We start from the raw sequence: 72089 nt of genomic DNA, 5'->3' as shown, positions 1-72089 counted from the left end.
ATGTATGTAGACTAATAAGGACTTAACTAGATTATCATCAAGAATACATATCCTTTATCTGTGATTTCATGACTCTTTAATTAACTCAATTAAGCAAAGATCTATAAAATAATAGATCTATGAAGAACATACAATCTGATCTACATCAAACAAGGAGATAAATGAAAGACTACATTTCAAATTAGATATAGATATTTTGAATATAATGTCATACCTTTTGGATGCATAAATATATCTATTTTTTTTAGTATATGATGAATGATTTTTTTAAAGAATTTTTTATTGATTTTTTTGTCTAATATCTAAATGAAAACTTAATCAATTCTAAAAAGACAAAAGAATATGAACTTATGTTTGTCATTTATTACAAAAATATAGAAATGTAGGATTATATTCTAAGATAGAAAAGTTTACATTTCACACTATTCAAGTGGAATTTTTAGGATATATCATTTCAAATGATAGTTTTATGATGGATTTTAGAAAGATCCAAATTATCATAGATTAGAAGGTTTCAAAAAAAATAAGCGATTTTCAATGATTTTTAAGATTTATCAATTATTACCAAATCTCTATTACTTTTTTTTTTCAAGTTTTAGCTTTCCTTACACATTTGTCATCTAAAGATAAATTTGATTGGAGCAAAGAAGCTCAAGTATCTTCTCAAACTTTAAAGATAGCTTTTATTTTTGCATCAATCTTATATCGTATTGATTTTTTTTAGGTATTCATTATAAAAATAGACACAATAGACTTTGATATAGATATGATGTTTTTACAAATAAGAGCACATGACAAGCTCATCCCAATAGTTTTCTATTCAAAAAGTAATATAGTAGCCAAAATTAACTACAAGATCGACAGCAAAGAATTGCTTGCTATTATGGATTTATTTCAAAAATAATCTTATTATCTAGAAGGTGCTTCTAATTTAGTCACTACATATATGGATCATAAGAACTTTGGATATTTCATAGCAAAACATGTTTTAAATTGTCACCAAGTCCAATCAAACATGTCTTTATTAAAATTTGATTTTAAAAATACTTATTGATGAAAACAAAATATCACATATCATTTTTAGAAATTTTTATCTTATCCTAAAAGAAGAAAATATAATTATTAATTAATAAAGAATGATTTTTAAAAAATTGGAGTATTTTTATTTGTAAATAATGAAATCAACATTGACTATTGATTCAATCTTTCTTAAGCAAGTTCAATTAAGTATGTCCTCTAATCTTCTTGTTTATGATATTAAAAATAATTCTTTTTAATATCATTTTAATTTTAATTTTAAGTTTAAAAATAATCTATTTTATTTCAAGAGACAATTATTTGTTCTTTAAGCTTATCATGACTTTCTAGCAATAGAAGATTTTAGATACAACAAGATTTTTGACTTAATATTCACAAATATTTTATAACTTTAAATATAGAAGGTAGTCAAAGACTTTGTAAAATCATATGATGTTTGTTTATAGTCAAAAACTCCTTATCATTCATCTTATGAATTTTTTTAGTTATTATCTATTTAAAAATAATTGTAGTCTTTTATTTCTATAAATTTTATTTAAAATATTTTATCATTGATATACATATTTATCTTAATATTTACATATATGATTAAGTAGAAATAAATAAAAATAAATTTAATTCATAATATCTTTTATAAAAGCTTGTTAAAAACTTTATAAGTGCTAATTTGAGTTTATATGTAATTATAATTGATTAGTAGGTTAGAAACTTATTCAATAAGTTAATTATATATTGGTAGTTTGTAGAATAAGTTAATTATATGGCATATATATAGAAAATTTTTATTACAAGTTAAAATACATGTCTTATAAAGTTAATACATTTTAGAGGTCTATAAGACATTGCCATGTAGCTCATAGTTAAAAATATGTGTAGACGCAAGAGCGAAGCCTTCTTCACTGTTATCAATGTTTTTTTAGTATTTAGTCTTGTTTCAAGACTTTTTAATCTTTTCGTCTTTGGCAATAGCCATTCTAGTTTAATACTATATGAACTTTGAGTCATATAAGAGTATATTGATATTTTAGTTCTTTGAGGTTTATATCCTTTACAATTTGACAAGAGTTCTAACTTATTGTTCTTATCTTGTTTAAGAAGTAAGTAGATTATTCCACTTTTATTATTTTATTTTGAAGGTTTAAAATTATCTACTTTTAAAATAAACTATTCAATTTTTGAATAATTTTTTTTTCTTTAAAAAGAGCATATTATTCTTCTTTATAAAAAAATTTATTCAATAATTAGAGGTTGCAGATTTCTTTCTTTTAATTTAATATATAATTTTTTTAAGTTATTAAAATGAAAGAAAAAATCATAGATGCTACATTTATTAGAAGTAAGAATAAATTTGCAAAAGACACTTGTCAACAATCTTGGAGTAAAATTTTTATACATCATTAGTGCCAAATATGAAAATATTAATCTTATATCTATAGAAGAAGTTTAGAATCTATGACAAGAAGTTATGCTATTAAAAAAAGTAAGTAAATCAACCTCACAACCAAATCAAAGAAGTTTTGCCTCTATAAGTACAACAAGGATATAGATTAATATACTTGAGAAGTTTCATAAAACAAGATCAAAACGTCAAGGATTTCTGCAACAAGCTAAGGTCCATTTCAGATTGCATTTTTTCTAATACTCTCATGGATTTACTCAAGTTGGATTCATAGGTGTACTTCTACCAAGAAGTGCTTTTTCTTAGTTTGTACTTTTAATAAAAAAAGATTTGCGACTCTTTTATAATTTGAATTTATTCCTAGAAGTGTTAATGGCTATATTTGAAAAAAGTGATCAAGGAAGATAACAAAGACCAATCTATTATCTTTATGATAAGAATCATAGTTAACCACTATATATATTGTTAAATTCCAAAATATGACTTGCGATATGGACTGAAATGGCAAAGTCCTTATCAATCAATTTTGATAAGAATTGAAGGATAATATCAAAGATTTGTTGTTGACAATATCAAAGGCAAAATCCTTGGAATAATTTATTGCTTAAGCTATTATATGAAACAATTGATTATTTGAATCAAAAAAGCAATGCAATCACATAATTATTTGAATCTAAAGAAGCAATGTAATTATAAAATGAAGAGCATAATTGCCAAAGAAGATGATGTATCAAAAAATAAATTTTATTAGCTACAATAAGAATCTTGTGGCTAGAATCATACACAACATCTAATAAAGGTCATGTTTTTTCTTCCAATCTTTCACCTTGTTTTATAATAATGGGAGTTAAGGACCTAAAAATCATAAAGTCTTTATATTATTAGATTCAAGAGCCTCAGCTTGTTTTATAGATGAAGACTTTGTCAAAAAATAAGAAATTTTTTTAGTCAAGAAAACTAAATCCCTACATGTAGACATCATAGATGGTTATTTTTTATCTTTTCGAGATGTTATTCATGAAATTGTTCTTTTAGATGTAGTAATTAAAGATTATTGTAGCACATTAATATTTAATGTGATAAGATCTCCTTTCTATCTAGTTATTTTATAATTATAATGATTAAAAAAATATAATTCTCAAATAAATTTGATTTCTTGTAACATTGACTTTTTTTGTAGTTTAATAAAAAAAACCGTATGTCAAGTTGAAATATATAAGTTTAGTACATCCAAATCCTTATTGATAGATGTACAAGCTTTTATGCATGGTGATTTTTTTTTTTTTATCTTTTGTTGTATATGCCATGCCTATTTTTGATAGTACGAAGATATCAAGTGGTATTCCTAGCCAATATCAAGATTTTTAAGACGTTTTTTAAAACAAAAATACAAATATTCTTCAAAAATATCATCTTTATGATTTATATATTAATCTTCATAAAAGAGCTCAACCACCATTTAGACCAATGTATAGCTAATCACAAAATGATTTGCTTGCACTTAAAGAATATATTAATGAAAATTTGGCTAAGAACTTCATACACTATTCTAAATCTCCAATTGAGGCTCCTATCTAATTTATGAAGAAAAAAGATGGTTCTTTGCACATATGTATGGACTATTGAGGACTCGACAAGATCACTAATAATAATGAATATTGTCTATCTTTGATTTCATAACTTTTTGATGAACTCAATCAAGAAAAGGTCTATATAAAAATAAATCTACAAGGAGCATATGATCAAGTACGTATTAAAAGAAGAGATGAATAGAAAATTATATTTTGAATTGGAGCATGTTTTTATCAAGATTTGATTTCAAGTTCACTTATCAATCCAAAACACAACAAGGTTTATTGAATATATTTTTAGACATTCTTATCTTACATTAAAAGAAAGAGATGCATTTTTTGATGAAAAAAGGACAATTCTCTTAAAGTTGGAGTATTTTTACTTTTGACTATTGATTAAACCTTTGTCATTTTTATTATTAGAATTTTTAGAGCATTTTCATTGACTTTTGATTCAACTTTTGTCAAGTAAATTCAATCAAGTATGTTTTCTAATCTTCTTATTGATAATATCAAGAATAGTTCTTTTAAATTTTATGATACTTTCAAGTTTAAATTCAAGAACAATCTAATCTATTTTGAGGGACAATTATACATTTCAAAAGGTGAGGTATAATTATGTTTTTTTCAAGCTCATCATAATTTTGTAGCAGCTAGACATTTTAAATACAATAAGACTTTGGAGCTAATACGAAGAGATTTTTAATGGCTTCAAATATGGAAGGTAGTCAAAGACTTCTTTTTACAATCATGTAATATTTTTTTAAGATCCAAAACTCCTTGCCATTGACCTTATAGACTTCTTTAGCCATTACCTATTTCGGAAAAATCATGGACTTTTATTTCTATGGATTTTATCATGGATCTTTCTATTTCAAGTTTGTATGATTTTATATTTGTTCTAATAGATCTTTTTACCAAGATGGTATATTTTGTATTATGTACAAAATCTATCATAAATGAAAAAATATTTAAGTTTTTTTTACTAACATCTATTGTTAATACAAATTTCTTAAAGATATTATATCGAATAGAAGGACTCAATTTATATCAAGATTTAAGAGAATCCGTTTAAGATTTTAAAGGTGGATATAAAAGCTTTCTTTGATCTTTTATCCTCAATTTGATTTACAAATAGAAAGGATAAATCAAGTTTTGGAGCAATATTTAAAATGTACTATCAATTCTCATCAAGATAATTAGACAAATCTTATATCAATAGTAGAATTTGCATGCAATAATTTGATACATTCTTCCACTCAATAAACATCTTTCTTTACTAATTACTATTATCATTTACAACTTCATACTTTTAACTTTTCAAAAGTTGATAATCTTATGACAAAAGATTTGACAAATTATTTATGAGAGCTACATACAATAATGAAGGCAAAGTTAAAAGGAGCGTTGTTGTATTATGTGTTGTCTTGCTTGGAAATGTACTAGGTACACAACTGTTGAAGGTGAGGTTGTGTTTCACAAGTATCCAAGAAATCCTAATAGATTTCACTCATACGAGATGAATATAATCTGAATTTCAATTCAAAAGTGCCAAAAACAACTCTTCTTAGTATTCTTAACTATACATAAATCCCAATTATCTTATTACTTTCGTATATAAGCAATTAAGATTTTTCTTATAAGTCCCAATCCTAATCAGTGAGCTTTAATAAGCTGCAACATCTAATCTGATCGTCCACTTGATGTAAAATTTTGCATGCAATTGTCAATGTAAGTCTTCTATAAACTCAAGAATTTTTAGCCCAATCCAACTCACAAATTGTGAGAAAACCTTCAAAAGTAGCACTAATGTCACTCGGCTGTCAACTTGAAAAGTGAAGCACAAATTCTAGTAGTGATTTCTCCTTTTTCAACCATTAACTTTGACTCAAAATTAGTGTGCATCTTGATCTTTAAGTCCTTCAACACTATGCCAAATTTCACCTTTATCTAATTGATAGATCTCTAGATATCACAAAAACCCTACCCAACCTTAAATTGCCAACTTCCAAAACCCTCTTGTGCTAAAAACCAGATATCTCTAAATCACACCATTAAATTATGACAAAATTTTGTATACACTTAGTACACCCAATAATCCAAATAATGTCAAATTTTTAACCATAGATGTTATACTAATTATACAAGCTAGCCAAAATTGCTAGCCCTAATTATATTATATAAAATCCAAATCACCAATACAAACCCTAATTTTGAATAAAAATTGCTAAGTTGTCAAAAATCCTCTAAAAACAATCCTTATGCTTTTGAAAAAAAATTCAAGCTACCTCTCCAATCCTATCCTCTGATCTTCAAATAAGTCCCTATTTTGCCCTAGGCCATTGTTTTAGTTGCTAGAGATTTGATTTTAATCCTATCTCACAAATGGTCGATCCCCGGGTATCAATCTAATCTATCCTAAGGATTTTTTAGCCCAATCCTATTCTTAACTTAATTCTAGTACCAACTTTACTAATTATCTATCACTTCTAACTTGATTTTATTAATTTATGGTCTTTCTAAGGTAGTAGAAGAGTCTCTACAACTTAGAAGGTAAAATTACTAACTAATCTTCAACTTAGTAACTATTAAGATAAGAAAATAATCTAAGAGGCTTTTATAAAAGTTATATTTACATACCTCAAATTATAATTGAACTAAGATAATTAGATATTAATTAGAAATTCAATTTTGATTATAATTTCACTATGTCGTCATATTATATCATGTCATCCTTTCCTTCTTAACTTGTACATCCTTCGGCATGCGCCAAATGAACCATATGTCATTATTGGCATCACACCATCTCTTTATTTTCTTTATCAAATCCTTCATTTCTATTTTCATCATGCTCTTCAAAATAATTGTCTTCTTCAATAACATCGATATCTTCAGCATGATTCTCCATATTGATTTCTCTATCTCGTCTTTTAAAAATCTTCACTTGCTTCCCTGTAATAGGTATTTTCAATCTCGTACCGTTTAACTCCTTTAATGAATATGTGTAATTATTATAAACTGATACTACTACATATGGTCCAAACCAACATTTTGAGAACTTCCGCAAAGCACTATGTTGGTTATCCAAACTTCTATCATAAACAAGTACCCAATCACCTTCTTCAATTGCTCTAGGCTTCAATCAATGTTGCTTATCAAATCAAGTCTTATTTCCTAATCTTTCCTTTTATAACCTTTTTAATGCTAGTTCCACATCTTCTAATCTTTGTTCAAGTTTTCGAATTCTAATAGATAACAATTCCTCCCTCGTTAATCCATCTTTCCATGGTAGCATACTCCAAGTTGGTACATTTTTTTTAATTGGTATAATTAGTTTTTGACCTGTCATATATTCTATCTCTAAACTATATGTTATTTGATTAGCCCATAATGCATAAAGTAGAAGTCGAGGCCATTCTCTCACTCTTCTATTGCAAGCTTTAACTAAGGCTTTTATAATTGGTGGATGTCCACGTTCACTCTTTGCATTCTCCTCTGGATTATAAGCAATAATTAATAATAATTTGATCCCATATCTCTTAAAAAAATCACAAGCTTCATCTGCATCTAATTTTCCATGATCTGTAGTAATATTTTCCACATATCCATAGCGATAGAAAACTTCCTCAAGTAAAAACCTACAAATTTTCTCTGTGGACTTCGTTCTTAGTACCTTGCCTTCTATTTAGTTTGATAAATCTTCACGAACCAAAACTAAATATTTCATTTGCCATAATCCTATTGGCATAATAATCAAATCCATAGTCCATTTAAAATGAATAGCTAAAGGATATGTCGGATGTAATCCATCTCGATGTCATATATTTAAATACATTTGACAAGTTACATAAGATTCTACAAACAAAGTTACATCTCAATACATATTCTTCCACAAATATAGTTCCTTTATTTTAGCAAAAGTAGACTAAATTCTTCTATGTCCCGTCCATAGACTCTTATAAATCTCTTTGAGTAGTCTTTATTGATCATCTTTGGTACCTAGTGCTTGTCTTGGCATTTCAATTCCTTCCTTTGGTTTCTTCCATAAAAACCTTTCTTGAAGTAAAAATCCATGTCTTTTTTCTTATTTGATTAATTTTTTCTATGAACCAATTTTATTATTTAGTTAAGGTATTCAAATAAAGACCAATTTCTATTAATTCTCCTTTGCAAAGCTCTTCAAAAAACATCTTATCTTCCTTATTAAGATTTGATACTGAATAGAATTTTGTTCAAACATCATTAATATCTTCAACCATCTCATCTTCTCTTTCATATACTACTCAAGATAATATATGTGCTATCGGATTGTCTTTTCCTACAACATGTCTAAATTTTGGATTTAGAAATTTGATATAAGGAATCCATCTCAACATTGCAATATCTGGTGTTGTACAATTGATAATCATTTCAAGTAAAGGTAAAAAAATCTATTTCAATTACCACCATAGCTCCAATCAAATAATCCTTTTCAACTTTCATAGCTCAAACAACTCTCCATAGTTCTCTTTTCACCTATGAATATGCACATTGGAGAGTACTTAAAACTTTAGCTCCAAATTATACTACAAATCTGTGCCCATTTGAGTCATTTTAACCTACAGCCCATCCAATGGCAATCGGACTAGTATCTACAGTAAAAATCACTGGCCTATTGTACTTATAATCAACTTTTCTCAATATTGGAGGTAATGTCAATAATTTCTTCAATCTTTGCACTACTTTAACATGCTTTTTTTTCCATTTAAATTGATAGCCCTTGCATAACAGTTCATACAATGGATCAGCTATGTAAGCATAATGAAGAATCCAAATACGATAAAATACACATGCACCTAAAAACCTGCAAACCTCTGTTAAAGAACTACAATCTTCTTTCATTCTTCCAATTGCATCAACCTTAGTTGGATCTGATTTTCTTCCATAAAATCCACATAAATGTCCAACAATCACAACCACTTGTACTCCAAATATAGATTTTTTACCCGATAATATAAGATGAACTTCTCCAAGTTGAATCAATATTTTTTTACAATCTTATATATGATCAGCAACATACTTGTGACACCTCGTCTTATCTAAAGCTTCATCCTTGTCTTCTTTTTTGAACCCCTTTACAGGAACATCATCTAAAAAAGCCATAGTCTTCTCAAGAATAAAATCTCTCAATATCTTATTCATCACGTTCATCATATGCACAACTGAGTTGGTTGTGCCTTGAGGAAGAGTATATATTCTAACTAATTTAAGTAGTGTTCTCATCATTGTCATATCTCTACTTTCTTCAATAAGTTGAAATTGGTCATAGCCCAAATACAAATCACCCATTGAATAGATTGCTCTTTCTGCAAACACCTCAATAAATTCATCTATTATAAGCCCAATTCATGTATTTCTAATAGTTATCACATTCACTGGTTGCATATCTTGAATAAAATGTAATGATCCATTTTTCTTAGGCATTGTAAACCATCGACTAGAATATGGTGCAAAAAAAGGCTCCAAAATCTTCATCTTCATCTTTTCTTTTAATAATTCCACCAAGCTTAATAAATGTGCCCTTGGTAAAGAAATTGGCCTTAGATTCTAAGGTACATGTGGTACAATGAAAATAACTATAGGCGTTATAATATTTAGATCCATACATCTAATTTCATAAGATTCAAAGACAAATGATTTACCTTGTTTTGCCAACATTTCTTTGAAGCAAGTAATTTCCTCTGGCAATAAAGAACCATCACGACCAATCTTCAATTCTTCAAAAGTCTCTTTAGTAAACTTGTGACTAATATTCCTTCGATCCCTTAAGTTCTTTTCTCTTGATGCTTCTTCCATTTGTTCTTTAGAATCTTATTTCAAAGGTCTAGCAACCGGTTTAACATTCTTATCTATAGTCTTATATTTTGTCTCAATTATAACCTCCAGTAATTGAAAAGATTCAATCATATCATAAACTTTTCTTGAATGAATTGATATAACTTTATCATCATTACCTAATCTAATAGATGCAATCAATTCCAAAGGATCCTCCAGTCCATTATCTTCACAAATACCAGTAATCTTTTCATTATCTTCTAATATTCCTAATCCATATAATACTTTTTCAATAGTACTTAATTCCTTCCTTTCTTTTCTTTTTAAATCATCAATCTTCTTATACATAATGCTTCTATTTTTAAAATTCTAATAAATCCTCTATTAAAGGCACCTATATCTTGTGAGAGTACCTCTCTTTCTGTATCTCTATAATATCGCTTTATACTAGTACCCCCAAAAAATCCATGAATTCTTCAACAGCCCTTGGCAATGGATTTTCTCTCAATTTGTCTCGATTCCGCTCATGATTTGAAGGCATAGTCAACAACTGTACTACCCTCCTTCCATCCTCACTATAAATTTGTGTATAAGCTAAACCATCATCAAGTACCTTTATTTCCATTCGAGTTGCAATAATATATGGTTGCATCAAAATAAGAGGATAAGATGTTGCATCTTGAATAAAAAAAATTTTATACTATTGTAACATCACCCATCCAAATTTTCACATTTTGGCAACACTATATAACTCCTTTCATGTATTATTAGTTGTCCATATTGCCCATCCATGCTCCATATCAATTATCCACCTTTGCTTCATATAAAGATCCTTAGACATAAGCTATATCTCTGAACCATGGTCAATCAAAGCAACAACCGGCTTGTCCATATTTCCAATCTTCACTAATGCCTCTGTAGTTGCTCTAGCCCAATGTTTCTGAGTATAATGACTTGAAACTTCTCCATCTTTATTACCTTGATTGTCAAAAGGTACCTTTTGATTATAACTCTTCTCTTTACTTACTGATTGTTTATAACAATTATCAAATACATCTTCTTCACTTTTATATATGTATGCATCAATAGCATGATTCAATCCAGCTTCTTCCATTAATTGCCTCTTTTGTTTAACACTGTCAATAATGATATCATGGAATTCTTTCTTGGCAATTCTTAAAATTTCTTTTAATGTAAACTCAACCTTAGCATTGAGCACACGTTCCTCAAGCACTCCCTTTAAATTTGTTGCAGCTTCAATATCAGAGAGTAGTTTATAAGTTTTCAATTTATCTTTATCTTTCATCTCCTTTTTTTTTTCTTTCGATATTATTAAAGTATCTTTTATGGGCAATTCTTGTGAAACCACTGCACAAGCCTTATCTCCTCAAGTTTTCTTGTTAGTAGGATTTCCTTCTCTTGAATCATCAAAAAATTTTCTCCTCTTTTTTTCCATTCAAGCTTCATGTTAGCTTTTAGCAATATATGCATATACTAACAAAGCTTCTATAGGATCCTCTCAACCCATAGGACCACAAATTATTGCAATAGTTCTCAATAAAGCTTCTCGTGGCATCTTCTCTTTTTGCATTGTAGAAATGGAAGAGGACCAAAGTCTACTTGGTTGAATATTTCAAACAAAATTTTATCTGCCATCATTATCCATCTTAATTCCATAACTTGCACCTTCCATTGCTGAAATTCCATATGTTGTCAAATAATCTTTAATCAATGTTTTTATGGCTCTTTTACCAAAGTTGGTTTGGAGAAGACCATTGGTATCTTTCAATGCAACCTTCTCATCTTTTCAATAAACAATGTTTTGTTGTACCATCTCATCGAATTCACCACAATCTTTTTGAGAATGAGAATCATCATCACACAAAATACATCTTTGCATATATCCTTGTTTAAAATTAGCTTTTAAATTTATTATACAAGTTTTTTCTTCAAGCCTTGCAAGTTTGATTTGAAGATCTCACATCTCTTGTACAATCTCCTCAAGTCTCATATCTTCTTTCTTTGGTGTAGTCAATGGAAGTTGCACAATAGGCACAGTCAATCATGTAGTAGGCATTGAAGTCTTTAATACTTGTACCACTCTTTGAGTACTAAACCTATCCTTTTTCTTTTCTTTTTTGACAAGTAATCCAATAGTATCTTCAATTGCTCTCTATTTTGTTGTCAATCCTTCTTCTTCTTCTTTGTCTTAAAGAAGAACCTCCAATCTTTCTTGTAATTCTCCATTAGCAGCTTGAAGAAACAATTCAACCTTGTTTAGTTCCAATATTAACTTTTTCATTTTCGATAATCAAGAAAATTATCTTTCAAATTTTTTTAATAATTTTGTAGCTTACAAATTTTTGTTAGGTCGTTCAATCCATTCCAAGAATGATTTCTTGATAACTCGATTAGTATCCTTTCAAATATACTCACCCTTCAATGCATGTGAAAATACCTCCCATAAACTTCCAAATTGTCCCATAATAGACCTTATATGCTCTCTTATCTCTTATATCATAGCAAGCTCAAATAATTAAATCATCTTCTTTTCAAAAATACAATTCAATTCCATTTTCCACACATTACATCTTAAATATTTGAAAATATCTCTCCCATCAAATTGGTCAACCTTCTTAACTATTACTCGCAATGCTTTGGTTGCTAAGGCCTCTTTGTGATCATTGCCCTATTGCTATTGCACAAATAATGTGAATGCTTAAAACATTTTTGCACTGTTTGGATCAAAGTACATGCCTTGTTCACCAGTACAAATTCCACTTGAAGTTGCGCTTGAAGATCTGCTTGAAGCTCCATCCAAAATTCCACAATTAAGTCCAAATTCAACTTTTTTGCTTTCTTATGCCATCAATTTCAAATGAATACAAATATAATCTAATACCTTCTACTTCAAACTTTCACATCAGATTCACCACTTATGTCGTATTACGTATTGTCTTGCTTGGAATGCACTAGGCACGCAGCTGTCGAAGGTGAGGTTGTGTTTCACAAGTATCCAAGAAATCCTAATAGATTTCACCTATACGAGACGAATATAATCTGAATTTCAATTCAAAAGTCCCAAAAACAACTCTTCTTAGTATTCTTAACTATACATAAATCCCAATTACCTTGTTACTTTCATATTTAAGCAATTTAGATTTTTCTTATAAGCCCCAATCCTAATCAGTGAGCTTTAATAAGCTGCAACATCTAATCTGATCGTCCACTTGATGTAAAATTTTGCATGCAATTGTCAATGTAAGTCTTCTATAAACTCAAGAATTTTTAGCCCAATCCAACTTACAAATTGTGAGAAAACCTTCAAAAGTAGCACTAATGTCACTCGGCTGTCAACTTGAAAAGTGAAGCACAAATTCTAGTAGTGATTTCTCCTTTTTCAACCATTAACTTTGACTCAAAATTAGTGTGCAACTTGATCTTTAAGTCCTTCAACACTATGCCAAATTTCACCTTTATCTAATTGATAGATCTCTAGATATCACAAAAACCCTACCCAACCTTAAATTGCCAACTTCCAAAACCCTCTTGTGCTAAAAACCAGATATCTCTAAATCACACCATTAAATTATGACAAAATTTTGTATACACTTAGCACACCCAATAATCCAAATAATGTCAAATTTTTAACCATAGATGTTATACTAATTATACAAGCTAGCCAAAATTGCTAACCCTAATTATATTATATAAAATCCAAATCACCAATACAAACCCTAATTTTGAATAACAATTGCTAAGTTGAAGAATAACATGTCTTTTTTTAAATAAATGGCAAGATACAACGTGTTTGGTTTTACGATCTTGGAAGAAACTTATGATATTTGGTGATTTTATTAAAGGTAGGAATAATTCTCGATAGTGTTCTAAGTATTTTATTTAAAGGAAGTTACAAAGGTCTTATCAATTATCAAATAACAGGATAGTTTTTTCCTTAGTATAGGACACTATCAATGAATTAGAGGACCTATCAACCATCTTTGAAGAAAACAATTATCAAAGTATATAGCAAACATAATTTATTCCATCTTAGATTTCTTCAACATATGATGACCGCTTCTCATAGAACTCGATCTTAGAAGGAAGGATAATGTCACAAACATATATATTTACTTTAATATTTATATATATGATTAAACAGAAGTAAGTAAAAATAGATATATTTTATAATATTTTTTTATAAAATCTTCCTAAATGCTTCATAGATGCTGTTTTGACTTTATATCTGTTTGTAATTGATTAGTGGCTTAGAAATTTGATCAACAAGTTAATCATGTACTAGTAGCTTATGAAATAAGCTAAATATATGGCGTACATATAAAAAACTTGCTTTGCAAGTTAAGATATGTATTTTACAAAGTCAATATGTTTTAGAAGTCTTTTAGTACATTGCCACGTAGTTCCTAATTAAGAGTATATATGGAGGAAAGAATGAAGCCTTCTTTACTCTTGTCAATGCCTTTTTAGTCTTTAATCTTGTTTTAAGACTTTCTAGTCTTCTTGTCTTTGACAATAGCCATTTTAGTTTAATACTATACTATCTTTGAATCATATACAAATGTATTGATATTTTAGCTTTTCGAGGTTCATATCCTTAATATCTTTAAGTCTCAAATTTTTATGATTCTATATTTGTGATGGAAGATTATTTTATCAAAATGGCACATTTTATATCTTATGAAAAATCTATTATATGTGAAGAAATAGCTAAGCTTTTCTTTGATAATATTTATTGCTATCATAGATTGCTTATAGATATTATATTACATAAGATGACTCAATTTACATCAAAATTTCACATTATAAAAGTCGACATAAAATTATGTTTGGTTTTTCATCTTCAAATCAATGGACAAATAGAGTATATTAATCATGTTTTTAAATAGTATTTGAAATATACTATCAATTATCAATTAGATGATTGAACAATTCTTTTTTCATTGATAGATTTTTTTTTTAATAACATGATATATTCTTCTAATCAATAGATATCTTTCTTTGCTAGTTATGGTTATCATCTATGATTTGATGTTATTGACTTCTCAAAAGTTAATAATTTTATAGCACAAGATTTGACAAATTATTTATCTGAGTTATATACAATAATAAAGGCATAATTAAAAAAAATTAAGAATGTCAAATATCAATACAGATGCCTATTGTAAGGAGCAATATCAATTCCACATTAGCAACAAGGTATAGTTTCTTTGTTGCTATATTAAGACTATTCACTATTATGATAAGTTGGATTGTCATATACTTGAACTATTTCCTATTTGTAAACAAATCAATTCAATTGCTTATTGATTACATCCATTAGATTTGCAAAAGATTCATCTCATATTCCACATATCTCTTTTTAAACTATATTAGATAGTGAATATCTTAGAAAGAAGATAAATACCACCTCTTCCTATAGAAGTGGATAATAATGAAGAATTTGAAATAGAAGAAGTCTTAGATTCAAGATAATGCCAAAATAGGTTAAAATATATTATTTATTGGCATGGATATGCTATTAATGAATGCACATAGAAGCTTATTAAGAATCTTGCAGATGCAATAAAAAAGGTTGATGCTTTTCATCAATGTCAACTATCAAAATCAAGATAAAAAAATAATAAATTTTTATAATAAAAAAAAACAAGATTTATAGAAGATTGCATTCTAACTTCTATTTTTATTTATAATTTTGATCAATACATATATATATATATATATATATATGATATTAACGAGATTAAAAATCAACAATTAATAGATTTAAATCAAAAGCTATCATTTGTTGACTTATAAGATGAGATATTGAAATTATCATAACATTCAAGGTGACATAATAGAAATAAAGATTATCAAGAATGACATGTTCTTCTTCAAATAGATGGCAAGATACAATGCATTTGATATCATTTCTTTAGAAGAGACTTTTGATATTTGGTGATTTTATTAAAAATAAGAACAACTTTTGATGGTATTACAATTTTTTTTTTTTTTGAAAGAAGTTACAAAGGCCTCAACAACAATCAAATAATATAATAGTCTTTTTACCTTGAAATAGAACATTATTAATTGCTAAGAGGACCTATCAATTATTTTTGTAGAAAAGAAAGATCTGAGTATGTGGCAAATACAATTTATTGCACCTTAGACTTTATCAACATGTGATCATTGTTTGTAATGAAACTTGTCTTTAAAATAAAAGTTAATATCATGGATATACATATTTATTCTAATAATTATGTAAATAATATGAGTAGATAGAAATAAATTAAAGTAGATAAATTTTATAATATCTTATAAAAAAGCTTTTTAGAAGCTTTATACATGTGGCTTTGATTTTACACATATTTAAGATTGATTGATAGATTAAAAACTTAGCCAACAAATTAATTACAAGTTGCACATATTGATAGCTTGTATTATAATTTAACTATGTGGTGCACATATAAAAAAAACTTGTTTTACAATTTAAGACTTATATTTTGCAAATTAAATATGTATTAGAGGTCCTATAGAACATCGCCACATAATATTCCAATAAACAAATCCCTTACACAATTCTATGTCTTAATCATCTAAATGACAATAGTCACCTATGAATATTCCTCAGCCAAATCTGGCTTAAGTTTTAAACAAGATTTGCAATTTTTTTTCCCTCATCAAAATATGAATATAATCTATCCTGCTTCTGAAGATTGAAGTCTTCTATGTCATATGCAAAACTGAGATATATGTTTTATCATTACCTTGCACAAAAATATGGTACTGCATACGAACCTTCAGTCAACAAGATAGTCTTGGTCTTCTAAATTCACTGAAACATAATTGTAACAAGAAATGAATTCCCTACTTTTTCATGCTCATGCTTTCACTTCAGAAAGCTCAAATGAAACATCTCACCAGTTCTTAACATACATTCGCCTAGGAGAAGTTCATTTCGGGAAGCTGCAGTTGGAGGCAAGCCAAATTTCAGAATGTTAGTATCTCAAAAGAATCTGGACTTATCACTGCAATCTGGAATGCACGAGTTTCAACTTCCAAGTCATCCAGATTGCTTTTTCAGGTTCCACCTTCCGAATATTAATCTCAGGCTCTCCCTTCACCACTCACCACACAGCTCCACAATTCCATTCCGTTGCACTTGGTTAAAAAAATAGATAACGTCCCATCTCTCTCTGCAAGCACCAGAAAACAAAAACAAAACAAACCAAAACAAAACAGCAATAACGCCTGATTAAAGCCTGATTGAATAAGAACATAATGCTTCTAGTTCCTCACGCACGTTTGTGTCATGTAGTCGTGCCTTCTTTATATTTGAGACAAACATCAAGTGCACTTAACCAATATACCTAAAAGGAATCATTCACAGGAGGCCAGGTGAGTTTCAACTTGTTACCTAAGCTCCAAAAGCAGCCGTCAGACTTCACCAAATTATAGAACTCTCCCTGCACGAGATGATTACTTGCTGAGTGAATCTCAAACCGAACTCACACTGCATCAGAGCATTACTCTGCACGCCGGTAAAGGGAGAGTGTTCTGCAGATAGGAATACAATGTTGAGCGCCGATCGACTTGAAATACACAGAAGGAGCACTCCAAAGCACGACGACTCACCTCTAAAGCGAGCTTCTGGCTCTTGATCCCCGATTTCAACGTCTTTGTCTTTATTTCACATAACACTGATTTTGCTTTCGTGCCTGAAGGCAGAGGTATGTGCACTGAAACTTCCGAGAGAGTTTGCGTCCAAGAGTATTTCTCGTGATCATGTCCGTCCCCTAAATTGGGTTCTGCGAAAGGAAGTTCGAACATCAACCAAACTACAACAATGTGGTATTCTCGTCACATTCGTTGTATTCAATAAGGACTGAAAACAATCTTCAGAAACAAATTGAAGCGAAAGATTGACTTACGCAAACCCACCCCCTCGGACTCGTCAATAATGCTATCATCGGCCGGGCTATTCGTTTCTTGCTTCAGCATTAACGAAGAAATCGGGCTACCCTTGTGAAGTTCTGAAGTTGGCGGTTTGAATTCTTTGATCGGAGTCTTCGTGCCCTCGAACTCGGCAACTTTCGCTGACACAACGCCTCCCACCTCGCCTGCGCTACTCCCCAATTTCACCAATGTCATAATTTCAGCCATCTTGTGTTCCACCCCAGATTCATTCCCAAATTCGGTTACTCTAAAAAGGAAATTGATGACAGACGTTACGAGCTCCAGGGGCTGCAGTTTAAGTTCCTCGGGCAAGGCGATGAGGACAGGGTCGTGTTGGGGAAGTTTGTCATCGGCTGGGGGAGGGAATGAGAATGGGGAATAGGATTGTGGCTGCGCAAGATTGCCTGCTGCGGGTCTAGTCGGAGCTGCTTGAGCGGTTTCAATTGGTTCATCAGGTAGGCTCTCTGCTGGAGTGATGCTCGCATGCACAGGCTCCTCTTCATTCTCTGCATGCATAGTCATCCCAAAATTCTGTGTACGAAATAACAACTTTTGCACAGGCTTGACCTCAGATTTCAGTTTCAGAACTGCAGCAATTGAAATACGCTTCCATGCATTGCGTCACAATTCCAGCTCCACCCAATCGGATACACATGGAGTGAATATGACAGCAGAGCACGGATATGATACGTCGCATTCACTTGTTACAAATTCATCGCAGACAGAAGCATTTCAGCAGACTACACATTCTTCCACCCAGTTGATTATCACCCCCTCCGAGTTGAATCAGGAGGTTTTTACACAAGCAGAATTTCAAGCTATTACGTGTTGCGCCTGATAGATATTGATCGTTCAGTGAGATGTAAAAGATCTTAAAGAGTTCAGAAAAATGGCGTGAATGCTGTCAAGCAATCTAAAACTGTACATAGGGCAGGTCAACCAAGCTCCCGCCTGTAAAAGGTCCTGGGCACAGCCGATGAGGGCAATACTAGGGGGAAAATTACTCATCACAGTATCTCAGCAAAGAAATATGCGACCTACTCTTTGAGATACAAACCTCAATTCCTGGGAAATCAATCAAGCAGCTGAAGCTTAATGGCATTTAAGCTGGCAACAAGGATTGATAAGTATGGTGTTTTAGGGATGAACCACAAACATCATATTTCACTCTAAGTGTACAATACCTATCGTCCTGACCACTATCCCACTCCCTACTTAGGCAGACTCTTCTTTACTCTTCTTCTTTTTCTTTTTCTTCTTCTCCAAACCGTTCGCTGCCTCAACTGCGGTCTCTGCTACGGCCTCAGCTTCAGCTTTCCTCTTCTTCTTCCCCGACTTTGTAAGCTCGGGAGTGACTGCGACAGCCACTGCGACAGTGGCCTCTGGAGTTGAGATGACAGCGCCCTTGGATTTTTTCTTTTTAGGAGTAGCATCCGTGATTTCAGCAGCTGGCTCGGCAGCAGTGGCGTCCTCTGCAGCGTCCTTAGATTTCTTCTTTTTCTTCTTCTCAGGAGAAGCATCTGTAGAGGGAATGGCTTCTACAGTGGGAGCAGCATCCATGGTTACATCCGCAGAAGTGTTGTAAACCTTACCAGCAGACAGTAACCCTGGTGTTCCAGACTTTCGATCCTTGTCATAAACCTGAATGTTGGGCTTTCCCTTGGATCCGGGTGTACTTATACTTTTACCCAGAGCTCTACCTTCAAGTTGTCTCAACCTTGCTTCAACCTGTCAAGAACAGGCACATAAGATAATTATATATATAATGGATAGAAAAGTGCAGAAAGAGGGTTCCTACTCCGAGGAAAAAGCAAAAAATATGGGGCAATAAATAAAAAATGCAACCGGAGTGAAACAGCTTGGGAATACAACAAGAGAACGTGAAAAACATACCTTAGCACGACTCTCGATACCGATGCTGGCTTCAGTAGTATCCCCCAGGGCATCCATACGGATCGATAAAGCTGATTTAGCAGCAAGCACTCGAGAAATTTTACCCTTAAATTTGGGTGCAGCTTGCCCAATCAATGAGGCGTGATAAATAAGTCCGTACTTGGGAGTCTCATGCTTCGTTTTCAAGGCTCTAAAAAGTGCCTGCAGAACAGAGAGATTCTGTAAGCCAAGTGGCACAGCACGGAAATGATAATTCTCAAGATGTATAAAAGGCACCTTGTATGATAACTGTCGAAGTAATGTGATATAATAGTTTCCAGTAATAAACCAAAAAATGATGCTTAATGCAGACACGGGCATAAAACTGATCAAAAACCAACATACATTAAATCGAGAAAACGCAGAAATGGGAGCTTTACCTTCTCAGCACCCAAAATTTGAACAGTACTTGCTGGGTGTTTAGCCAGATTTACGAGACTTCCGGCGTGAGCAATAAGTCGTGCACCGACCAACTCTCCTACCATGACTGTAAGATTGGGTGCAATAGCATTCATACGACTCCTCAGATAATCGAAGAGCTGGCCTCGGTACTCAGAGAGAGCAATAACCTGGTCGCACAAGGACTTGATGTTCAACATATCATGCTCGCTGACTTCTGTGCCCATAGAGATAACAGCAGCTTCTTTCATTTCAGACTCAACCTCCTCTTGCAATATCTGTCAACACAACAAGTCGGGTCAACACGAGAAAAAATAAAAACCTATTTACAGGGCAGCTGTAATACACAGACGCAAGTGACAATAATACAGCGATGTATCTACATAAAAATAGTCTACGAAAGGGATTCTTCGTAATAAACATCGGCAAATAGACATTTTCAACACAGAATATACGGTACAGCTGCGGCAAGTTTCTGGCGATAGGCAGACCGATTCGGGTGGTATACTTCGGAGCTCTTCTTCCATTCGCTCGTGATGAACACTTACCCCAGAGAAGTCCAGGTCTGCGGCATTGGTCCGGCTGCCCATCAACTTCACCGACTTGGCATACTGGACATTGTCCTGGACAATCTTTGCGAGCTCGGGAAAGTGCCATCCATACCATTCACGTACTCTCATTGCGTAGGTGTTCAACTCTTTGTCCAAATCGTCCAGAAGACCAATAGCTTGCACAATCATGGTGTCCACCTTATCAGGACTAAATTTAAGTTTGTACCTAGACAAACTGTGAGACAGTCCGAGACTCATGGGTGCCATATCATGACCAGCAAGACCAGAAATAAGTTCGGACAATTGAGACCTCAGACCCCTCATTAGCTCTGCTACAGCTGCATTGTTCACACAGTTTATTTCCTGCATGCACACATATTTCAACGTTAGATAAGTAGTTTTCTTCCCCAGGGTAGTGTTTCCAAGAGTCAAGAGTCCTGCGAGTTCGAATCCACAGAGCAATGAAAGAGCTACAACGTTAACAGGAAATGACTCACGAGCTTGTCACTGATGGCCTTCCCGAGCTTGGAATCCGCGATTGCCAAAGTCTCTCCTTGACATTGTTTCTTGAGAAACTTGCGAAGACCCTTCGGCAGCTTGCTGTCAACGAGGTGAGACGCCGCGTTGAGCGCATCAGTCGTATTCTCGAATTTGTCAAAGGCTTTCAGTTTGACCATCTGGGCAACCCACCAGCAACCTATTAGGTTGAAATGTACACGATAAACCCCAACCGACCCGCGCTGAATTGAGGAGACTAGTCCCAGGTACGAAGAATTACAACCATAAACTATCCGCAGCTGAAGCTTCAGGCATTACTATACAGATAAACAGGGATGTAGTGGCATACCTTGCGAGCAGCATCCGCAGTCTCGAACTCCTTGTAAAGTTCCTGAAAACAAACAGAAGAAGGAAAATACAAAAAAATAAACAGAGGTCCATAACCAGAAGCTGAACTTGACCATCGCACGATGAAGCATGGATCTCACCTCCAGCCCATCTCCAAAACCCTTCTAAAGGACAGGAGACTTACCTCGGAGGCATCGAGCTTCCCCTCATTCAAAACTTTGAAGAGGGCGAACCCGGCAGGCGTCTCAAAGAGAGCCAACATTGTGAATCAGAAAAGGCTTTCTCGTCACCCCCACTCAGTGCGACAACCAAACCCAACAACCCACTTCTGAAAAAGCGGGGTTGCGCTGATAAATAAAAAAATGCGATGAGGAATTCTCCTGTTCTTCTTCCTAGTGGGGGTTCCAAGGGCCGACGTAAATCAAAGCATGAGAAAAGAGAGCATGCAATCGCACGCTCGGTCGCCGCTACACAACAATACCGCAACAATGGTTGCGGCGGAATGAGAGCCCAAACCCTGGCTCCGCCTAAAACCCCCAGGGTTTGAACGAATGTCTCTATGCATTGGATGAATTATGGGTGCTCGTTAGGGCTTCCTTCGTTGGCGCCTTTGTTTCTCCGTTTAGGGCGCGTTTGTTTCCCGCAGCATCACATTGTTGTTTACATACACATACATATATTTCTGTGCGTGTTTGAGTGTATAAATATATATATATATATATACCTAGGCGTATTTTATATTTTATATTTATGTAAAAAAATACACTTTTGTAGTGTTCATTTGTGACATGGCATTTTATAATTATTACTTTTAATTTTACATCAAGTTTAGATGTTCTGTGCTAAAAGAATTGTATACTTGCATCAGACTAGTTAATTGTCATAAATTGATTTCTATTCATTTTCATCATGAAATGTTTTGCATTTAAAATATATTTTATATATTAATTTTTTGATATCATTTAATTAAAGATGTATTTATTTATGTATTTTATTTTAAAAAAAATGTATATAATTAGAAATGATATGGTGTTATTGTGATGGCATATGTTGAATCATTATGTCCCAAAAAATTAAAATGAGTCATCTCTATACATATATTAAAATTTTATAAAAAATCATGTGTATATATATATAATTTTATTTTGACTAATATTTAAAATCATAACTTCATGTATTCTATATTTTATATGCATTTTCTAGTTTTATTTTTGAGTAGATTATATAAAGATGATTACTTTGGCTTGTGTAAATTAATAATTATTATATCACCTTTAGATAAATAAATGAATTGTAGAAGATGCCAACTCCTCATTAATAATATTATTATGAAGATATTAGGACATTTAAAGGTAATATTGGGTATTTTTTGTTCTAATTATATTTGTTAATCCAGAAAACAAATTTAAATAGAATAAACGATTTATTTTGTAATTGCTACTATAATACAAACTAACTACACTCTAGAAGATTTTCAAGAATAATATCAAATCTATCATCATACAAATGATTTGTCTCAATAATAAATATAAATAATAGTTTTTTTAATTTTAAAAAGATGTAATCTCAATTAGAACATTAAAGTCCTAAATTGATTAATTATCTTATTTAATAAAAAATAAATCTACATTTATTTAATAGCTAGTAATAAAATAAATTTCTTATAAAAATACCTACTTTTAATACTGTCATCAACTTACATTTTATTATCTTTTAGCAACTCCATAATTATTCTTAACTATTTCAAAAGTGACGATGTAAAATCAAATCATTATATTTTAATTTTTGAATTTTAAGTTTTAAATTTAATTTTCTTATCTACATCATTTATTGTTAGATTTTTTATAAAATTTTAAAAATTTCCAAGCATATTCTTTATTAAAGTTGTAAAAAATAATTGTTTTTAAATTTATCCAAATATAAAAGAATTCCAATTATAAATAATGAAAAGTTTGAACATCTTTTATGCCATTAATTTTCTAAAATTGACTAATATTAACTTGTAAAAACAAATTCTTCTAAAAAATATCTTTTTTCTATTATTGTAATATCAGGAAGACTAAAAAATTGATTGGTTTCATTAAGGTATATATTTTTAGAATTGTATAGGTATTTTTATCTACATATTTTTCTTTCTACTTCTATTTGAAATAAATATTTACACATATATGTACATATAATTTAAAATACTACTTATTCATAATTTTCTTTTTAAGGATATATATGTATATATACACACATAAACATACACATGTAATGATATATTAATGTTGGTATTTTTAAGTAAAAATTAAATTAAACAAAATAAAGAAAATATTGACAAGCATAAAGTATATTTATCTTATATTTTGGTAAATGGTTACTATTCATCCACCAAAGAATCTTTTTGCTTGTATCTCTAATCATCTTGCCTAATATAATATAAATTAGATATATTATTATTTTTCACACAAACTTAATATCCAACCAACATCAAATATTGTATATTTATTATCTAAAATCACATAATCTAAAACTAATAAGTAGTGCTTGATTATAACAAAACTATATTGGTAATAAAAATTTAATATATATATATATATATAATATTTTTTATAAAAATAAAATTATCTAGACTGTCTTATATATACATGTAAATTTTAATACATGTAGTAAAGTATTTATATAATTTAAATACGTTAGAATTTGATAACAAAACATGGTTTTATTCAAAAATAAGAGAACAAATTGTATTCTATTAAAGTTTGTATATTTCATAAAAATGAATAGAATTAGAATAAAATATTTTGAAATAAAATAATAGCTTATATTATAATTCTAAAAATACGGTTTTTAAATTCTGTATTAAAGTAGTCTCTGTAAGAATAAATATATTTTTATTAATAATAGCATAAATATGTACAAAATATTTTTTAAAATTATATATTATTTAAAATAAATACCTAAATTAAATAATAAATAATAAATAAATTGAAATTTAACTTATCTAAATTATTGAAAAAAATAGAGATGCAGTATTTAAAAAAACTTCCAAATAATTCAACATATGATGTTTCAACTATATATATATATATATATATATATATATATAAATCAATTATATTTTTGTTTTATAATTTAAGGTGAAATATTATTTTCATATAATATTATTTTATATTGAGTAGATTTTTGTATACATCAAAATTATATTTAAAAATTATATTAAAATAAAATGTGTAATAGATAGTATTAGTTTAATTTTTAAATTTTATATCATTATAATTTTAAAATAAAATAATAGTATTTTTTACTTTTAAGAAAGAATTTTTATTTTTTAATTAAAGACCATTTGAATTGTTAATATATTCAATAAATTTATGCATTATCAAAGATATCAGTCTAAACAAAATTTGAAAGAAAATATATTTGTATATTATCAAAAAAAGAATATACGAAGGACAAAAGATATGGATGTAAGATAGAAGATTATATGAATGATTGTTGTTCAATTCAAAGAAACTAAAGAGTCTTGAATCAGGTCTTAAATATAAAAATAAAAAAAGTGTTCATAAGACTACTAATAACCTCATTCTTATCTTCATTTTTATTTCTTATCAAGGTCTTATGGAAGCTTTCTGTAGATCACAAGACTTGTAGCTTAAGCATCAAGTTGTAAATTGCATCTATTGATGCTTTTTGAAATTAAGAAGTTTATGCCATAAGTTCAATAGTCATGTGGTATATATATAGAAATATAAAGATGTAGCTCATATTTAAGAAACTTCTTTAATTTTTTTAAAAAAAAATATTGTATATCTTACCTATTCTATCTACTTCATTTATTCCTACTTGTCTATTTGGATAATTATTATTTGGATAATATAGGAATTTTTTTAATTACTTACTTCACCTCCTCTTTTTTAAAAAATAGATCATTAAGAGGTCTAAGATTTGTCAAATAATATTAGCAACAAATATTAATCTTGAATCTTTGTAAAGTTGATTGATAGGTTTGTTTAGTCATTAATAATATTTTATACAATGGCACTAAAACCACCATGTTATTTGATTATTAATGAGTTTTCATAATTATCTTCAAACAAGACATTTTGTATGCAATCAATTAAACCGTCTAGTTCCAATACTATAATTAAGCATACAGAGTCTCTTTAAATATTGTGATATCAAACATATGGCATTTTGTTATGTATTTAAGGTAATTCATGTCTCTTTTGAAGATCTTCATTGCAATTGTAATATTATTTGTATTAAAATAATATAATTGTATCACTTGAATTTTTTTAAATAATAACTTTTAAGTTGAATTAATTGATTATTGATTACACATGTTTCAAAGAAGTTTTATAAATTGATCTTTAAACTAATTTTTCTTTAATTTTTTACCATCTTATTCTTGATAATTAATCTTTGATTTTGATGGATGTTGTTGATAAGAAATAGTAAGAATTTTTAATACATTTGCAAGAATCTTAAATGGCTCTTATGTACATTCACTAATATCATATTTTTTTCTAATATTCAAGATATTTCAATTGATTTTTTTAATTTTCATTATAAAACTTCTTCCACGTTAAATTCTTTGTTTTTATCTATTTTAATAAGTAGTGATAGTAATTACTTTCTACTTGACAAGTTAATGGTAGTATAATACTCAATAAAAAATACATGCATTATTATATAAGCTTTTATTAATTTTTGTAATTGCCATCAACATACAATTAGATTAATTTTTTTTTGGATAATAAATAGACAAAGTCTTTTATAATCTAACTTCTCATAAGATTGATTAATCTTTGTATTATGATAGAATAACCATATTTTATTACCAACTTCAATTAATTATTTTTAAAACATTTGCATTAGTTTTTTATTATTTTAAAGCACCTTTTAGTTGTATATTTATTATTATATAAAGCTCTATTATTTTAATTTCCAAATCTCTTGTTATTAAATATTTATTTTTTAAAAAAATAAAATTAATAATATATTAATAATAATCATAATTAAAACAAATATAGTTCTTTGAATAAAATAGGTGATTGTATTATTATATAGATATTTTCTTAATATCAATAGCATTATTTGATAGTCTTATTCATAGTTAATAATAAATTCTAAATATTACTCTAATACTTGATGTACATCAAGCATTATATAAAAACCAACCAAATTGGGATTTGGATTTTTACATAATGCTTAATGTATCTAGTTTTTGTCTCAATACCATCATATGACAATATAACTTAAAAAAAATGTCATATATATATATATATATATACAGTTTAAAATAAGTAGATGAATAAAGTAGAAAAAAATACACAACTACAAAAAAAGAGGCACTAGCCCTAATCAATACTTATAAGAAATGCATCTTATTATCTTATTTGAATATTACATGGTATTTTATATTAATGATGTCTCTTTTGAATATCTTGTAAATAAACTCAATTTTTTTAAACAAATAGCAGGATAAACATTACTTCTATCAGAATTCAATCATGCAATAGATTTTAAAGGATGGAATTCAAATTCAAATCCAATATTGATTATCCATCTTAACTAAAAAGAGAAGAACAAAAGAAAAATATCTTCACTAAATTTCTATTAACCATTCATTCAAATTATATTAATTTATTCTTTTGAGAAGCAAGAAGTTAATTTTATTAAATCAATCAACACTAGTAGTTGTACCAAAAAAATATATATTATCTTAGTTACAAATTCTAGCACCAAATGAGTAGAGGCAAGTGTAATAAAAATAAAAATAATGCAACAATAATAGCTTTACTTTTCTACAAAAAGATTAAGCTTAAGTTTTAATATTTTTGAGAAATTGTTGGTGATAAGGATTTTCAATTCTTAAGTAGTATCATAATCATCCTTTCGAATAATCATTTAATTAAATACCATAAGAATACCTTCTACATCCTCAAAGTGAACAAGCTTATCAAACTCTACAATCAAATTGTAGAAAGAAAATTGATAAAAAAGACAATAATTCACAAACAAGATTATGATCAAAAATTAAACTTGACAACATACTTTCACAATACAATTCATAAAGTAACTTTATATCATATCTAGTATCAAGAAAATAAAGCATAAACATGAAATTCCTTAATTCGTTCTTAGATTATTAAAAAAGAATAGAAAATTATTCAAAGATGGTATAATATTAAATTAAAATGGCTATTTCTAAAGATAAATAAAGTAGTAACATTTGAAACAAGACTAAGGACAACAAAGATGTTGATAAGAGTAAAAAAAGCTTCATTCGTACTTCCATATATAATATTTAATTAAAAGATATGTGACAATGTTTTTATAGGACCTCAAACATATGTTTAACTTATAAGATAAGTTTCATCTATGTGTGCCACATTGCCAACTTGTGCTACAAGTTACCAACATGTGTGGTAGATATGAAATTTTGGCCAAGAATCTAACCTAATAATCAGTTATAAACATGTTTAAAGTCAAATATGCATCTGTAAAGCTTCTATAAAGCTTATCCATAAGATATTATCAAATCTACCTTCATTTATGTTTTACTTAATACTTCTTATCTAAGTAATAATGTATGTCTATGATATTACTTACTTCCAAGTCTATGATTAAGAAACATTACAAGGCATTGAATTAAAGATTAAAACTTATATGATATTTGTAGATATATAAAGAATAAAAAAAATCAATTAGAAGATTAGAAGCTATTTTTATAAATTAAATAATTGAAGAGAATTAAAATTTATTTAAAGATATTAAGCATACAATTTATTAAAAGAAGAACCCAGGCTAAATTGAGTGTTATTTTGGCTCAATAAAATATTAGCTTGGACTATTGAATTGGATTCTAGATGGTCAAACAAAAAAGATTAACTTGCAACATATAAAATTAGAATATTTAGTCATTTTTTGGTTATTAAAAAAACTAGCAAGAATTAACATATAATCAACTCAAAAGAAGTAGGTGTAGAATAAGACAAGAATATGGGCACTAATTTGGCAATTAGATAGATCAAGTTAACTTAAGATACTCTAATGTCTTTGTTTGTTTTTTTTGTAAATTACATTGTCTATGATTTTGTCATGTTTTTTTTTTTTTTTTCTTTGACTTAGGTGGCAATATACATTGATTGTCTATTTAGAAGGCACCTAGTATAAGAAGCTATTTGATGGATGGATAGAATGTGAAGCATACTTTATTTCTTTTTGAATAATTTATTACTTAGTGGCAATTACTAAATTTGTTTATTTAGTTTCTTATGCAATTAGTACAAGCAAGAATAAAGGATTTAATTTGAAAAAATAAATAAGAAAAATATGTTCTTTATCATGTACACATATCTTTTGAAAAATAAAGAAAATTATTGATTTCTGAAGAGCAAAACAATGACTTAAAAACTAAAATATATATATTTTTTAATTTATACATTTAAAAAGTGATATTGATTTAGCTTGATGTTTAATATGAAATACCATCAAATATTTGATATCCTATTTTTCATATTATATTCTAATTATACAAAAATTATTATTTAGATATAAACAATAGTCTTAACTATAGCAATCACTAGCACATGCACTTTAAAGCAAGCAAAATTATTATTCAATATCATTCAACAATCAGCCTTGACAATATGTAAGAGCCAAAAGTCATCAATATTTATTTTTTTTATCTCTTATACAAGCTTCAAAGATTACAAATCTTTGTAGTAAATATGGAATACATCCACTAAAAACTATTGTGGCATTTCAAATAAACAAAATTTTATAATAAAAAAACCAAGTTAAATTTAATAGAAAAAGAAGATAGAACTTAAGCAACTAATAAGAAAGTTAACACCAATATTAAAGAGAGCACAAGAGGAGCTTAGGCCTTAATCAAGTCTAAGAAGGAATAATTTTTTTCTTCCCTAATTTTAATAAAGGTAGCACTTACTGAATATTTTAACACAATCTAACTTATTTTGGATTGTTTATGATGCCTAAGCATTGTTTATGAGCCAATATCATTCTTAAGCATTGGCTAAAGTAACCTATTTAGAAGTGAAGGACTTTAAAAAAGAATAAAGAAAGATCTATAAAAAAAACTCACTTAAGAAATCTTTGAGTCAATATCTAAGTTGCTTTAGCCAATGCTTAGGTATTATATATAAAAAAAACTTATTAAAAGTTTTTGAGTCAATAAAAAATTAATAATTAAAGCCCAAATTAGGGACCAAATTATAGGCCAATATAAAATTATCTTTATAACAAGAATGTTTTAAATAATTACCAATTTTATTAGACATATAGTCAAAATACAAGACATCTTGCAAGAATTAGTAAAAAAAAAGTAGTGAGAGCTATTCTTCCAATCATTTAAATAGTTAGAGATTGAAAAGCAAAAAGATCCATTGTGCTTGTGAAAGATACAATTCTATGACCAAGCTGAAGACAACTTAAGCAAGTAGATAAGTATAAAAACAAATGTAGAGACAAATGATGAGGAAAACATTAAGGTCTCTACTCCAACTATTGACAATGACTTGACACTCTTTAAAATTATTCTTGTTTAGAAAAATTGATCCAAGAAGATCTAAAAGATGAAAAGCTTCATCTTTATTAAAGTTTCTACTTTCAATCCTATTAATGAAAAGAATATCAAAATTATAATTTAAATAACAATCTAACTTAAGCATATTAAAATAAGAGACAACCTATTAGAATTGTAAAAAATTACTTTAAACATAATAAGTATTCACAAAAGAATTAATACATAGTAGTTGAACTAGATCCAAAGTAGTGTAAGTTAAGAATTAGAGTTATTATTCTTAAATAATTCAATTATAAAATATTGATAGTATTTTATTTATAAAAAAAGAAAAAAAATTAAGTAGTAACAAGTAGACTATGATTAGTCTTAGGATAAATATTAAGATGTGATACTTCAATAAAATAAGCATCTAGAGTGAATGTATGTAGGCTTTTTGTACATGCATACATTTCCTTCATCCATGTGAATAAATATGGCACCCATTGTATTCTATTTTCTTATTAATCAAAGTCTTCTTAGCCATTGTGTAAAATTTAATGATCTTTTAAATGACTTGGTGTATTTTTGAGAAATAAAAGAGGGAATATATATGAATCTTATTAAATCAATTGTATCATAGATACAAATCAAGAATGTAATATTAAATGAAGTATTAATATACAAGTAACAAGGAAGTAGTGAACATAAGTTTTTTTTATGGTATTGATAAGAATAAGTATTAACTTGGAATTTTGCTAATTAATAATGTATCGTGAAATAGTAATTGTGATATAATAACACATCTAAGATATAAATGCTTCTTTGGGTACAATATTTCTTTGCTATACTATTAAATTTTGAAGTACTTTAGAAACAATAAACCATATTTTATTTATTTTTCATTCATCCAAATACAAAACATTACAATGTCTTTCTTAGCCACAACTTCTAAAAATGTAACAAACAAGATTGTTGGATTGACTCCCAATTAAACGCCCAATTTTTAAAGAAGTGTGTAATAGAAAGAAATATGTTTCTTCATTGATTCTTATAATGCCTAAAATATTTCCCAAGCACTACTTCTATCCTAACTTTGCAATGGTATTATAACCAGTAGTATTTCTATATTATCTTCTTATTATATCATCATCCTTTTTTATTGTAATATTTGTTGAAGATTGCTAATGTCATCCAATGCATTGACAATAAGCTCCTTTAAGCTTTAACAAAGTCTAATATCTTATAGTTAAGAAGTGGTCTTTGATTAGAACACATATTTAATCAAAGGTTGCATATATTTGAAGAAGAGGTGAATTGCTGAACTTTTACTCTCAATTATTCAATTTGATTTTATATATATATATATATATATATTTCACAAAGAACAAATGTAAAAGAGAGATTAAAAATAACTTTCTCAAAGATTTAAATGATAAAAAAGATGATAATATAATAACATGAATTAAAGTGGTGGTAGGAAAGATTGCTTAGATTGTGCTCAATTTTGTCATTGCTTTTGAAGGTTTTTAGAAGAAATATAAAAGAGCTATTAAAGTTTCTTTTAAAGTAGATAGCAATACTCAGCTATTTTATTGTACTAAATCAAATGCAAGAATTTTGGTTTTTTGTTGAAGGTTCTAAGATAAATGATATGGAAGCTATTTGAATCTCAATGTAAGAAAGAAGCTTAATTGATGGATATCAATGATAAATCTAAAGATTAAAGCATCGAATAATTAGAAAGCATTTGGATATAAAAGAAAAATTTGTCTTTATTTTTGAAAGAGCCATAATAAGAGATAGCAAATCATTCAAACGATAAAAAATAAGAAGAATTGATAATTAAATTCTTCAAGCTTGTGTTAAGTATTGAAAATTTTAGTATGTTTTAGAAGGTACTAAGCCAAGAAAATTAGATTCTAAATATGTATTAAGGAAGTAAGAAGTAATGTTGATGTACATCCTAAGTCAATATTTATACAAACAAAATTCCAAATAGTTAATGATTAAACTACCAAAGACCTTGAGCTTTTATTTTAAATATATTTTAAGTGTAATTTTAAATTTTTTATTTAAAATAATAATATTATTATAGTGTTGAAGTTGAATTTAAATACTTTGTAAAATAAGTTTTTAAAAAATAGAATAATCTCTCTATCTTTTGTAAATCTATATAAATTTTAAAGAAAATATAATATTTATAAAGAAATTTATAAAACAAAATTCAAAAATAAAAAGATTATAAGGCTTAATAAAAAATAATATTTAGATATTAATTTGCCTACTACTACAACCTAAGGCTTAATTGACTTAGATGAGGATTTTTTGCACTCACTTCTTTGAATAAAATAGAAATAAAGTCAAATATTTAAACTAATAGGTATGTAAATCAGTCAATAAGAAAGATTTTAGATACCAAATCTAATATCAATAAGATAGAATTTGAAAGAAGTAGAAATTTGGTAGATTATATATTGACATTGGATTTTATATGTGTATGTTTAAAAGTACTATAAAAAAGAAATTAAAATCTTATAAAAAAAATATAGAATAAAAAATATATATATGATTTTTTTTTCTTTTGAATTGAAAATTTGTATCATTGATTATCACAAGAAAAAATAATTTATCATTATTTGGTATTTTTTTATCACTAATTTGATATCATGGTGGAATGTTTTACAATATACTTTGATATGTGCAACTAAATTGAAAAAACAACCAATAAGCCATTTTAAAAGCTTACTAAGATGAATATGGATCTATATCTTAATTTAAGAAATTATGAGAAGAATTAGTTTGAAGCCATATATGGTATTGTATTGTGGCATGGCTATTAGATAAAAGAAAAAAATGGATTATATTATAGAAGAACTTATTTTTAAATTACAGTAAAAAATTACTTTAGAAACAAATGTATACGTTATAAAGATATTAAAATAATTTATACTAATGATTTTTTTATTGAAAATAAATTCTTATTAATTTCAAGATCATAAATAAGATAAAACAAAAAAAATTAATAAAAAAATTATTATAAGCATCTTTAGGTAAAATTAAAGAGTCCCTTTCAACAATATTTGCCTTAAATTGATATCTAGAGAAGACAAGTTACAAAAAAGGATGAAATTAGATCCTAAAGTACAAAACCATATACCTACAAGAAATATGGATTTCATTTTTTGATCAAAGAAGAAGATTTAAGTGCAAACTTCATATAGTTTCTTAACATATTGATTTTAAAGAATTTGAGATTAAAATGACTTTGTAAAAACTTTACAAAGTGATAGAGTGATTCTATTTTTTGTGACATAAAATTGAAATTACGTTTTGATGAATTGAACGAATTTTGTAGCAAATATACATACATATATATATATATATATATATATATATATATATATATATATATATATATATATAATAATTTTTTTGTATTAGTGAAAAATATTGTATTAAATAATTTTTTTATATTAATCTTAATTAAAAAATTAAATCAAAAGTAATTAAGATTCAATTAAATTAAGGTGTCAAATATTGGATTTTAAAGATTAGTAAGGGTTTATATAATTTTGAGTAATTTCTTATTTGGATTAATTTTTTTTTTTATTTTCTTTGTTTTTTTTAATGATTGACTTGGCTTTTAACATTCTTTTGAATTTTGAAAGAAAATGAATGGTTTAAGAAAATTTACTAAGTTGAAAGATTTATATTACGTTTGGAAAAGAAAAAAAAAACAAAATCTAAGCCGTTTAGAAGTCATTTTTCCTAATTTATATGTTGGATTCTCTTCAAACTTTGTATGCTTATTTTTAACTAATAAATCAAGATCTGTGATATATTTTAATCAAGATTGATGGTAATAGTGATTATTATTAAAGTTTAAAACCTAATGTAGAGCTTATTTGAAATTTGGGTTAGACATTTTAGGATTTATTTGAGATTTGATAAGAATTCTAAAGATTTTTTTAGGCTTTGATTAGAATTTAATTAAAATTTAATTAAAATTATATTAAAATTATATTAAAATTATATTAAAATTTAATTAATTTTCTAATATGATTTAATTAGGATTAAATTCAGATTTGATTAGAATTTTTTAGGATTTTTTAAAGACTCTTGTGATTTTTTTACATGTTTTTAAAGAATTGTTTAAGATTTATATAAAATTAATTAAAGTATGATAAAAGTTTTTAGATTGTTGAAGCTTTCTAAAAAAATATTTTTGAATATCTTATACATTTTTTTCTTGGTTTATAAATCTAACTTCAAGATAAGATCAAATCCTTCTGTTAATAGATCCTAATACATTTTTATGTTGATTTTTACATAATATGCCAAGAAATTATGAGTTTCTCTATTATTATCATAATTATGATGTAAGCTAGATGGTCACAATAGACTTTTGGATGGATGTTGTCTAGTACCTCTATAATTGTAATAGGACTTATTATTTATAAATCCCAAGGTGTTGTTGTAATAATATTTTTTTTATCTAATCTTATACAAATATATGTAGAGTGATTATTTTTGTAGTCATTAAATTTTGTTTGGATTTCTATAAATTATTTACAATATAGATGGTGTTATTTTGTAAATAAAATGAATTTCCAATCTTTGCCTAAATTGACTTCTATGACCTTAGTGGTTGATTAGTATCTTTATTGACTACAACTATAATGAAGAAGTTGTTTGGTTCTATAACAAGGCACATAAGTTTGCTAATTTTTCATATGTTGGTTTAGAATTTGCAAAAGTGTATCATATGCTATAGTTGTCTATAATTGATACATGATAAGCTGAAATCATGTCTTCCAAATTTAATTGGAAATAAAGGAATATTTTAGTTTTTCTTTCTAAATATCCTTATTGATAGAATAAGTTGTAGGAAACTTCTTCTCAATGTTACAATAAAATAATTGAAACACCTCAAAATGACAAAAATTTTATTTTTTAAATAATCTTTAATTCAAATTATATAATAAAGTGAAGCTTTTTTTCTTGGATTATTGTTGCCTTATATAAAAGTCTACCTAAGAATGTATCATACAATCAATTGGGATAAGGTTTGATCTTAACTTGATAAACTTACAAAAAGAAAAAAAAAAAAAGAGAAAAAAAAAAAAAAAAAAAAGATATTAAAAGATACCTTCTTTGCAATCTTGAATAACCTAAAAAATCATATAACACTCTATTAACTTCAAATAAATTATAAAAATATTTAAAAATAATGCATATTAAATCCTAAAGAAATCACAAAAAATCCTATAAAAACTATAATGAAATCTTAATCAAATTCTTAAAAAACCCTATTTAAATCCTATTAGAATTTTAAAATAAATCTAAAAATCATAACCAAATATTAACAAAATTCTAATAAATCTTTATTAAATCATAATTAGATTCTATCAAAAAATTTAAATCTTAATAATAATAGTTTTAACCATTTATTTCGATTGAAATTTTTTAGTATCTTAATTTAATAATTAAAAATACATATATAAAGTGTGAAAATAATTTAATTTATAAATTAGAAAAAAATAAAATTAATTTTCTTAGGTGTTGATTCTCATTTTTTATATTTTACAAATATATATTTACTTAGATTACAAAAAATAGATAGGAATAAATAAGAGTAATTAAATTTGATAATATCTTTTATAAGAACTTCTTAGAAGCTTTATAGACATGGATTTGACATTATATGTAATTGTAGATAATTGATAGGTTAAAATTTTGGCCAACAAGTTGTCTATGTATTCCACATATTGGTGACTTATTATATAAGTTGGCTATATAGTGGACATGTAGGAAACTTAACTTACAAGTTAGAGATGTGTCCTATAAGTTGGATATGTATTCAACGTTCTATAGAACGTTGCCACATAGCTCTTAATTAGATAGTATATATAGAGATAAGAGTGATGCCTTTTTCAAATCTTTCTTGTTCTTAGTCTTATTTTAAGAGTCTTTAATCTTTTTTTCTTTGGCAAAAGCCATTTTAGTTTTAATGTAATAATATCTTTTAGTGCATATCTACTCTTTGATAGTGGCATAAAAACATATTAACATTTTTATTATTTGTGGTTCATATCCTTGATACTTTTTCAACCTCAATATGAACCTTCTAGCATGAATGTTTCTCTCTTAAACTATTTATTTTTTCTCAAAAATATTTATAAATATAATAAACCAAAATATCCATTAATATGCAAAAAAAATCTAATCTAACTTAAAAATTACTTAAAATTATAGAAACCTTCATTATTCACCAAATTTCAATTGTTGAGATCTTACTTACATAAATCTTAAATACTTTTAATTTTATGATCTAAGTTAGTTTAATTTTATAATATATATTAAATAAAATTATGTTCACAAAATTTTTAAAAAATTACTTGTAGTTTTTCTAAAACATTTAAATTTTTTATCAAAATGATCATTTTTTCATTCATTACAAAACATAGTCATTTGAAACAACCCTGACTTTGTAAAGTTCTTCCAAAGTCATTTTGTATTTAAATCTCTCAAAAGTAATATATAAAGATGAAACAAGTAAAATCCAACCTTAAGATTAAGTAAAATTAATTCATCTAATGTAATATGTTTAAGAAATAAGACTTTAAAAAAGAAACCATTTTTTAGCTTAAATTTGTGGTATATATGTATATACAAATAAAAAGAAATGATAACAAAGATATAATATAAAGCAATATATGCAAAAAAAATTATAAATACTTATTTTAAAGCCAATTAGCATATATATTGATACAATATTATTTGAATTTATACCAATCAATCTATAAGATAATATTATTAACCATCTTAGTTATATTACATTGAAAAATTATAATTAATATAGTTATATTAGATCAAAGAGAAAAGCTAAATATATCAATATTAAAAGTAAAAGCCAATATTTAAACAAAGTGTATATTAGAATAGTCTACAAGATTTAATAAGACTAAGTTACAATGCAATTCACAATAAAGATGGTACATATAATGGTCTAGGTGTAATCTTAAAACAATTCTAATTTAGATTAAGAACTCATCTTTATATCTATAATAGCATTGAAATAAAATAAAATAGTACTATTTAATATTTTATTAAAAAATATATATTGGATATTATGAGTTTATTAAAAAATAGTAAAAATGGCTATTAAATATTAAAAAATATATTATTTATATTATATGAATAGTACTTATATTTACAAAGATCTTATAAAATAAAAATGTTGTAAATATAATAGAATATTTAAATAAAATTAGATATTTTATAAATTTTATAATTTTAAACTCATATATATAAGTTTAATATATATATATATATATATATATATATATTTGCCAAAATCTTATTAGAACAAAAAGAAAGAGCAATAACTATAAAATAATCCTTTAATTATAGTCAATAAATTCTTTGTTGTGGCATATTATGATAGACTGGATACATATAATAAAAAAATTATGCTTATCCTAAATATTCTATTTCTTTCGAAATAAACCAAATATTTACCTTAAATAAAATATTAAATTATTCATGGAGATTTTACTAAAATATCAAATATTAAATATCATTATATGCATTTGAATTTGATAATTATATCATCAGTTTTTAGGACATGCTTTGTTTTTAATTTGAATAAGCCTACAATTCTAACAGAAATAAAAAGAGCCAAGTAAACAACAAAATCAATTGCACATCACTAATTGTTTTTTATTTAGATTATATTATAGATGTTTAAATTATTAACTGCAAGAAAATAAGATAACAATTCTAGATGATATTTTTATCTTAACAAATTCATCTAACAAAGTCATTTATATATCATCCAGAGTAGTTTAATTATACTATATCACATGAAATCTGGCTAGATTTGTAAAAAATAGAATATCTTGAGTTGCTATTTTTGACATGCCCCAAGACGAGATATTAGAACGTAGGATTTCATGTTTTTGTTCAATTAAAGAAATAACTAGACTTCATTTGTGTCGGCAGAAAGAAAAGAAAAGAGCAATAGAAAATAATCCATCTTTGGAAATGAGAAATATCACCTTAGCTTTTCTGAAGACGTTGCGATGACATGTACAGCCTTTGTTGTGCTGTTTATGGACACATCTCAAAACGTGGTTTGTTCTACCTAAAATCGGCCATGGAGGTGTGGTTTTTTGAGCACATCCACCTAAATGTTGGCAAATTTGTCTTATCAGTCTTCATTCGGTCCGAGCTTTTTCAGTCTATGTCTGAAAGAGCCCCTCATTCCGAATTGGACACATCCCGTTCAAGTGAAAAGAGTGAATTTTACTTAAAGTGCTGTATGGATGTTCTCGGCAGCTCAGCTGCTTTTGAGGACCTTGTGCACAACTGACCCCAGAACTGTGTTCATATCTATAATTGTAGATGGCACAGGGATTGTGTAATGAAACTGATTCCGCACTAATTGGCCTTTCATTCCCCTCTTTGTTGCACTGTTGCTAAATTTATCGTGCTCGCTGCTATTGCACGCTTGACCATGCACGTGGTTGCGAAATAGAATGCTCGGCTTAGAATGGAATCCAGGGAGCAGTTTAAGAACCTAATCATTTTCGAGAGGCTCAACAAATGATAAGAATCCATTGTATCATCGGCAGTCATAAAATTGTCAGCAAAGCGATCATAACAGTTGAGTATACATGTCAATTGAGGAGCCCCACAATCAAACGTACCGATCTTAAGTTTATTTGGTATATTTCACTGCCAAAAGCAATTGATTTTCCATCACAGCAGAGAGCAGTTCAAAAATGTACTTCCCCATTATCAAGATGAGCTCCTGACAAGCTAGGGGTGCCGGGACCAGGTGCCCAGTCTTCAGTTATGATGAATGATTCAATTTCGATCAACTCTACAGGTAAGGCTTTTGATGATCGCCGTTTAAATCTTGCCCGTCTAATAATACCAACAGTCGGTAACAATTTTGAGCATACAAATGGTTATTGCTCACCTGATAATGAAGAGATCTCCTTGTTTGATCCACAACAGCAGCATTGTCCTTAGGCTTTGGGTACACTTCTCTTGTTCTTGCGCTCTTAAAGGATCTCTTCAAGTGAAGGATTGAGAGGAATCATAATAAGGTACGGGTAGTTTCGGTGGCACTTGATTTGTGTTTGTGCGGTATTTTTCGTATAATGTTTCTTGTGAGGATCGCTAAGACAAGACTGCTCGGAGTTGCAGGAATCTTGTGAAATTTGAAAGACGGGAGGAGGTTAGAAATAGGTTACTCCAGTTGCCGCTTCCAGCACTCTGCGTTGGCTGCTTTTAGGTGTGGCATATCTGTGTCAGTCCATGCTTGTCATGAATAGCGCTGTCAGAGGCGGAATTGTTTGGTTTCCATAGTCCGCTGCTTTTAGGAAGAAAACCATAAAGTGGATTCATATCTCGACTTGAATACCTTCGCCGTGTCAAGGCATCAGGAGGATTGAAGAGGTGATTTCGAAAAAGACAGAAAGACGGAGACATGTGATTAGTACGATTACATTTCTGCAGAAGGTTGTGCATGAGCTGACATTGTGCCAAGGCAGCGATTGTGAGAGCTAGAATGCTCCTTGTCAATCGTAATCGCAGCCAAATATCGACCTGTGAGAAACCGGAAGAGCTCCGCGGTGACGAACAATGCCACCACGAACTCACACGCCTTCTCCATTCGACCAAACCACATTTTTGGAAGCCCGGGAGTGCACCAATTTAAGCATAATATGAAGCATCCCGCGCCAGTGGCGACTGGTACCCAGTTGTACTAGCTGAAATTACCAGGAAATGTTTCATCGAGCCTGACTCAGATGCATTCATCAATTCAGTGAACGCCTATTGTTTGGCAAAGCAGCAGAGCTTAAGGTTCAAGGACAAGAATTTTTTTGAGGATGATAACATTGAGGTTCGGCTCCGGCTCCGCCTCCTGCCCATTACACTCGTACCTGCGGATTCAAGCTTTGCTGGTCCATGAGGGGATCACAGTCGAAGCATCACTTTAAAGGCAAGCTGAAGCATTGTGCGCTGCATCTGTCCAGGCATTACCAGTTCAATAAGGACACTTGTATGGAAGGAAGGATCGACTTCTCTCGTTAGGTTGATCAGCCTTGCACCATGGGGAATGCAGTGCCCATTTGGTGAGCGATAAAAGTAAACGATGCATTAAGGAGAGTGAGACACGCATATCGCGGCCAGAATAACATTACAGAAATTAGGCACTAGCCGAAGCTTCCAAGAACTTCGCGAACTAGAAGAGCTGGACTTCCTTCAACTCAAAACTCGTGGACAACGCACCTAAATATCAAGGTCATTCTCCTAAAACTCCAAATAAACAAACTCTGGATAAGTATGAGCAGCAACCCACATGCAGTCAATCGCATAACCTACTGTACTTCCAGCAAAACAAAGAAAACACACTCGAGCAGTGTATCACAAAACTCGACATTCCGGAAACGACCCGGGATCGGGAACCATGCAGAACTAAAACAATAACTAGGTGCTACAAAATATAAATACTAAAAGAATGACGAATCAGTAAAAAAACAACTTGGTCTCCGTCACTTTCGAAATCGAATAAATAATGACCAGGTTTCATGACGCAAAAATGTACATTGTCACATAATACAAAATCAAAATTCCAACTAAGCTCAAGCAAAAATAGAACAGCAATCAAATCCAAGATCACCGCCAAAAAAATTACGCAACAAAACCAACTCAAACATCCTAAATATGACGTCCACACGAAATGCATATTAATCCTGCACAAAGACCAGGAACACAATAGCAACACCTACACAAAACTACAACACAAATTCTCACCAGTCCCCAGGATCGCAACCATGACCTCCAAGCAAAATCGTCTCTCCGCTAAAACTTTGGAAAGCCAAACGACAGTGTTCCGCCCCGGTCAGTAAACTTGAATAACCCAATCTCTTCTCCATCAAGTAGGCACCGGTGGATCCTTGGGCCTGGCCCACCCCCCACACCCACCTGCACCAAGCTCCTCAGGGCTCTCGCTTCTCCGCCCCCACACGGCGTGGCGTTGCCACTCAACCCCGCTTCTGCAGGCTTCGCTTCCTGCTCTCCTCCACCACAATTTGGCCCTGCCGCTTCGTGCCTTCTGATTCTGGAACCACGACTGTTTCGTTTAGACTCCCCACCCCGTTTTCTTGCAACCGATCGCATCCTGAAACTATCCTTCTGCTAAAGAGGGGTTCTCGGACCCTGGAGCTGGCCCCGCTGCGCTCCACTCGATCAATCGCCCACATCGCCCGACCCATGCATGACGTTGCGGCGGTCGAGCCGCGCCCTCCCGATATGAGCTCCCGCACTCTCTCCGTCCTACTCTTTCTCGTTTCTTTGTGAAGCTTTCTGTGATGTCCACTCACCGGATCGCGGCTCCTCTGAGAAACTCGTGGAGATGGAAGCTGAGTGTGTAACACGAGAGGTGACCTCTGAGACTCCCGAAGGACCCGCGATACACGACCACGTGCGCGGGTACCTTCGTTAGCAAGGGTGCAATTGCAATCCGCTCGAAGATGACATCCACCTCAGATGAGCAGGCTACCCAGGTGCCACCGACTGCGGCACAGCTTCCAGTGCTTGTGCAGGAAGACGGGAGCTCATTTGAGTCCGGCATCATGCTGGTACAGCCGACTCCGACTTCCGGCCACCGTGAAGATGGCGTCGCTCAGGTTGTAGACCCCGGGTAGTGGTAGCCCCATCGCTGAGCCCTCCAGCCCACGCGCGAGCAGTGAGGATCTCGCAAGGGATTGAGCGGGAGTGAGGAGCTGGTATGGACACCGCTTCTGCGCATCACGTCCCAAAAGCGAGTTAGAGGCAACCGCTGTGCACCAGCAAGGGCTTCTTTCTCACGGCGCTGCTGCAGTTTAGCTCCGGATGATCAATATGGTCATTGTTGCCCAGAACTACGGCGAGGGGCTTCTTTCCAGCCACACCACATTGACTTGCGGGGAGAAAAGCGCAGGCAGACAGAGAAAGCATTGGCCTCCCTGGTGGTCCGCAGGAGACAAGCCCCGACTCACGACGTCGTTCGTGTCTTTCATCCATTCATCCATCCATCCATCATAACATCATTCATCCATTCGCCGAGGTAGTACCGACGGAGAGAACCCAGGGAGAGGGAAGACACTCCGTAGGCTCGACGACCGTCTCCCGCGTGTTTCAGTTCACGCTCTGGAGTCTGGCTATGGCGTGTCTCGCACCCGTCTTCCATGTTCCCAAGCCTTGTCCTCCTGCGCTGCGACATCGGCCCGGAGCCTGATCTGTTCCTGTCGTGCTCCTACATGGTCTCGGATTCTAGCTTTTTCTGTTCGACTTTGTGAGCCTAGAATCGGATTACGCAGTGTGTTTGTGTGGGAGAACGGGACTGGGTGCAGAGACCTAGTCTGCGGTGGAGTATGCGAGTGGAGGGTGCAAACAGGGTCGGAGTGGCGGAGGTATGGCGGTTCGCGGGGCGAGCAGGTGTTAGGGCTCTTTCGCAGGTGGGGGTGGCATGTTGCCAGGGGCGTTGCGGGTAGGGCAGGCGAGTTAGGGAAGAAGTGCTGGGCTTGGACGTTGGGGTGGTGGTATCGTCTTGGGTGGATTTTCGTGGCGGGCGTTTGGAGTAGTGAAGACGGAGGCGGGGTTGTAGGTCGCTGTGGCTCTGAGATGTGTGGGAGATGTGGACGTGTCGCTGCGGGAGGTGGGAAGGTGAGGTCTCGGCGCGGGCTCGGTGCTGGTGCATGCGGAGGGATGCTTGGAGGCCGGGGATGGTGGTGTTCTATGGCATGGCTTGCTTGGATGAGTTAGAAACTGCTAGTAGAAGATCAGGTACAGTGACGTTGCGATGAGAATAGGTCACGGAGTGATCTAGGTTTTCGTGGAATCACGGGGTTGATGGTACATTGGCATTGGGCGCTATGGGGCGAGGATCGGGCATATGAATCTTGGAGGAATTAGGTCCCTCGACGGGGGTGTTTGTGTGTGTGTTTTTTTTTTTTTTTTTTTTTTTTTTTTTCCCTCTCCTTTCTTGCTTCCGGTTTGTTGATGACCGAATAGCTTGGTTATTTGGTAGACAAGGATTAGCCCGGCGAGGTGAGGTGAGTAGCTGATCCATCTAGATTTGCGAAGTCGAGAGGGTGCGGGTCCCTTATGACCCCTTTCATTGGTTGGTGCTCGTGCTGGCAACCGGGTTGGAGTGTAAGTTTAGAGGGTTGCATCAGGAGTACGAGGTATTGCTACGAAGCGGGCGGGTCTCCGTGTCTCTCATAATGAATGAGGCCAGGAATCGGAAGGAGAGAACGGAGAGGCAACGTCCCCTAGGCGACATTAACAGACGCGCCATGGCGAGGCCGCCATTGTCTCCGGCGGTGGAGATCCCCGTGAAGCGGCCCTCAAGGGCTTGTTCTTCGCGACGACGGCTCTCGAACTCGTCGGATGGCGGGGGTTTTGTTTCGTCGCCCACCCCTCCCCTGCCGAGAACGTCGTCGAAGGTGTCGAATGAGAGAAGCTTTTCGGCTGAACTGCCTCCTTCCCGAGCGAGTGCGAGCCGGACGGGCGTGAGGGCGGTATCGCTTGCATTGGATTCGACAATGTCTCCAGAGCGGATGGAGCTTCGGGGGCTGTGGGAGATGGCCGCCGTGATGAACTTTTTCTGCGTATTTCGGCCCATTATCAATAACTTGCCGGAGTTCACAATGGACGAGCTGGAGTCCGCGATGCTGTTTCCGAATTCGACATTAGACACGATTCACGTGGTGATGTTGAAGGGGGTCCCACCTGCAGCCAGAGTTCCTCTTCGAGGCGATACGTGGCCGACCGTTCTGAGCAAGAAGTTCAAGGATTGGTGGTGGAGGGTAGCCGAAGGTCCGTGTCCTCTGTTACCGTGCCAAGGAGCGGAGCTGGCGACCTACATGGATTTGGACCCTCCGACTCGCGTGAGAGTGCTGCTGGCGCTGTGCGAGATGCGCGTGGAGCAAGAGGATGCTCGTTTCTACATTGATGACTCAGTGAAACGGAGCCAAATGGCGGAGGTGCGGAAGGAGCGGGCTGGTTGCGGGGCGGAAGGAACGACATTTTGGCTGGAGGAGGATGAGATGCTGGGGCAGAGACTGTACAGGGAGGGACAGGCGATAATGCCGCAGCCACCGTCGAAGAATAAGGCCAGGGGTTGGGGCAGGGGCAGAAACGTGCCACCTCCAGATCCAGGGAGCTGGGAGACTTGCGCGACGAATTTCGAGGAGTTCCAGGAAGTATCGAGTCGGCTGTTGGAGAGTCGGAATCGATTGGAAGCGGCGATGGGAAAGAAGCTGATGCAGAGTCTGATGCCCCAATTGGAAGAGATTCAAAAGAAGAAGGACCGGCTGGTGAAGAAGCAGCAGCGGGAGGCGGTGCTTCTGGACAACATGTTGGCAGGGAATGGGCTTGCAGCAGGAAGGTCACGCAGGGAGCGGAAACCGGTGACGTATACGTTCGATGAATTCGATCGTTCTATCAACGAGGCGATCAAGTTCACAAAGAAGGGCGTGTCCGACACTTCGTTGAGGCGGGAAAGCCTGCGATTTGGCAATGGCGTGAACGTGGCGGGCCATTTTGGGAAGGAGCGGAATGGTAATGCCGCATATGGTCATGGCGGGTATGCTAACGGGGTTGGTGCGGTTAGACGATCGTCACGCAATGCGCAGTCACATCCCGGAGTAGAGTTTGGGGCGGAGGATGAGGGCGGGGTTGCAGGTTCGGAACCGCATCTGGTGGAGGCTGACCTGGGGTTTAGCGACGATGAGATAGAAGGAGAGGTCGTGTATCACGACGATTACCTGGCTGCCAGGCAACACAAAGAGAGGAGCTATTCCTCGGAGAGAGGCGAGAGCTTGAGAGGACATGACCAGGATGATGTCGATTTTGATGAGGTTGGAGAGAAAGATGGCGAGGAAAGTGAGGATTACGGAGGTGGTAGCGGTAGCGGAGGCGATAGCGATGGGAACGAGGAGCGCGTGAAGAAACGGCAAAGGCGAGGTCCGAAGGTGAGGCTAGTGAACGACCTTTCTCGAGAAGGTGCATACCGAAACGCCAGACCTGTTCCTGATCGGGATGGAGGTGGGGGTCGGGGTAGCGAGGAAGAGGCTAGTGATTCAGACGAGCGGATCGTGAGAGACACGCAACAGCGGCTACGGGTGGGCGAAGGAGCGAGAACGGGGAGCGATGGTCGAGGCGTAGGTGGTACCCTCACGGAGAGAGGTGACGCAGGGTTTGAGGAGGCAAGCGAGGCAAGTGGCAGTGGGTGCAGTTCCCAAATGCGGAATGGTAAAGGTGGGGACATGTTCCAAGAAGAGAGGAAGAGGGGCCACGCATCTTCGATGGGTGACGACGCTCAGTCCGTAGGGCACTCCAGGGAACAGTCGGCAGAATATTCAGCACGATCGGGGTCCGGGGAGGATCAGCAAGAAGCAGGGTCTGTAGATTTCGACGAGGAGGAAGGCATGGGCCAGGAAGTGGAGAGCAGTAAAGGTACGGGGAGACGAAGGCAGCTGCTCGATTTGAACGAGGTTGCCACGGCGGCCCGCGGAAGCAGTCCTGTGTCGGACAATGGGGAGAGTGAACATTCGGACGACGAAGGGGAAGACGGGCATGGTGACGAGGCAGGTTGAAAGTGGGTGTGGAGTGTAGAGGAGTGATAACATTGAAATGGTGACGCAAATTGAGCTTCGTTTGTAGGTATGGTGTACATTAATCTGAAGGCGGCAGAAACATTGACTTGGGTTCTTGAGAGCACGTAGAGTAGCCCAATACTTTAGAAACCTGGACTTTTGAGCGGAGCGGGTTCTTAGAGGCATAGGCGTGGAGTGAAAGGAGCTCCAGGCGATAGACGCGGTGGTTGCCTCTTCCTGAGACCTTTTCGGACGGTTGGTTTCCAGATGCATAGATGTTTGTGTTCTGGAACGCCGTTGACAGCACTCGGCACTAAGGTGCTCCTGCCTATTGGGAAAAGGGGGCTTTGTGCATGTCCATCCTGAGCTATGAAGTAAAACAGACCTTCTATGAGCAGGAGGAGCTGAATGATGTGTGCAGTATATTCTGCACACGGCTGTATCTTTCAGTTGTACTGATGGTGAGGAAGGTGTGGTGTTGTCAGCAAGTGATGATCGGTTCAAATGTATGCGTGTGTGCCATCGAGTTGGGGTCAATTCACTGTTGTTCAGAGACGAAGACACCGCTTCACCAAGGTCCTTTGGATAGATGTAGAGGTTGATGTCTGGTTTGGGGACAGACGATGAATTGGGCAAAGTAATTGTGCTTTGTTCTTCTAAGTTTGCATGATTCATATGCTACTGATTGAAGGTTCTTACTAAAGTGTTATTGAAGGATTGTTCCAATTACCTTGTTACTTTTATATTTAAGAAATTTTGATTTTTTTAACAAGCCCCAATCCTAATCATTGAGCTTTGATAAGGTGTAACATCTAATTTGACCTTTTACTTAATGTGAAATTTGGCATGCAATTGTCAATGTTAGTCTTTTGTACTCTCAATAATTGTGAGCCTAATCCTTCTTATAGATTGTGAGAAAACTTCTAAACATTGCACTAATGTCATTTGGTCACCAACTTGAAAAGTGAACGAAAAATCCTAGCAGTGATTTTGGTGTAAGCATCCTTCTCTAATAGACTTGTCAATGAAGTAGCATTGTGTACAAATTGCCAAAAAAAAATGGTGATAATATCAAACAAGGACTAAAAATGAGCAAACTTAAGAAGCATCTTTGAGAGTTGGCAAATCCTCCATTGCTTTTACCTTATCCTATTCCATGTGCATATTTTTAGAAGACATGTCTCAAAAAAGTGATTGTTGACTTCCAAAGTTGATCAAGAAGATCATCCACGTGTGGAAGTGGATATGCGTTCTTAACAGTCTACTTATTGAGAACTCAATAGACAATATAAAATCAAAGTCCATCATCTTTCTTAGGTGCAAAGAGTGAAAGTACTCTTCATGGTGATGTCCTTTCTTTAATGAAGTCTTTCTCCAAAAATTTATTCAATGTCTTTTCCAACTCTTCAAGTTACAAAAATCTCATGTAATTCATGTCAATACTTATTCTAAATCAATTATTCTAATTCTATGCCATTAAGCTCATGAGATCAAACATTGTGAATCAAGACAATAAATGCTTCACATTAAGTTGGGCTAGTTGTTGCTAGGTAATGGAGATAGTAGACACCTATGATAGTTATCTTTTCAAAGTGAGCCAAAAGTCAAAAGAAGTCAATCTATCTTTTTTTTTCAACAATACTTGAATGCCTTTTGTAGTCAATCTCACATGACTTTGGCCACTAGAACTTTTTTGCAAGACTTGTCTTGTGCTCAAACACTTGTATTGTTCTTTTTGCTAATCAATTCCTTTATTATTTTCAATTGAATTTTTTACTCAATGCATGTATTGATACAAATAAAAAAAGGTCTTAGTCAATTATTTTCTTTGTTGCTCATAAATCTTATGTTGGTAAAGGTATAAGATTTATTCCTTGCTTTGAAATGCTAGAGGATTTTTTATAAAAAAAATTATTTTAGTTACATTAGATTGTTTTTTTGGGCTTGATTCAAAGGAAATTCATAGTAAGGCAATTAGTTATAGATGGATGAGTTGATCTAATTATTTAGGTTTATTTATTGTTTAAAATTTTAATTGGCAATCATGTTGCATGTTTTTTCAAAGTCCTATAACAATATGCTTCAAATAATTGTTTTTGTCTCAAGAATTTTGCATTTTGAAAAATGAACTCTTGTTTCTTAATGTAGGTAAGAAACACATAATTTTTGGTTGCATTACTTTCTTAAATGCTAGAATGCAAGCTTTAGAGTTGGAATTTCTTACCTTATCCTTCAATAAATAGACATTGGAGAAAAGTTATTACTCACAAATTGGAAATTTGTAATTGCAATGATATTGTTCTAAATTAATTTCAATAGCCACCTTCCATGCTCACAAGACCACAACTTGCAATAAAAAAACTTCCTTCCAACACGCATCACACACACAAGAGTGCACAACCACCACGAGAGTGAAAGAGAGATTTGGTATCTTGGTTATTACTCATTAGTACAAGTCTTGAGACAAGATGCACAAATCCATTTCTTCAATATTTTTATACAAATCATTTTGTGCACTAGAATTATCCACAAAACAAGCAACCGCACAACGTTTAGAGTAATAGATATTCATCTGCCTTGTCCCAAGAAGAAACCCACTCCCCCATATCCTCCTTTCAAAGCTGGCTGCAACTTAGGTGAATCTACAAGGCAATGATGTCATACAAGTCGTTGTATGACATCATCGCCTCGAGCTTCTATCACTTTTACAGAACGAATACAAAAGGAACCGCAGCTAAAACCACATTGGCCACAGTGAAGGGGACGTAGTAAAACAAGAACAAACAGAACGACCCAAGATTATGAAGACACGAAGCGAACACCACACGAACAACCTGCATCAAACCCCGACACCGCATGAACCTTGGCGGTCTGCCAGCCGAACTATTAATCGTCTGTCCCCAAACCAGACATCAACCTCTACATCTATCCAAAGGACCTTGGTGAAGCGGTGTCTTCGTCTCTGAACAACAGTGAATTGACCCCAACTCGATGGCACACACGCATACATTTGAACCGATCATCACTTGCTGACAACACCACACCTTCCTCACCATCAGTACAACTGAAAGATACAGCCGTGTGCAGAATATACTGCACACATCATTCAGCTCCTCCTGCTCATAGAAGGTCTGTTTTACTTCATAGCTCAGGATGGACATGCACAAAGCCCCCTTTTCCCAATAGGCAGGAGCACCTTAGTGCCGAGTGCTGTCAACGGCGTTCCAGAACACAAACATCTATGCATCTGGAAACCAACCGTCCGAAAAGGTCTCAGGAAGAGGCAACCACCGCGTCTATCGCCTGGAGCTCCTTTCACTCCACGCCTATGCCTCTAAGAACCCGCTCCGCTCAAAAGTCCAGGTTTCTAAAGTATTGGGCTACTCTACGTGCTCTCAAGAACCCAAGTCAATGTTTCTGCCGCCTTCAGATTAATGTACACCATACCTACAAACGAAGCTCAATTTGCGTCACCATTTCAATGTTATCACTCCTCTACACTCCACACCCACTTTCAACCTGCCTCGTCACCATGCCCGTCTTCCCCTTCGTCGTCCGAATGTTCACTCTCCCCATTGTCCGACACAGGACTGCTTCCGCGGGCCGCCGTGGCAACCTCGTTCAAATCGAGCAGCTGCCTTCGTCTCCCCGTACCTTTACTGCTCTCCACTTCCTGGCCCATGCCTTCCTCCTCGTCGAAATCTACAGACCCTGCTTCTTGCTGATCCTCCCCGGACCCCGATCGTGCTGAATATTCTGCCGACTGTTCCCTGGAGTGCCCTACGGACTGAGCGTCGTCACCCATCGAAGATGCGTGGCCCCTCTTCCTCTCTTCTTGGAACATGTCCCCACCTTTACCATTCCGCATTTGGGAACTGCACCCACTGCCACTTGCCTCGCTTGCCTCCTCAAACCCTGCGTCACCTCTCTCCGTGAGGGTACCACCTACGCCTCGACCATCGCTCCCCGTTCTCGCTCCTTCGCCCACCCGTAGCCGCTGTTGCGTGTCTCTCACGATCCGCTCGTCTGAATCACTAGCCTCTTCCTCGCTACCCCGACCCCCACCTCCATCCCGATCAGGAACAGGTCTGGCGTTTCGGTATGCACCTTCTCGAGAAAGGTCGTTCACTAGCCTCACCTTCGGACCTCGCCTTTGCCGTTTCTTCACGCGCTCCTCGTTCCCATCGCTATCGCCTCCGCTACCGCTACCACCTCCGTAATCCTCACTTTCCTCGCCATCTTTCTCTCCAACCTCATCAAAATCGACATCATCCTGGTCATGTCCTCTCAAGCTCTCGCCTCTCTCCGAGGAATAGCTCCTCTCTTTGTGTTGCCTGGCAGCCAGGTAATCGTCGTGATACACGACCTCTCCTTCTATCTCATCGTCGCTAAACCCCAGGTCAGCCTCCACCAGATGCGGTTCCGAACCTGCAACCCCGCCCTCATCCTCCGCCCCAAACTCTACTCCGGGATGTGACTGCGCATTGCGTGACGATCGTCTAACCGCACCAACCCCGTTAGCATACCCGCCATGACCATATGCGGCATTACCATTCCGCTCCTTCCCAAAATGGCCCGCCACGTTCACGCCATTGCCAAATCGCAGGCTTTCCCGCCTCAACGAAGTGTCGGACACGCCCTTCTTTGTGAACTTGATCGCCTCGTTGATAGAACGATCGAATTCATCGAACGTATACGTCACCGGTTTCCGCTCCCTGCGTGACCTTCCTGCTGCAAGCCCATTCCCTGCCAACATGTTGTCCAGAAGCACCGCCTCCCGCTGCTGCTTCTTCACCAGCCGGTCCTTCTTCTTTTGAATCTCTTCCAATTGGGGCATCAGACTCTGCATCAGCTTCTTTCCCATCGCCGCTTCCAATCGATTCCGACTCTCCAACAGCCGACTCGATACTTCCTGGAACTCCTCGAAATTCGTCGCGCAAGTCTCCCAGCTCCCTGGATCTGGAGGTGGCACGTTTCTGCCCCTGCCCCAACCCCTGGCCTTATTCTTCGACGGTGGCTGCGGCATTATCGCCTGTCCCTCCCTGTACAGTCTCTGCCCCAGCATCTCATCCTCCTCCAGCCAAAATGTCGTTCCTTCCGCCCCGCAACCAGCCCGCTCCTTCCGCACCTCCGCCATTTGGCTCCGTTTCACTGAGTCATCAATGTAGAAACGAGCATCCTCTTGCTCCACGCGCATCTCGCACAGCGCCAGCAGCACTCTCACGCGAGTCGGAGGGTCCAAATCCATGTAGGTCGCCAGCTCCGCTCCTTGGCACGGTAACAGAGGACACGGACCTTCGGCTACCCTCCACCACCAATCCTTGAACTTCTTGCTCAGAACGGTCGGCCACGTATCGCCTCGAAGAGGAACTCTGGCTGCAGGTGGGACCCCCTTCAACATCACCACGTGAATCGTGTCTAATGTCGAATTCGGAAACAGCATCGCGGACTCCAGCTCGTCCATTGTGAACTCCGGCAAGTTATTGATAATGGGCCGAAATACGCAGAAAAAGTTCATCACGGCGGCCATCTCCCACAGCCCCCGAAGCTCCATCCGCTCTGGAGACATTGTCGAATCCAATGCAAGCGATACCGCCCTCACGCCCGTCCGGCTCGCACTCGCTCGGGAAGGAGGCAGTTCAGCCGAAAAGCTTCTCTCATTCGACACCTTCGACGACGTTCTCGGCAGGGGAGGGGTGGGCGACGAAACAAAACCCCCGCCATCCGACGAGTTCGAGAGCCGTCGTCGCGAAGAACAAGCCCTTGAGGGCCGCTTCACGGGGATCTCCACCGCCGGAGACAATGGCGGCCTCGCCATGGCGCGTCTGTTAATGTCGCCTAGGGGACGTTGCCTCTCCGTTCTCTCCTTCCGATTCCTGGCCTCATTCATTATGAGAGACACGGAGACCCGCCCGCTTCGTAGCAATACCTCGTACTCCTGATGCAACCCTCTAAACTTACACTCCAACCCGGTTGCCAGCACGAGCACCAACCAATGAAAGGGGTCATAAGGGACCCGCACCCTCTCGACTTCGCAAATCTAGATGGATCAGCTACTCACCTCACCTCGCCGGGCTAATCCTTGTCTACCAAATAACCAAGCTATTCGGTCATCAACAAACCGGAAGCAAGAAAGGAGAGGGAAAAAAAAAAAAAAAAAAAAAAAAAAAAACACACACACAAACACCCCCGTCGAGGGACCTAATTCCTCCAAGATTCATATGCCCGATCCTCGCCCCATAGCGCCCAATGCCAATGTACCATCAACCCCGTGATTCCACGAAAACCTAGATCACTCCGTGACCTATTCTCATCGCAACGTCACTGTACCTGATCTTCTACTAGCAGTTTCTAACTCATCCAAGCAAGCCATGCCATAGAACACCACCATCCCCGGCCTCCAAGCATCCCTCCGCATGCACCAGCACCGAGCCCGCGCCGAGACCTCACCTTCCCACCTCCCGCAGCGACACGTCCACATCTCCCACACATCTCAGAGCCACAGCGACCTACAACCCCGCCTCCGTCTTCACTACTCCAAACGCCCGCCACGAAAATCCACCCAAGACGATACCACCACCCCAACGTCCAAGCCCAGCACTTCTTCCCTAACTCGCCTGCCCTACCCGCAACGCCCCTGGCAACATGCCACCCCCACCTGCGAAAGAGCCCTAACACCTGCTCGCCCCGCGAACCGCCATACCTCCGCCACTCCGACCCTGTTTGCACCCTCCACTCGCATACTCCACCGCAGACTAGGTCTCTGCACCCAGTCCCGTTCTCCCACACAAACACACTGCGTAATCCGATTCTAGGCTCACAAAGTCGAACAGAAAAAGCTAGAATCCGAGACCATGTAGGAGCACGACAGGAACAGATCAGGCTCCGGGCCGATGTCGCAGCGCAGGAGGACAAGGCTTGGGAACATGGAAGACGGGTGCGAGACACGCCATAGCCAGACTCCAGAGCGTGAACTGAAACACGCGGGAGACGGTCGTCGAGCCTACGGAGTGTCTTCCCTCTCCCTGGGTTCTCTCCGTCGGTACTACCTCGGCGAATGGATGAATGATGTTATGATGGATGGATGGATGAATGGATGAAAGACACGAACGACGTCGTGAGTCGGGGCTTGTCTCCTGCGGACCACCAGGGAGGCCAATGCTTTCTCTGTCTGCCTGCGCTTTTCTCCCCGCAAGTCAATGTGGTGTGGCTGGAAAGAAGCCCCTCGCCGTAGTTCTGGGCAACAATGACCATATTGATCATCCGGAGCTAAACTGCAGCAGCGCCGTGAGAAAGAAGCCCTTGCTGGTGCACAGCGGTTGCCTCTAACTCGCTTTTGGGACGTGATGCGCAGAAGCGGTGTCCATACCAGCTCCTCACTCCCGCTCAATCCCTTGCGAGATCCTCACTGCTCGCGCGTGGGCTGGAGGGCTCAGCGATGGGGCTACCACTACCCGGGGTCTACAACCTGAGCGACGCCATCTTCACGGTGGCCGGAAGTCGGAGTCGGCTGTACCAGCATGATGCCGGACTCAAATGAGCTCCCGTCTTCCTGCACAAGCACTGGAAGCTGTGCCGCAGTCGGTGGCACCTGGGTAGCCTGCTCATCTGAGGTGGATGTCATCTTCGAGCGGATTGCAATTGCACCCTTGCTAACGAAGGTACCCGCGCACGTGGTCGTGTATCGCGGGTCCTTCGGGAGTCTCAGAGGTCACCTCTCGTGTTACACACTCAGCTTCCATCTCCACGAGTTTCTCAGAGGAGCCGCGATCCGGTGAGTGGACATCACAGAAAGCTTCACAAAGAAACGAGAAAGAGTAGGACGGAGAGAGTGCGGGAGCTCATATCGGGAGGGCGCGGCTCGACCGCCGCAACGTCATGCATGGGTCGGGCGATGTGGGCGATTGATCGAGTGGAGCGCAGCGGGGCCAGCTCCAGGGTCCGAGAACCCCTCTTTAGCAGAAGGATAGTTTCAGGATGCGATCGGTTGCAAGAAAACGGGGTGGGGAGTCTAAACGAAACAGTCGTGGTTCCAGAATCAGAAGGCACGAAGCGGCAGGGCCAAATTGTGGTGGAGGAGAGCAGGAAGCGAAGCCTGCAGAAGCGGGGTTGAGTGGCAACGCCACGCCGTGTGGGGGCGGAGAAGCGAGAGCCCTGAGGAGCTTGGTGCAGGTGGGTGTGGGGGGTGGGCCAGGCCCAAGGATCCACCGGTGCCTACTTGATGGAGAAGAGATTGGGTTATTCAAGTTTACTGACCGGGGCGGAACACTGTCGTCTTTCTTATCACCATTGCCTTGATTGTCGCTTAGCGTTGCTGAAGAGACGATTTTGCTTGGAGGTTGTATAGGTGATTCTATTTATGTTTGGTGTTGTATGGATTGAGATTTGAAAATTGGGAAGAATTTGAAGTGTCGGTATGGCCTTGTGAAAACCTTTTTTTAAAATGTTAAGGGGTTGGTTCAATGTTGTCTGTGCAGCATGGACATGGTAATTCAACAGGGCATCTTTTTTTCATCTATTTTTGTTATGTCCATTTTTCTATCTTTGTTTATTGGAGAGCAGTTGGCAGATGTAGTCATGAGTGAATTTAGTCATGCAACAATAGGTCATTTGAGTTGAACAATAGTGTTAAATGTTTATTTTCTTGATTCTCATTTATTAGTATTTATGTTGGAGTAACTAGATTGAGTGGTGCTGGTATGTTAGTGAATTTCGTTTTCAAGTGGTTTCTTTTGTGCATGTATGTTCGATTTAGTATTGTACATAAATTTAATTTTTAATATCTTCAATTTGTTGTTTCGACAATTTTTTGTGTTTTTAAGAATTCGAATTATAAATTTGAGTATAATTCGATTCTTAAGAATATTAACTGCGTCTTTATATGGTCTTTTAAAATCTTCTGTCAAAGTGGACATTAGGAACGACGATAGTTTGACAATAATATACATTCAATTGGAGAATGTTAGTATTTTCATAAAGCGTAAAAAGTTTTTTATCTTTATCAGCTGTAGTGTAGTTACAGACAGCATATTTGAGTGGCCAAATCTAACATTATATCCAATAAAAGTTGATGAATATTAATGTTCAAAGTAGCCGTAGTGGATATTAATTATGTATTAAAGCTTAAGAAATTGGAAGCAAAAACCATCATCTTCCTTCGTAATTAAACATTGGTGTGTCACAACATAATGTGACATCTTTACCTCACAAAGATTAAAGATTGGTTATTCCATGTAAGACATGACAACTTTTTATTAAAAGATTAGATAATGCATCCGTGGCACATGCTTTGCTCTTGAAACATTTAAATGTTTATGTAAAAATGTACTTCTGTCTTTCATTTGTTATTTGCTTCTAAGCTTGGACTTAATAAGTAAGGTGCAAAATTAACTATATCTGTATAATTTTGTAAAAGATGATTTGTGCAACATTTTTGATCTGTGAAAAAAGGTTGGAGATTGTTTATCTAAAACAAATGTTTATGCCTAGAATCCTACTTTTGAAGGTTATAATATGATCGCCTTATAAAGATTTCCCATTCAGTGAGAAATTTTCTTTTACAAAGCTTTAATTTTTGTAGATAATATTAAGTAAGAAGAGGCCATAAAATAAAGTAAATTCTTTTAACTTAGAATTATAAATATATTAGATCATTTTTTATTTATGATTTTTATAAGTTTAATAAGTACATATTTAATAAATATTTGATATATTCTTCTACTTTTTTGTATAAGCACTTATTTGAGGTGAGCTAGTTGTAACTTTTAGGATAGGATACTATATATATATATATATATATATATATATGTTATCATTTTCTTTTGTACCTTCTAAGTATACAATTAACCAAATAAAACTTCTCATTTTCAACCAATAACATACTTCAAAAGTTGAGACCTATAGCCTTTTTTCCTTTGTATAAAGATTTATATATAGGATATATAAATAAATGAAATTTCAATTAAAATGTTTTAAGTTATTTGTTGTAATTAAATTATTTGTTTACACTTATATAAGAAGGAAAGTTACAACGAAGTAAAAAATAAGATTATGAAAATAATGCATTAAAGTAATATTTTTACTTTAATTACAACAAATTGTTTAGTACATTAAAATATTCTATTATAACATCATCATGTTATTATTAGCAACTTTAATTGCATCCAGAAATTTGGAAACACATTCATTCTTTTATTTCATATAATCTGTAAATGGTATATATTTACACAAAGTGGTAAACATGACATGCCAAAACAAGTGGCAACCGTGTAGCATTTATGGCAAGCTATTTGTGACTCATTATCAATCTTATAGCCACCATCCAAAATTGTAATGGTATAATATCACCTACTGAAGAATCTCAACCTAACGATAATGTATTGTATATGCCTTTTTCATGTGCACATCACCATTCAAACATAGCATTATGATGTCAAGGGTTGTGTGGCTAGAATTGCATTGAGGCTGTTGGGCTATGTGTTGTAATAATAATGTGCACCAAGTGCAAACCCTCTTGTTTTGGTATAAAACTCCATTATGACCCTAGTTTGCTCAGTTTTTTAAATTTTTTTACAAGTTATATTTTACCATTTTAAATTATTTTAAAATTTTCTTATCATCATATGTATACAGTGAGATTTTTAAGAGAGTTATGAGAAAAGAAAGTGATGCAAAACCAATATTATTTTATATTCTACCCCAGTTCAACAATGGGAATGAGATTGATAATCTTCATTTAACAGAGTAAGAATGAAAGTTTGGAAGATGTAGTATCATGGGATGTTCTAATGTTGAATTATAATACTTGAATGTGTGTATCACAAACAGATTCTATTTTCAGAACATATTCAATATTACTATGGTCTATTGATGTGAAATATAAGTTCTATAGATACAAATTTTAACTTCATCAGTACGACAGTGATAGTGTGGTTTCTAAAAACACAAAAGTCAAATCAAACAACCTTTGATGGGACAAGTCTGCTAAAATTTAAAGGGATCAAAACAACCAAAATGATACAAACAAATTCACTGTTGTTTGAGGCCAACAAGAAAATATATTTAGTAAATGCAGATACTTCACAGAGGTTGATACATGAATACAAACTATGTTAGTAAAAGAATCAAAGAATCACACTCCTTTGCACTGTAGAAGGCTTTTGGAAAGAATGACCACTAATTTTGTTTAATGGAATTTAATGGAGTACAATTCTTTCACAACATGAACTCATAACTTTACAGTCCATAAACAATCTGTGTACCTCAAACCGAAAAGTGGAATTGATTATAAAAATTTAAGTATTTAGAACGAAATTAATTTAGATTAAATGGATAATTATTTTCCTATCTTTAATGAACAATTCAAAAACTGTGCATGACCAATTTACACTAATTCAAGGGATATGTAAAACGTTTCAGCAGTAAATCATAAAAAATCACCAAACAATGATAATAATATTTAAAAAAAATCTGAAAACATTTTAATATCTTTAAGTTTCACAATTATTTTCTTTGTCCTACGTGTACAGCCCATTTGCGGAAATTATGGACTGATTCCTCTTCGTATGGCCACGTAGGCTTACTTTTATTGCTCGAAATTGCCATGTCAGAATCTGCATCCCAAGCAGCCATTCGGTGGATGCCACATGGAAGACGAAGAGGGGAGCGCGTTCTAAGGAAGGGAACTTTATCACTTCCATTCGACACTGTTTGTCCCTCAAGCTACGTTTTGCGTCTGCGCTACACTGGGCTCGGTCCGGACTGAGCTCGGCCGCGCGAGACGCAACTGGATCCCATCGGCTCCAATGCCGAACCCGGAAACCTTCTGAATGGTCCGCTCTTGCGTCACAACACTCTTTTCGTTGCAGAGTTTTTGATGAGCTCCCTTGCGTTTGTTCAAGTCCTGTTAAGTTACTTTTCCCTAAACCCTAACAGAACAGTTTTCCAGGTATGTATAGAAACGGTGGTGCATATCTCTTGGCGTTAGAGGTGGCGGATTTCAGTCGGTTTTTTGTTTTGCGAAGCGTGAACTGGGGTAGAGGGGATGGAGTTGTGGAAATAGTATGGATCCGTTGTGTCATTTTATTTATTTGTTTATTTATTTTCCTACTTCGTCTCGTGCTCTGTGCTTTGGTTGCAGTTCCTACGTGATGATGTCGTGAGAGGTGTTTGGTTTGCGTGCTCGTTTGCAATCCGTGGGGTTCTGTCTTCTGAATTGGCTTCATTGGACTCAGTCTTTGAGTTTACTGACGTTATCGGCATGTGAACATGTTTCGTTTTTTGAACTTCTCTTGTGCAATAGAAACTATCGAAATTCTTTCAGATTTAGAATATGGATGTTCAGATCTGAGCAAATGCTGAGTGAGACTAATTATTTGCCACGGCCTTAGATTAAACGATAATTGTTGATCAGAACATTGCTTTTTCTGAGTTCTGCTGGAGTGACTGTTGCATCCTCTTACATATACTAGGTTTATCGTAGAGTTATCTATTCGATGATAGGCGTTTTTTTTTCACACCAGCTTTTTCTTATGTATTGAGGTGAGCTTGTCATAGAAGTTCTGGGTATGATATTTTATTCATCTATCTCGGATGCTAACTGAGGCTAAAACATGATTTCCTTTTCTTTAGGTGGCTATTTAAATTCGAGATATCACTTCCTTTAGGCAGTTTGTCTAGGCTTTAATGATTTCGTTAGTATCCTGATCAACTACAAATGTCAAGACGATGAGCATCTTAACTAGAAATCCATTCATTATGGAACCACTTTAACGTAGAACTGAAGGGACTAGTCTTCCAAACCACACAAGAAGTAATCTGCCCTTGTTGATTGTTGCAATTGTTCGTAAAGTTTGTACGTGACGGAATTCAAGTAACATGGCTCAATTAGTATATGCTTCATGCTATTGTCTCTGAGTAGTTGACGGAATACCGTGTTTGTTAAACTGCAGGGTGATGTGCGCTAAGCGAAGCGCAGGACTTTCTTCAGCCTAATTGCATTCTATGGATTCAATGACCATAATTCTTCAAAGTGTAGAAGACGAATTAGGGATCCATATTCTTGATAATTATATTTATCCTCTTCCCATTTAATCTCTTTCAATGTCGTGTAAAGGTTTAGGCCCGTATAAGTTTCAGTTGGTGAGGTATTGACCTTGTTAGACATCCGCGTATCCAGCAGGATTTTTGTTACAGGATGGCAGGTCGGTCAAGTGGTCCCGGTAAGGTCACGCTCGCACCATTGGTATTATCAGCCATTTCTCCCGAAGAGCGGGCAGCGAGGCTGATGTTCGAAAAATCGGAAGCAGAGAAACGGTTAAGGGAAGCCGAAAATAGACTGAGAGAAGCCATTCAGGAGCTGCAGAGTAAACAGAGCGAAACTAGGGAGGGATTTGGAGATGCATTTAGTGGTCGCCATTCACTCTGTCCGCATGGGGACTCATGCGTGGCCAATGCCGTGGGAAGCTTGTGTCAAAGTTTTCTACTTGCGTATGGTGTTCGAGTCGGAATAGGAGTAATTCTTCGAGCCTTCAAGCTTATCAAGAAAAAGCCATATTACACTGTCCTTGACTTGAAGGTATTGCACATGCGCTGGTTCGGGTACTTCCTTACTGATCAATGATTGATTCTGAATGAAGTTTTCAGTGTAGAGAACAGTGCGTACTTAATAGGATGCTTAGATCGGGGAGTACGGCTGAGAGTTGTTATCAGAAAGGGTAAATTTATCGATCTTTGATAAATGTTTCGCTTGTGTCGCAGCTTCTGCTATCTGAAAAGGATCTTATAGTTAGGGAGGAGGCTTGCCGAACGGGTCTTTTGTTTGGAGGCTTCACAGGGGCTTTTCATGCAATCCGATGTATTCTGAGGAGAACGCGTAACAAGGAAACACCAATTAATGGGTGGGTTGCATACTTTAGTTTCATTCATTCTGGATAAAATAGTGCGATGTTATGTTGTGCATCCTATTGCTCATGCCAGCGGGTTTTCCATTGATTCTTAGTTCTTATTACCATGTTATCCTGTATTATCATGTTGTGTATCGAGTGTCTCTGTCATCATGTTTAGGAAATAGACGAGAGATAATTCATCGCTCAATCATCGAAATGTGGATGTCGTGGGAAATAAATAAATAAAAGGGATATGCTACCCAACCTTCAGAAATCCTGTCTTCATAGGATGTAGAAGACTTTATATTGGTTTGACTTGCACGATTGTTGATTCGGCGTATCAGGCATTCGAACTTATTTTGTATGACCTCTAAAATTTTGTTGCCTCATTGTGGAATCTAGTTATGTCTTTTCTTAAGTTCGATGTTATCTATTTTTTCTTAGTATTTGTGAACTTGAAGTGCAATATTTTATTTATGAAGCAATTGAGCAGATTATATTTTTCTTTGCGCAGGTTCGTGGCTGGTACTATATCCGGTCTATCTGTATTGGCTCTGGATGATTCCAGTAGAAGGCGAACCTTTGCATTGTATCTTTTGGCCAGGGTAGCGCAGGTATACTTTATTATTTCTTCGCTTATTTAGGGGTCAAATGGCCGTCTTTAGTTCCTAACATGCATCACTGGTGTTTTTGAAGGATCAGTGCGACAGATTATGTTCGTTGACGTCGGTGCGCTAGTAAGTGGGTGTTAGGTTTGTACGATGTGTTCCGCCTTCAGAGGATAGTCTCATCTGTATTTTCTGCAACGTGCTTTGTACAGTGCGCATATAACTCTGCGAAAGCGAAAAATAAGTTTCACTTTTGGGGCAGCAAGTGGAGTCATGGCGACACATTGCTATTCAGCTTAGCATCTGCTCAGGTGCGTTACTGATGAATATCAGAAAAGGGATGTTATTATAATGTTATCATCTTTTAAGTTGAATTTCGCGATCTTGTACTGGAATCATAGAATATTGTTGATAGTCTATTTCACTGTTTTTAATGTACTTGTGTTTTGAAATTGCAGATTATGTACGCCTATGTCATGCGTCCAGAGACCCTTCCAGAATCTTACTTCGAATTTATTGTGAAAACTGGACCTATTGCAAAACCTACATTGAAAGCCGTACGTGAGAACAATCGAGGTTTACCAATCGATTTAAAAGCTTTATCAGCATTTGTTCTTGAGCGATCAGGAGTTCCCGGGCCTGTGGGTCTGAAACCAGATTCACCAATTATTCCTTGCACTGGTATACACCCTCAGACTACTTCATGTCTGGCTCACAACGGCAAAGCGACTCGAGCAACATTCAGAAAAACCTTCCCACTGTATTTGTCACTCACATTCGTGCCCTTTGTAGTGTTAAACATCCAGAAGGTACGTTTCCTTTCAAGTTGGCGTTTAGCTTACACTTGAGCTTTTGTAGCGAACCGCATGATCAGTTTAACTGCATCTTTTCTCATCTTTCTCCATGTGTTCGATTGTTTGCAGTTCATGCATGCTCCCCTTCACACTTTCTGGAATGCCTTGAAGAGTGCAACTCGCTCCACATGTTTTCTCTCAGCATTTGTTGGCCTTTACCAGGTAATTCGTTTGCACAAGAGCCCGGTTCTAAACTCAGTTGTTCGATTATATCAGTTGTTCAATGTATTCCAGAGATTGATAAACCTGTGTTTGTCTATGTGCACTGGATATTTGTGTTTGCGGCGTTTACTCCTGAAAACATGATTTTTGCTAGAAATTGTTTTTCAGTTAAGTTTTGGAAGCGTTGGACTTTTCTATTTATATTCTATTCCTTAGTTCACGTGGTGCACTTCCACTGGTGCTCACTAAAGCTTCCAAGGTAGTTGATGGTACTAACGACTCTTGATGTTGGGGTTTTTCTGCAGGGAGTAATTTGTCTTCAGCGGAAAGTGGTCACAAAGGATCACAAGCTGATTTACTTCCTTGCAGGCGGAGTGGCTGCTTTGTCTGCATTGATAGAAAAGAAAAGTCGCCGCTCAGAGCTTGCCCTTTACACTCTTCCACGAGCTGGTGACTCTTTATGGTACATCTTGGTGAATCGTCATATTTTGCCGAACATCAAGCATGCGGACGTAAGTACTGTTTCCATCTCTTGGTGGCCATATTTAGCATGTCACAAGTTACTTCAGTAGGCTTGATGCGTCAGGTTTGAGTGCGTCTTGCTTAAACATACGTTTGCTACGGGACAGATGACAAGAAAATGGAATGACTCTTACAAGGTTCTTACTATTTCTTGGTTGAACCTTGATTGTACAGGTGGTGCTATTCTGCCTGTGCATGGGCTGTATCATGTACTTTCACGAGTATGAACCTGACACGATGGCACCCTTTCTGAGAGGTTTACTTACACGGTTTCTTAACCGTACAGGCACGCCGTCGATCCACTCATCGACGTCCTATTCTTACTTGCCCGCACTTGCGCCTTCTGATGACCTATTGCCACCTCCAAATGCTTCGACGTCACAGAACAATCACAATACGAAAGGCTCTTCACCCTCGTCACGTACCCCCGGCTCGCCTCCTGTAGACCGGGTTTCACAGACATCGAAAGACCCCCAAAAGATTCCAGAAAGACTCACTATCGAAGCCTTTCAAGGTCTTTGAGCAGCTAGTGAAGTTGGGATTGAGGAACTGAGACCCCCTGGTTATATGAACTGATCCAACTGGACCATGTGGACGGTGCTTATAGGATTCGGTGAATCTTCACGATGCTCAAAGTAACAACGTGTGACGTTAGGAATTCTTCATTGTAGATCATGATGTTCAGGAATGCATTTTTTAAGTTGGTCCTGCTTCCGTCTATAGAAAGAAATACAGGGGGTAGCAGCAGTGGGCACGTAGGCTACAGCGACTGAGGGATTGGGCTTAGCCCTGCAGGGACCCTAAGGACTCCCACGGTCGGTGACAAAAGCTCACCTTTTAAGCTAATGCTCTTTGGTCAGGGGCAGCTTTATGTATAGAAATTGAGTGGGCATTTTTGGGCAAATTTGCTCAAAAAATGTCAGACTCGGGTAAAGGTTAGTTAAAGGATCTGACATTTGACGATTTCTATGGATTTTTTCTACAAATAGATTGGACCATTGCAACCTCCGCTGTTCAAAATTGAGAATTTTCTGTTTGCATAGCAGATAATTTAGCGTTTGCGTAACAGCTCGTTAAAGCTTACACTGAATTGCCATTCTTAGAAATGGAGTGTGACTGAGGAGTGGCAGGATGTTCATTTACCAATGGGTGGTTCTGGTGGGTGATTCGGGAGTCAAATGAAAATTGTACATTGTTTCAGGCAAGCAATCAACAAAATTTGTGTAATTTATTGCTACCTGTGGGGTGTTCTTGTTTATTAGAAGTTACCGTCTGTAACCTTATCAACTACCTCGGGAATCATACCGACGATGCCCTAGTTCACAAATTTTGACATCACATTACAGCATAAGTAATTACTCATTAAATTATGGGCGTGATTAACTACCCAGCATTCACAAGCTGAAGGATTCGAAATTCGAATTCAGAAGTATGTGACATGGACATGTTGCAGCTTATATCCTGTGCCAACTTCTTCTCATGAATGGAATGACATCACTTTCAAGTAGTAGTATTCAACTGTTAAACCAATCAATTTTTCAATTTTCCTTTAGAAGCATGAATCCTGCTCTTTTCTAAAAATGGGCAAGACAATACATTCTATTAATAGGAGTGTCTTTGTTCCAACAGTGGTCTCAGACTTTCTTCTTCTCATCCTTGTCCCAATGCGGGTCTTGGACCTCCTCTCTTTCTTCTTTGTCAATTGTAGCTCAAATTAATAAACTAGCTAATCAAATACTTCCATTTTCTTTGATGTGTATATAACAATTTAGTGTTCATATAATTTGAGCCAATATAAAAATATATTAATTACATGAAAGTTTTTGTTCTTTGCCAATTGTTATTATATGATAATGTACAGATGATATTTATATATAGTTTAAGTTTAAATATTAGTCTAAATAATCTATTATTCTATAGGAAAATCTGTGTAGCGCTTTTTGGTTGAATTAAACTATATACATGTATATATATATATATATATATATATATATATATATGTCTAGATTAATTCTATTTTTTTAAAAATAATAAAATATTTTGAAAATTAAAATCTACTTTATTTAGCTAATTATTATATTTTATAATATGTAGAAAAATATTTCAACTCAAAATCAAGGATTACAAAAAATAAATGCCAACTTTATACTATACGTCTAAACATAATAGATGCACATTATTATTGTTTTATTTAAATTATTTTTATATATTTTTTTAAAAATAATATAATACTATATTTTCATAATAAATTATTTTTTCATAGATTGTAATTCTCCAAAATAAAATTGATTGATTTTTATGAAACAAATGTGTTTTTTATTAAGAATTTATTTTAATTTTATGGTCATTTAAAATTTTAAAATTTTAAAATTTTATGGTCATTTAATAATTTAGAATAATATATATATATATATATATATATATATATATGAATTATGAATTTATGTTTCTTAATTTACACACACACACACACACACACTCATATATATATATATATATATATATATATATAAAATTTATTATAATCGTAATTATAATTTTTATTTTTAATCTATATAAATAATTACTTTTATAATAAGCTTATTAGTACATGGTTTAAAAATAATAATGACTTAAAAAATATTAAATCTAATATTGAGGACTTATTTTAAATTAAGTGTAAATACTTGCAAACTAATAAAGTAGTTATATTTGTATAAGAGTGATAAATGTATGAATATACAATAAATAACATACTAAGAGAATATTCATGTTTTTATAATGATTTATTATGTGAGATTTATAATATATAATATTATAAATAATAAACAGTGTAACATAAGATTTTAAAGATTATTGAATCTTGTGTTACACTGTTAAGATAATGAAATGTGATTATTTATCAAAAACACCTATACTACTTAAATAAATATGAATTAATAGAAATAAATATAAGTATGTTAAAATTGATTTTGTAGATAATATCTTCTTCAAAAAAAATTGAAGAATCTTCATAGAGATATATCATGTGTACATGTATACTATAAAGTTCTAATAATATTTGTAAAAAGTTTCTTACTCTCAATAAGCTGTTATAAAAGCATTTTTTTACCTCGACCACTTGACTCATAAACTCTATGGCTTTTAAAAAGCTATTGCACTATCTTTTTATTATATATATATATATATATATGGATATAAGATATAAAGCTATTCTTAGATTTTTTAATGTTTTTTTGGTATTTTAGTCTGATTTATGACTTAGTTGTCTTTTGTCTTTAGCAACAACTAATTTGTAACCTTCTATTTTTATAAACATACTATTTTTCATTTTTATTTTTTTAGATTAATATGAATAAATTTATATTATATATTTTTTTATTAATCTTATCTACATTGGTATTATAATATTAATATTTTAAATATTAAAGCTTAATTAATTTTATGAAAAATTAAACATTCTATTTTCTTATAAATACTACATTTCTTGGACATATTGACTTTGGTAAGATAAAAGAAGTTAGGTAGAAGTAAGTAAAAATAGATAAATTTGGTGATATCTTGTAGAACAGTTTTTTAGGATCTTAGTCATATCTTGAGTGCTACTGGAATGTTCTGCTTCTTTCGATATTTTTTATAATTCATGTTATTGACCACAATACCAAAATTTTTATAAATTATAATTTTTAAAATTTATATATTTTTAAAATTATTATTCTTATTATTTACATTCTAGTTTTATCTCTTATACAATTATTTAATATTTTAGCATTTTTTTGAAAATAACAATTTAAAATATTTTATTATAAAAAAATAAAAAATAAAAACTAATGCATGTAATTCAACAATTATTTTTATCAAAAAAACCAATATTGGATCTACTTTTATATAAGGATTAAAAAATAGAACACACTTTTTTTAAAATTATTTTATATAAATTTAATTTTTCTATTAAAAATAACAAAAAAACTATAATTAAATTTTAAATATTTAAATATTATTACTTTGAAGATTTATTTATTTATTTTTTTTTTTGTAAACTTATCAACTTAAAAAAGTTTTTTTTATTAAGTTTTAAGCACCAAATCATTTGATTTTAGTATCTTAATTCAAATTTAGTGTATTATTTGTCAATACACCTATTCTATCTTAGTTCTTGTGATTTTTGGACCAATAAAATTTATAAATAAATAAAATACATCTTAAATAAAATACTAAAAATATTTTAAAATTAAATATTTAATTTATAAAACATCAAATAATGTTTTTGATCTTATAATCTAAATATTAATTTAAATTTTTTCAGGAATAATATTTTTAAGAAACTGAAAATTTAAATTAAATAGATAGATACTATTATTATTAATCAATTAATTTATATACCAAAGCTTATATAACTTATTTTGATTTTAAATTTAATTAATGTTCAAAGAATTAGGCAAAAATTCAATGTTATTATTAAACTTGGTAAGTGATTATTTAAATTTTATTGAAAATTTTTAATAATTTTTAAAAATATTTTAATAATCTTATAATAATATCTTATTTAAAAAAAATTAATTTTATAATTAGAAGACAAGTCAATTGATGTTGTATTATTTAAGCTTATAATAATAATAATAAAAAAAAATATCTTTTTACAGAAAAATATGGATTTTAATTGCAAAGCATTGTCAAGTACAAGAACATAAAGAATATCAATATATAAGTAAGATATTTTTTTTAAAGAAAAGTAAAAGAAAAGAAATAAGTTCATATATATATATATATATATATATATATTTATATATGAGAAGAAATTAAAATAGCTATTGCCTAAAGACATGAAAATTAAAGACTCTTGAAACTAGAGTAGAAGCAAGGAAGAAATTGAAAAGAATGAAGATGGATTTATTCTTAGTTTAGTATATACTATTTAAATATAAGCTATGTAACAATGTTCTATAAGACCTTCAATACGTATCAAACTTGTAAGAGAAGCTTTTTATACATACACCACATGTCCAACCTATACTATTAGTGGCCAATATATGTAATACATGGCAATATCTTGGTATAGTTTTTAACTTCTAATTACCTATAAGAATATATAAGAGCAAACCCACATCCATAAAGCTTCTAAGAAGCTTGTCTATAAGATATTTTTAAATTTATCTACTTTCATTTACTTTTACTTATTTATATTATGTAAGTAATCATTTGAATAAATATGGATGTCTATGACATTATTCCCCTTTTATAGAAATAAGTTCCACATGGAGCAATAATCACATGTTGAAGAAATTCAAGATATGAAAAATTATATTTGTTACATATTCTAATTTTTATTCTCTACAAAAGTAGTTGATGGATCATCTCAGCCATTAATAATATTCTATAATAAAGTAAAAAGATTATCTTGAAATTTAATCATTGTTGAAGTCTTCATAACTTCCTTCAAATAAATTATTTGAAATATTATTAAGAGTGGTCTCTACTTTCAATAATATCACCAATCATTGTAGTTTTCTTTTAAGGTTATGAGACAAAATGTATTGTATCTTGCTATCTATGTTAGAAAGAACATTTTGTACTTCATGATGTTTATCTCTATTACATTATCTTAAAAGTTGTGACAATTGCATATCTCATTGGACAATTCAATAAATGATGAAATCTATTAGTCTTTGATTTTCTATTTCCTTAGCATCACAAATACAAAGGAACCACAATAAGTTATAGAGTATAAAATGTAATTTCTATTGAATCTTACTTCTTTTATAGAAAGAAATTGCTTGACTCTTTATCTTAATTTTAATGAATGTTATTGATAAAAATATTTGACATTCTCAATGACATTTTTAAGATTCTTGGTTAATCTTCATATATATTTATTAATATTATATTGGCACTACTAAAGAAGATATTTTAACTTAAGTTGGCATTGCCTTAAGTCTAAAACTTCTTCAATCTAAACTCTTCAATATTATCTATTTCTATAAGAAGAAGTACCATTTCTCTTCTTTTTGGGATATTCACTATCTTATATGATTTAAAGAGAAACATATAGAATAAAGTTTGAATCTTTATAAACTCCAATAGTTATAATAAAAAATATTTGGAATAATCTATTTATATATAAAAAATGGTTTAATTCTATAGTAATTCAACTTATCACAAGTCCAACTAGTTTTGATATTACAATAAAGTAATCATATCTTATTGCTATTATAGAATTGAGGTTGTTCTTTATAATAGGCATTTGCCTTGATCTTTGATTGATCTTGATTGATCTTTTAATTGTGTCTTTATTATTATATGTAATTTTCATAAATAATTTTTCAAATCTTTTATAGAAGGATTATCAACTTTTGAAAAGTCAAAAAATATCAAGTCATAGATAATTATAATTAATAAAAAAAAATTATTGAATAGAAGACTGTATTGTGTTATTATAAACAAACTTTGCTAATGACAAAAGAGTTATCTAATCATCCTGATGGAAATTTATGGTACATTTTAAACATTGCTCAAAAAATTGATTTATCTATTTTGTTTATTTAGTAGTTTAAGAATGTAAACACAAAGATAGTTTTATATCCACTTTTAAAATCTTAAAAGAATTTTCAAAAACTTAATACAAATTGATTTTTTTATTGAATATAATACTTTAAAGTAATTCATGATAGTAATAAATATTATCAAATATATATATATATATATATATATGTTTGGACTTAAGATAGATTTTATACATGATACAAAATACATCATCTTAGTAAAAAAAATCTACTATTGCAAGTACAAAATCATAAGAACTTGAGGTTGGAAGGTCAATGATATAATTTATAAAAACAAAAGATCCTAATTGTAGTATTGGTAATGATTGGAAAAGTCTATCAAATTGATTCTGATTTTTTTTAAAAATAAATTTCAAATGATTATATATAGTTATTATTATTATTATTATTTTTCACATTTGAAGCCATTAAGGATTTCTAGAGATTAATTTCAAGATCTTAATATATCCAAAATACCTTGAAGGTGGAAAGTTGTGATGAACTCAAAGAGTATGTAGTTGTCATTTATTTTTTAGAACATATAAGTGTCCTTCAAAATAAAATAGATTATTTTTTAGTTCGAACTTAGAAGTATCATAAGATTTAGATAGATTATTCTTAATATCATAAACAAGAGGATTGAAAGATATATATGATTGAATTTACTTTAAAGAAGTCGAATGTATAATCAATGTTAATTTTATTGCTCAAAAATAAAATTTCTTGCGCTTCAAGAGAATCGTATGTTATTAATCAAAAAAATACTTCTTTTCCTTTTGGTGCAAGATAAGTATGTCTAAAAAAGGTGTCTAAGAAAAATTGTTGTTTTTTTTTAGTTGTTATATGATTTTAAATTCAAATCTTGACAAAGACATACTTTAGCAAACTTGGCAATAACTTAAAATATGTGTTAACATGAAATACTTGAGATTCTTATAGTTTGTATAAAAAAACATTGAACTTGAAGCATCTTCTAGATAATAGAGCTATTCTTAAAATAAATCCATAATTACAAAAAGCTCTTTATTATAGATGTTGTAGTTGATCTTTGCTTCTAAAATTTTTCTTGAATGAAAAATAATAGAATAAAGTTTGTCATCTACTACCATTTGTAATGATAATGTGTTACTTGCAAAAGAAATCAAATAACAGAAGGTTAGAGTAATAAATAAGAAAATAAGAAGAGCATTAATAGTGCTATCAAAAAATGTGGAGGCATCTCTTAAATATGGTCCAAAGAAGCAAAATATTTAAAGATTGGAAAAATACAACAATAGACAATTGACAATTAATATAATAAGTATAATTTTATTAGATAGTATAATATTGAGATGAAATAAGATTAAGCCAAAAGATATTTAATTCCAATTTTGATAATAAATTAGCTCATTTACAAATTAATGTGTGTTGTTAGTTATAATTTTATAAAATTTTGTCTTATACTTCCTTGTAGATTTTAAAGTTTAACATATTTTACTCAATAAAAAATTTGATGCAATTCTTTCCAATAAAAATGCCTCAGAAAAGTTGGTAGTATATAAGATTAATGCAAAAGTAGAAGTTGACTTCAAAGCTTCAAATGATACTTCATCTTTTCTATTCCACTTAATTTTGTCCTTATAAGTCAAACGCATGAGTGGAGTTGCAACATTTAAAAAAACTCTTAATGAAGATTCAAAAATAATTAACAAATCCAAACAAGTATGAAATATTTTTTTTTATTGTTTTTAAAATCTTCCAATCCATAATAATTTGAATTTTCTTAAGAACCATCATAAGGCCATTATTTAAAAAGATTCATTCTAAGAAATTAACTTGAGATATATAAAATATATTTTTTTCTAACTTGGCATAGAATCATGTATCTTTAAATTTTTATAATACACAAAAATATAAAGTTCATGCTTTTTTATATTCTATAAGTAGATTTAAATTTCACCTAAGTAACAAATAATGGATTCATGTAAAATTTCTTAAAAAATACCATTCATAAGATATTGAAAAATAATTAATACATTTGTGGTCTAAAAAACATGTCATTATATTTGAAATATCAATACCTAATTTAAAATAAAGTCTTTTATTCATCTCTAACTTTGATGCATATCAAATTATATGTTCTTTGTAGATCTAGTTTTTTTATAGATTTTTGCTTCATTCAATTAATTAAGAAGTTTTAATATAAAAATATTAAATATCTATTCTTAATTATAATATTATTAAGCCATCAATAATCTACATATCTCTATAATGATCCATCTTTTCTCTTCACAAACAAGATAATAACTCTTACTAGAGATATAGAAAGATATATGTAATTTTTTTCCAGGTTTTTATGAATGTATTTTTAAAAACGACAAACTTATTTTATGATAAGCTATAGATTGGTTCAAATGGCAATTGAATTATATATTGAAGGTTAATTGAAAAATAATAAGAAAGATGTTCTAAAATAATATTAACAATTTATTTTTTTCAAAAACATCTTGATAATCTTGATATAAGTTTGGATTGTTATTTGAAGTCTTTCTATCCTTAGAGATAGATGTGACATAAATAATACAAGATCATATTTTTTTTATAGCAAAGAAGAAAGTGCTTGCACCTACAAATAAGGATTTTTTTGTACTAGACTTATGACATTCTACTTGGTTAAAAAAAACTCTTAGCTATAATCTTGAAAAAAATAAGACTATAAGAAATCCAATCTATTCAAACGATATATTTTTTTAACCATGATAATTTTCAAATAATTGGATTAGAGAGAGGTTTAATAATATTAAATATCACAAACTTATTATAGTTATTAGTTGTTGCTTCTATAAGAAGAATTTTATAAATAACATCTTAAAAATATAACAGATGAATATATATGACTTAAGTGTGTATTAGTTGTACATTTGTATTTGGTTTTGTCATGGACATATGCATGTAAGCCAATAATTACATATATAAATAGGTAGAAGTAAGTAAAATTAGGTAAAAGTAAGTTAATTCTATAGTATTTGGTATAGAAGCTTCCCAAAAGCTTCATAGACGCTGCTTTGACTTTATAGGTGTCTTTAATTGACTTTTTGGGATTAGAAACGTGGTCAAAAAGTTGGCCATGTGCCACACATGTTGTTAGCTTGAAGACCAAGCTAACTATATGGCCCACACGTAGAAAAACTTACCTTGTAAGTCAAGACATGTGTCCTACAAAGTCAACACATATTGAAGGTCCTATAGAATGTCGCCATGTAGCCCCTAGTTAGATAGTATATATAGAGATAAGAGTGAAGCCTTCTTCACTCTTGTCAACTCCTTTCTTACTTCTACTCTAGTTTCAAGGGTCTCTAGTTTTCTTGACTTTTGGCAGTAGCTATTCCAGTTTCTTTCTTAATGTACATATCAAGTTATTTCTATTTTGTCATCTTTCTTTGAAAGAAGTCTCACTTATTTATTTGTCTTTATCATGTTCTTGTCCTTGACAGATTGACAAGAGTATACTAACAATATCAAAGCTTTGTCTAATCTTGATTAAGAGTAGATTAGCTCTTTTTCTTGATAAGACACAAGCATATTAGAAGTAGCGGATTACCTTCTTTTAAACTGATATTGTCCTTAGTATTTTCTTTGTTCTCAAGTCCTCTCTTCTATTTTTCTTCATTGATATTAGACATCTTCTCTTTTCTAAGTGTTATTATCACAAAACTTGCTAAAATGAAGAGTGCAATGGTACAAATGCAAGAGCAATTGAGGGAGTTAATGCTTGCAATGCATCAACTCAATTTACTACCACAAGGAGCAACAAGATTGGCAGGTTGTGAAGATATAGAAATGATTGGAGCTGCTTCAACATCTGTACCAAATCATG

The 72089-nt window shown here is 33.2% G+C and overlaps 5 protein-coding genes across 9 annotated transcripts; 1 reads left to right on the top strand and 4 right to left on the bottom strand.

The window, feature by feature from the left end:
- Positions 1 to 16287: 16287 nt before the first annotated feature.
- LOC112278845 (uncharacterized) lies at positions 16288 to 18455 on the bottom strand. Its single transcript, XM_073529664.2, has 5 exons — positions 17754 to 18455; positions 17458 to 17630; positions 17240 to 17288; positions 16954 to 17018; positions 16288 to 16788 (listed from the first exon to the last, which is right to left on the bottom strand). Exons 1-5 carry the CDS (start codon positions 18298 to 18300, stop codon positions 16765 to 16767), a joined length of 858 nt encoding a protein of 285 aa, XP_073385765.1. The 5' UTR covers positions 18301 to 18455; the 3' UTR covers positions 16288 to 16764.
- A 131-nt stretch (positions 18456 to 18586) lies between these two features.
- On the bottom strand, positions 18587 to 21999 carry LOC112278844 (putative nucleolar protein 5-1). Its single transcript, XM_024512692.3, has 7 exons — positions 21691 to 21999; positions 21508 to 21549; positions 21158 to 21337; positions 20658 to 21023; positions 20091 to 20387; positions 19672 to 19872; positions 18587 to 19506 (listed from the first exon to the last, which is right to left on the bottom strand). The coding sequence occupies exons 1-7, from the start codon at positions 21766 to 21768 to the stop codon at positions 18994 to 18996; spliced, it is 1677 nt and encodes a 558-aa protein (XP_024368460.1). The 5' UTR covers positions 21769 to 21999; the 3' UTR covers positions 18587 to 18993.
- A 16726-nt stretch (positions 22000 to 38725) lies between these two features.
- Positions 38726 to 41220, bottom strand: LOC141044650 (uncharacterized). The gene is made up of 2 exons (XM_073529654.2): positions 40855 to 41220; positions 38726 to 40065 (listed from the first exon to the last, which is right to left on the bottom strand). Exon 1 carries the CDS (start codon positions 41218 to 41220, stop codon positions 40903 to 40905), a length of 318 nt encoding a protein of 105 aa, XP_073385755.1. The 3' UTR covers positions 38726 to 40065; positions 40855 to 40902.
- Positions 41221 to 48755: 7535 nt separating this feature from the next.
- LOC112279013 (uncharacterized) lies at positions 48756 to 51817 on the bottom strand. The gene has a single exon (XM_024513042.3). It carries the CDS (start codon positions 51571 to 51573, stop codon positions 49198 to 49200), a length of 2376 nt encoding a protein of 791 aa, XP_024368810.1. The 5' UTR covers positions 51574 to 51817; the 3' UTR covers positions 48756 to 49197.
- Positions 51818 to 57387: 5570 nt separating this feature from the next.
- On the top strand, positions 57388 to 62721 carry LOC112278827 (uncharacterized). Of its 5 annotated transcripts, none has more exons than XM_024512649.3 (9): positions 57388 to 57514; positions 58634 to 59259; positions 59442 to 59581; positions 60084 to 60183; positions 60390 to 60488; positions 60636 to 60986; positions 61101 to 61193; positions 61499 to 61705; positions 61890 to 62721. In XM_024512649.3, exons 2-9 carry the CDS (start codon positions 58879 to 58881, stop codon positions 62235 to 62237), a joined length of 1719 nt encoding a protein of 572 aa, XP_024368417.1. In that variant the 5' UTR covers positions 57388 to 57514; positions 58634 to 58878; the 3' UTR covers positions 62238 to 62721. The 5 variants fall into 5 exon arrangements, with proteins under 5 accessions (XP_024368417.1, XP_090104378.1, XP_090104380.1 ...); XM_090248252.1 differs by having other exon boundaries at positions 57413 to 57630; XM_090248254.1 differs by having other exon boundaries at positions 57461 to 57587.
- The last annotated feature ends 9368 nt before the right edge of the window (positions 62722 to 72089 follow it).

Source organism: Physcomitrium patens, chromosome 2 (assembly GCF_059467195.1).
Source record: "Physcomitrium patens ecotype Gransden chromosome 2, ASM5946719v1, whole genome shotgun sequence".
NCBI lineage: Eukaryota > Viridiplantae > Streptophyta > Bryopsida > Funariales > Funariaceae > Physcomitrium > Physcomitrium patens.
Note: the sequence above shows the minus strand (reverse complement) of the source record. Positions and strands in the feature narration are given on the sequence as shown.

Excerpts from the sequence above, each read along its gene's own strand:
- LOC112278845 (XM_073529664.2), bottom strand. The coding sequence starts at position 18,300 with ATGACTATGCATGCAGAGAATGAAGAGGAGCCTGTGCATGCGAGCATC. Across the intron at positions 17,289-17,457 it reads GCCAGAAGCTCGCTTTAGAG|GGAGAGTTCTATAATTTGGT; the intron begins GTGAGTCGTCGT and ends CATCTCGTGCAG. Across the intron at positions 16,789-16,953 it reads TGGAATTGTGGAGCTGTGTG|CTTCCCGAAATGAACTTCTC; the intron begins GTGAGTGGTGAA and ends CTCCAACTGCAG.
- LOC112278844 (XM_024512692.3), bottom strand. The coding sequence starts at position 21,768 with ATGTTGGCTCTCTTTGAGACGCCTGCCGGGTTCGCCCTCTTCAAAGTT. Across the intron at positions 21,024-21,157 it reads AGGCCATCAGTGACAAGCTC|GAAATAAACTGTGTGAACAA; the intron begins GTGAGTCATTTC and ends GTGTGCATGCAG. Across the intron at positions 19,873-20,090 it reads AAATTTTGGGTGCTGAGAAG|GCACTTTTTAGAGCCTTGAA; the intron begins GTAAAGCTCCCA and ends TCTGTTCTGCAG.
- LOC141044650 (XM_073529654.2), bottom strand. The coding sequence starts at position 41,220 with ATGCGATCGGTTGCAAGAAAACGGGGTGGGGAGTCTAAACGAAACAGT.
- LOC112279013 (XM_024513042.3), bottom strand. The coding sequence starts at position 51,573 with ATGAATGAGGCCAGGAATCGGAAGGAGAGAACGGAGAGGCAACGTCCC.
- LOC112278827 (XM_024512649.3), top strand. The coding sequence starts at position 58,879 with ATGGCAGGTCGGTCAAGTGGTCCCGGTAAGGTCACGCTCGCACCATTG. Across the intron at positions 60,987-61,100 it reads TAGTGTTAAACATCCAGAAG|TTCATGCATGCTCCCCTTCA; the intron begins GTACGTTTCCTT and ends GATTGTTTGCAG. Across the intron at positions 61,194-61,498 it reads CATTTGTTGGCCTTTACCAG|GGAGTAATTTGTCTTCAGCG; the intron begins GTAATTCGTTTG and ends GTTTTTCTGCAG.